The sequence below is a fragment of the Staurois parvus genome, unplaced genomic scaffold, assembly GCF_062004578.1.
Source record: "Staurois parvus isolate SC_StPar_1 unplaced genomic scaffold, SC_StPar_1.0 ptg000696l, whole genome shotgun sequence".
In the NCBI taxonomy this organism is placed as follows: domain Eukaryota; kingdom Metazoa; phylum Chordata; class Amphibia; order Anura; family Ranidae; genus Staurois; species Staurois parvus.
In genome coordinates, this window is record NW_028318492.1 from 468,193 (window position 1) to 540,281 (window position 72,089).

Consider the following 72,089-nt stretch of genomic DNA (forward strand, 5'->3'; position numbering starts at 1 on the left):
ACTTATGCAGATTTCAGTGCATTATCCAGTTTGCAAAAACACACTACAGTCCATTTAACATGGCTTCCTATGGATCTAGTTCACATCTGTGCGTTTTGAGCTGGTGCTTTTTTTCTTAAAGGGTCAGGGACATTTTTTTCCTGCAGTAGATTGCGTTTTGCGTGTAATAGACCTCATTGGGCCCGCACCAAAAACACAAGTGTTGTTTTTTTGTTTTTTTTTTGCTAATAGGAAAGTATGACAGTTCTGTTCATGTAGTGTGACTTTGATGTGACTTTGATGCTACTTGAGTGCCAGAGAGTTTAAAATTGCATCAAAGTCACACCACATGAACAGAACTGTCATACTTTCCTATTGGCCAACAAAAATACCAAACATAAAAAAAAACTCATCAAAAACACGTTTAAAAATGCAAAATGCACTGCAAAATGGGCCAAAAAGACATACCAACTGCAACCTGCATATATGTGAACCTAGCCTTAGAAAGTATAGAAACCATTGGATCAGCATGACAGTCAAATATCATTTACAGAATTCATTCAGCAATGGCAGCCTATGTATTTCTCTCATTACAGGTTTCCTGGCATAAAGACAGAGTCAGCACTTACCTGTAAACTTGTAGAAGGCCTCTATGTCTTGTATAGATGTTTCGGGGAACCCCAACAGAGATTTCAAGAGCGGGTGTTCTCTATTGGTTCCTTCTTTCCATCTCTTCACTGGTCTCCCCTCCTCTGCAGATGATGAAGGATGTTGTGCTTTTCTCTTCATCATCATCCTTCTGTCCTAATCACAATGCACAGGGTTTTAACCGAGGGATGTAGGTGTATGTCCTGTCTAATGGTATGTTACAGTACTGACCCCCCAACCCCAAAATACAACTTTAAATCTTAAAATAACTTTATTTAAAGCTATATTATCACTAAGTAACAGAAATCAAAGAACTGTAAAGGCAAACCCGATACAAACTGTCCCCTGACCCCCCTCACAGCTGTAGCCAACTGCTCCCCCACCCCCAAACTCCCCAAAAACACCTAATCTAAACTTTTAAACAAATATCAATTCTATTAAATAAATACAATCAAAAAGAAATTGAAAATCGATAAAATTAAGCAAGCCTGTTCAGCGATCCGGGTCTCTCCTGTCTTCAGACAACGATGCGAGCACCATCCAGCTCTGAAGGGAGAGTGAAGTGACAGTTGGAGCTGACCTGTGACAGTTGGAGCTGACCTCAAGTCACATGACCTCACCTCAGGTGCAGCCTGTTGCTATGGATCATTCTTCTTAGTGATCAGATGATTGGACTTAATAAATAAAAAAATATATACAGTACATATATTGTATATTTTATATATAGCTATATCTATCTACAGTATAACATTTTTTTTCCTCTTAGCTTTGGCTAGGGGAGTATACTACCTATCAATCTATATACAGTACTATATATATATATACACACTTTTTTTTGTCTATTTTATTTCCCCCTAGGCTAGGGGAATATTTTATATATATATATATATATATATATATATATATATTTATTTATTTACTTATTTTCCCTTAGGTAGGATTGGACCTAATAAATAAAAATACATGTAGAGTACATCTATCTATCTATATACAGTACTATATATATATATATATATATATATATATATATATATATACTGTATATACACACACTGTATTTACTGGCGTATAAGACTACTTTTTATACTTAAAAATATACCCTAAAAATTGGGGGTTGTCTTATACGCGGAGTATAAAATGTGAACCTTGAGTTTGTTTGGGTCAAGCTGGCTGGATGTGTGGTAATACTGTACATACAGTATACTGTGCTGAACCAAGCTGGCTCAAAACAAATGTCCCTAAAACAGATTAATCTGTCAGCCCACTGGATGTGCGGTATATACAGTATACTGCGCTGAGCCAAGCGATTTCAAAACGTACCGGTACGTCCCTACTGTAATCAGCCCGCTGGATGCGTGTATGTACGGTAGCTGCAGCTACATACAGTATACACTGGGCAAATCACAGCGAGTGATGTATTCTACTAATGAATACAAAGCCTGCTCGGATTGGCTGAGTCAGAGAGGTGAGCTGATGATATCACAACCTCAGCCAATCCAAGCAGGCTTTGTATTCATTAGTAGAATACATCGCTTGCCGTGATTGGCCCAGCGTATACTGTATGTAGCCTCAGCTACTGTACATACACACATCCAGTGGTCTGATTACCATCTATATACCACACATCCAGCGGTCTGACAGATTAATCTGTCATAGGGACATTTGTTTTGAGCCAGATTGGCTCAGCGCGGTATACTGTATGTACATTACTGCACATCCAGCGGGCTGTATATCCATATGATGACTGTCTTACAAACGTATCACAAGATGTCATTCATGAACTTATGATGTCAGAGGATGAATATGAGGATTTTGAAGGATTTTAAGTACTGGCAAGTCATAACCATTTCAGTTAAAAAAATCTGATGTTTTTAAATGGTGTTGCCGGAAGGGGGGTAGTCTTATATGGCGAGTATAGCCCAAAACCTATGTTTTAGCTGGAAAATTAGGGGGTCGTCTTATACACCCAGTCGCCTTATACGCCGGAAAATACGGTAACTCAATGGTATGCCACACCAGATGGGCTGAAGAGATGGTTTCCACAAGCCTCAGATTTGTGTTGGAGATGTGGGTCAGCTAAAGGTACCATGCTTCATATTTGTTGGCAATGTCCGCAGATCGAAATCTTCTGGGAAAAGGTTTGCGAGTTAATTTACACTATCACAGATACAGCAATGAAACTGACCCCTGAATGTTGCCTCTTACACATATCTACATGCTCGTTTAGACCATACAATCACTCACTAGTGAGACACCTCCTAAATGCAGCGAAGACCTTAATCCCCAGGTATTGGAAAACTACTTACACCCCTTCAATTCAAGACTGGATATGAGAAGTTGACACTATTCAAGAAATGGAGATGACATTAACTATGTCAGACGACAAGGTTAACAGTTTTCATAAATTGTGGTCAAACTGGTATAGTTTCACCTTCTCATAATACATTGATGAATGTGTAATCCATTTCTTAAAAATACTGTTTATGACATAATGATAAGATGAGAGGTTGCTACATGTAGACTTGGACTTACAATTTGTGTTCTACTTCTGTTCCTTTCTCTTTTCTTTGGGGTTTGTATTATAACTCTGTCTAACCTAGAAACTCATAAGTCTGACTTTCGAGTTTTTCTTTAGCATATTAACGAGTGTGATTGTAAAAATGACATTTGTTGAAACATATAACGTGTACTTGTTAACCTATGCTTTAATATCATCTGTATATTATTTCCAATTTACTTTTTGGTTTGAATATGTAACATTATTCTATAAATAAACTTCAACTGTTTAAAAAAAAATAGATTTCTGGGAAAATCAGTGAGCCACTCACACAAGCAGGAAGTTAAATGTTATTATGTGTTTTGTACCTCAGCTGTGTACAGAACTCCTTCAGGTTGCCATATTGCATTTATTTGTTTTTTTAGAAAGAAAGCAGCACATATTGGAAAGGAAATATAATTTTAATAGCATTAAATTACAATATGGCTTGTGTAGTAATTGTATATGCTGTTATTTTTTTATTTGCTATATTTTGTTCCCACAAAATTAGAGTTACCCTATAAGATCATTTGACTTATGACAAGTCTTCTTTAACGGGAAATTATATTTCTTTTGTGTCAATTGTATTTAAACTTAAATTGGATATTGGAAGTTTAAAAATCATTATGTCTATCTTCTACTACTGTATGTATATATTTTATTTTTGGGTAATTTTTTCTAAATCAAGGACATTTAACTTTAAATTACTGGAAATCTTAGTAGATGTTGGCATTGCTCCAGTTATGTTTTCAATTACCTTTAATCATGTTTTCTCTGGTTCTTTTACTATAATGCAAATATATTTTTAATATAATCACAAATATGATGTGATCATGTTATTGATTCTCTTTTCAGCTTGCATAACTTGATTTTGAAAATAGAGGACTGTAATTTTTCTTCTAACTGTGTTCAATGAAAAAAATCTTTATCTCTTACAGCATAACTAATCAGTTAAGAAAATAAGAATAGTTACAACTAAAAAGTGCATCGCCTGGAACTGAGCGAAGCTAAGGGGAGGGTCAGCATGGCTGGGGCTTGCAGATGAGGTGGAAATTTTAATAGGGGTGGGAGTATATTCATTAGGTATGGGTGGTTGCTCACCTGATTGGAGTATTTGAGTGAAGAGGGTGGTCTTTCCAGGATGAGGAGAGGGGTTGGGACTTGTCGGGTGTCAGTTGGAGCTTGTGCCAGCACAGGTGACGTTTTTTCAGTCACTTGTCCGTTACCTGAAAAAACAAATAGGCCATGGTTGATTTGGATGCGATGGTCTCCCAATTGCGGGTGGCAGCAGAAGCGAATGGCTCTGCGTGGCTGCATGCAAAATTGTCTGACCTGCTGCAAGCACCCAGGCCAGTATCACCAGACCCCTCTCCTCGGCGCCCATGTGCCTCCGGTGAGCTTCAGCCCAGATGAGACAGCGTGGGTTCGGCGCCATTCTGGGAGCCCCTTCAGTCCTGGATTTGTCCTGTTAGGGCCGTTGGGGGGTTTCTCAGGTTGAGACCTGATCTTCCTGGATTTTTCTTTCTGCATGAGAATGGGACAGCACTGTCTCATTTCCAATTTGGGGCGGTGTTTAAACAGTGTTTGCAGTCTGCTGGGTTGAGTACGGAGCACTACTTGTCTCATTCTTTTCGCATTGGGGCAGATAGAGATGCTGCCTGGTGGGGTTTGGGTTGATCGAGTCACTCAACGCATTGGGCGTTGGGATTCGGCTAGGTTCTGCTTATACGTGCATCCTCAGCTATTGTGATGGGTGGGTGATGTGCTTTGTTGGGATGGGTTCTGCCTTGTGGGTACCTGTTACCGTCCATTCCTTGTAATTTTGTTTTCTGTGTTATGTGTTTGGGGGTGAGTGTTGAGGGTGTTATACCTCCCCCCTCCCTCTTTTTGTTTTCCTTGCAGGTTCTGACGTCTGTTTGGTGTGGATCCTGGGCCATTCTTATGTCTTTTGGGGGGGTAGGCGGGTGGAAGTTCAGGAGGAGGGGTGGCAATTGGGTTTTTCTTGGAGTGAGACCAGGTTTTGTTGGCTTGGTGTGCCTGGGATGTTGTGGTCCAGGGTGGTACCTGAGATCAGTCATTATTCCTGGTTAGACAGGCCTCCGGATGTTCTTGTTTTCCATGTGGGCGGCAATGACCTTGCGCTCTATGCGGGAGCTGATCTGGGACATTATAAATTTGATTTTTTGCGCCTTTGGTCAGTCTTCCTGTAGACTGTTATGGTCTGGTCAGACATGGTGGAGCATTCTTCTTGGCGCCCTCTTGCTTGGTTGAAAAACTCAACAGGGCCTGGATAAAAGTAAACAGGGAGGTGGTGCACTTTTTTGTGCGGAATGGAGGCCTACCAGTCCGTCATCGTGATTTGAAGGAGTCTTGGCGGTTTTTGCAGGCGGATGGTATGCACCTCAACACTGTTGGCATTGATTTATGGTCGTTGGTCCTCCAAGATGGTATCCAGCGGGTGTTGCGGGTTTGGAGGGCTATACGAGTGTAAGGGTTCAAACTCGTGTGCTGTGGCAGGGGTCTCTGGGTCTTTGAAGGCAGTGCTGGAATGACAATTTTGTGGATTATGGGTTGGGCCCATCGTAGGTATGGGTATTCCTTCCCAATTATAAGGTTACGTTGGTAAGGTTGTAGTTAATGGGCTGTATCTGGGACTACGTAGCTGTAGTATTATCCCCGAGGCGGTGTAGCAGTGGCTGGGGGCCTTTTTCATTGGGTGTCAGATACAGCCAAGTTATTTGATGTGATTAGCAGTGCCTTTGAAGATATTGGACCCGGTTGGGATTATTACTGTCAGTTAATACACTGATTGTACTGTATGAAGTGTTATGTAATAGTTATGTTAAATTAATGGGCTGCTATGGCCGTTTTTGACACCAAAAAAAGGAGTCGTGAGGTTATTTCAGGTGGAAGAAGGTTGAGGGGGTGGTTGTTTTATTATTTAGGTGGTAAGTATTAGCCTCGATATTCTGCATGTCCCTCTGTCGGGAGTAATACTGTCACTTGCTAACTTTAGCATAATGGTAGAGAGTTAAACCAGTGCAAATCTTGAACTTATAAGAACTAAGAACTCAAATTAGTCGTATCAGTGTCAGATTTCTTTTTTGGAACTGTGGACTTATGCCCATATATAGCAGAGTAGCAGAGGCCACTCTTTCCTGTATAGACAATAGCCACCATTATTTTCATCAACAGAAACATTTATTGCATATCAACTTAAAGTATAAAAAGTGTGTGTATATGAAAAAAAACCCCACAATATATTTTTTGTAAGCGATCACATGACCTCTGTTCTCTGACACATAAGGGGCTTGTGGGGGTGGAGACTGCAGGGCAGAAAAAAATTAGTATACTGATCTTTCCAGTGAATGCCTGTGTAGTGGGAAGTGTTAGCACACATCCAACCATTGGAGGACCGACATGCTGTGCTCCCAGCACAGCCAGAAAACTGACCACTCTGGAATGGATGAGGTTCTATGCCTAGCGTGGTCAGGTTGAAATAGGAAATCAAGGGGACTGGCAGGATCAACTGGTATTTCACACAAAGGAAGTTCAATGATTTCAGTGAGCTGCAAATGAGGTTATTCCCAACAAGAGGTTTAATCTCTCAGAAGCAAAGATATTTAAACCTCAACTCCTGGCTACATTTTTAATCTTTTAAAATGGTCCCCCAGGGGGTGGAGCCAGCTCTCGAGCGTGATGGCAGCTTGAAAGCTGGAAAGCTCTGCACATGCTATGGATACCGGAGCACATAACGACACCTCTGAGCATTGCTGACAGCCCAGCAAGACAGCACTACACCTGTTGCATCACAGCTGACATGTCTCACAAGAGGAAAGAGCACAAAAAGCTAGGAAAGCTCACAGATTTCTTCCCTCCACCGAGCAGACTAGGAAACCAAGATAGTGGCGGCCGTGGCTCTGCGGCTCCCTCACACAGCGCGGCTTCCACAAACGGAGGTGCGCACAGACAGAGCTCCTCTTCTAAATCTGGGAACTCATCCAAATCCTCCTCAGGTCCAGAAAAATCGAAGCAGAGGCTCCAACAACACCAGCAGTCTCCAGTAGCCACTGAGGTAAGTATGAGTATGAGACTTTCTCACTGAGGCTGGGTTCACATATATGCGGTGTGGTATATCACATGTGATTTGCACAGGAACCGCACCGCATTCCTGTGTAAATCACATGCGAATTGTGTGCGGTGCGATTGGAGCAATAGATTTTCTATGGTTCAAATCACACCGCATCCGCACCCGCACCAAAAAGGTGCAGGGCCCTTTTTTTGGTCCGCACTAGAATCGGATCGCATGGGTATTTACACCCATGTGATCCGATTCTGCACATTGCACCGCATTTTGTGGACCGATTTTGGGGTGTTGTTAACATACACACTTGCAGCAGTTCGCATGAACAGGGTGCGATTCTGATGCGGTGTGGAATTCTCACAGAAAACGATGCAAATTACGCACCGCATCAGTGTGAACCCAGGCTAAATGGCACTAGAGAACTACAAGACTCCATATTGGACTTTCCCACTAATAACACTCCTGTGCTTGACTCCACACTGAAAGATATGTTCGTATCCCTGAGAAGCTCTATACACTCTGATATAATGTTTCTAGTACATCAATTCAAGACAGAAATCCATGAAGTAGGTGATAGAGTCACACACATAGAAAATAAGATGGGAGTTCACAGCCACATTTAATGATCTTGTAGATTCTCATAATGACAGAGAAGATAACTTGTCATGGATTAAAGATAAACTAGCTGACCTGGAGGATCATTCCAGACAAAATAATGTTAAATCAGGGGTATTCTGGAATTGATCCGTCCATCTGAACTAAACCAAAGAGGAATAGATTATAGACAGGATTCACAGAATTGCCAAAACAGCCCATGTACCACAGCAAGTCCCAAGAGACACCATTGCGAGCATACATCTATCATGTGAAAGAGTGCTTAATGGCACTGACAAGACACCCAAATAAACTACCCTTTTGCCTACAAGGAATCTCTATCTTTACTGACCTGTCTGCCCATACCCTGCAAAAAAGGAGGAACATGGCTACCATTACCAAACCACTCAGGAATCATAACATTTCATATAGCTGGAGCTACCCAGCCAAACTACCGATCACAAAAGGAGATGAATCTGTCACAATCACTTATATTAAAGAAGGCCTCCAACTATTAAGAGAATGGCATATCCTGGAAGAAGAATGCAATCGAGGAGACAGATCCCCATCTGACACTCAGAAAGAAACTGCCATCTACCGATGAGGAAGGCTGAAAAGCTTTTGCCTTGATTAAACCAACATCCAACAAATAAGCTGTTGTAGTACATGCTGGTGCTAGTTCTATGTTATACCCCCAGTGCATAGTGGTAATACTGCCGCTCAGATTCTGTACAGAATAGTTTTTTTTAATCTACACCAAATTGTAAATAACACTCTAAGCAGTGAGAATCACACTGGGAGTGTTTTGATTACAATTTTTGAATTTCAGTTTCTTTTTTTTTTCCAGCTTGAGGGCCCGATATTAGATTTTTAGGTGGACTGCCTGTAAATTTACAGTGTCACTGTCTGTTTCAGAGTCCCTATTTGAACTGTTTTCTGTTCACTAGGATAGACCTCCAAGCAGATGTACCTGGGATCAGCATGTTGTAATGATCCTTTTACATTAAAAATAATCTTCTGCCAAAAGATTAAGATGCAAGTCACTATTATGTCCTTCAACATTAAGGGTTTGAATAGCCCGACTAAAAGGAGTATGCTGTGGAGACAGGCACACACCCATAAAGTAGACATTTTATGTTTACAAGAGACACATTTTCCACATCAAAATCTCCTAATTTTACAAATAGAAATTTCCCTCACATGTTTCATTCTAAGGCTCAATAAAAAAAAATGGAGTTCTGATAGCTGTAAAAAACACAGTTACCTTCAAACTTCTTCCCAAAGTAAAAGATAATGCAGGTCACTACATTGCCATGGCCTTGAAATAAACAATGCCATATACACCTTAATTAACATGTATCTCCTTAATTCTAGGCCTCTTAATTTTTTGAAACGTGGAAAAAACTCTCCAAGATAACACAAGGTCATGTCATCCTATGTGCTGATTTTAACACTGTTCCCAACAAAGAGATGGACACTTCAGAACTGGCTCATGCTAGACACCAACGTTCCACTGTGGCATCATTCCTACCGAAGTCAAAACTGAGCGGACTGACAACTCATGGGGCCCCTGGGCAATAGGGGATCATGGGGCCCTTGTGTCCTCACCCACATTCAAACCACACCCAAAAAAGCATATGAAAGGTACTAGGGGCATCTCATGGGGCCCCCTACTGACCCTGGGCCCTCGTGCAGTGCCCGATTGGCCAAATGGTCAGTATGCCCCTGGTCACAACTATACAATGTATAGAGGTGGCAACACTCCACGGAAAAGGATTTTACTTTATTCTCACAAGTACATCATACTCATTCACAAACTGATTTCTTCCTAGTTGATAAGTTTGTTCTTCAAAATATTCAGAAATCAAAGATCCACACTATAATGTGGTTGGATCATGCTCTGATCTCCATCAGAGTGGAAGGGAATCGCACCGAGACTAAAGCAAATAGATGGTGCAATGATATTTACTTAATGTCTATACCAGAACATAAAACCAAAATTGCTGCAGTCATCACTGCAGGACTGTGGCAGACATTCTGACACTGGGGGGAACTGACTTGGTGTCACTGACATCCTCAGTGACACCAATACAGTGATCAGTGCTAAAAAAAAAAAGCACTGACACTGTACTAATGGCACTGGGCAGGAAGGGGTTAACATGAGGGGCAATCAAAGAGTTAACCATGTGCAGGGAGTGTTTTACTAGGGGGCAGTGTGTTGCTGCTTCACTGTAAGCACACTGCTCTGGATGGCTGTGCTATGCACAGCCATCCAAAGCAGTATGCCAAAGCCGACAGGGAGGAGGACTGTTAGTAAACAAAACGTCGGAAATCACTGGGCACCAGCGAGTAATTACCGGCTGGGACCCGGTGATTGACAGCCGTGAATGGTGGCACGGGTAGGGTGCGCGCACAGCTCTCGTGCGCCCCCTACCCGGATATGTAAAATCATGTACAGTATATATACATGATTTTGCGCACCTGTGCCGCCCTGTAGCAGTATTTCTGCTATAGAGCGGTCGGGAAGCAGTTAAATGCCACCAAAAGAAAGCTCTATTTGTGTGAAAAAATTATAAAAATGTCATATGAGTACAGTGTTGCATGACTGCACAATTGTCATTCAAAGTGTGACAGCACTGAAAGCTGAAAATAGGCCTGGGCTGGAAGGGAGTAAAAGTGCCCAATAGGCAAGTGGTTAATTCCATACACTACATTTAAATTGTGGGAGCATCATGGTTATCAGACATCACAGAAAACCATAAATTACTTCATTTCGATTCGTTAGCAACAAAATATAACCTACCCAGTGGGGAATATTTAATTTATGCTAAACAAGCCTCCTGCCTTTCACACTCAATAACTCCACCAGTAATCTTAGCTGAAACTGTCAGAGCTCACTGTATTCTCACACAGTTAAAATAGGGGGAATTTCCCTCTTCTACTATCTTTTACATTCCAAAATGGAATTCTCTAAAACATTACAACTATACAAGTAGGAGAAAGAGTTGGCACACAATCTCTGATAAATAATGGAAATCTGCAATAGCAAATAATTCCCAACATTCTTTTTGTACTAATAATTGGGAAATTGCTCAAAAAATACATCTAAGGTGGTACCTTACTCCATACTCCGTCTCCAAAATGTTCGGCTCAAACAACTAACATTTCTTGGAGAGGTTGCGGACAGGTAGGCACACTTCTTCATATGTTATGGTCATGTTCAGACATCCGTTGTTTTGGAACAAAGTGTTTACATATGTATCACATGTGACAGGAATTTTAGTGAAACCCAACGCAGCACAAGCCCTATTAATCATAGGAATTGATAAATTCCCACTAGACCTTAGACCTGTGGCAGGGGTCTCAAAACAAAGGGCCAGTTTACTGACCTTCAGACGTGGGGGGGGGGGCCAGACTGTGGCCATTGGGAGTAGAAAAGGTCCCTGGGAATAAACAATGCCAGATCGTTCATGTCAGGAATAGTGCCCCATCATTGGTGCCACTGGGCCCCATTGTTGGTGTCATTGGGATGAATGTTACCCCATCATTGGTGTCATTGGCCCCCATTGTTGGTGTCATTGGGAACAATTGTGCCCCTTCATTGGTGTCAGTGGTGGTGGTGGGAATATTTCCCATTGTTGGTTTCAGTGGAAGAAAATAGTGCCCCATGGACCAGATAAAAGCATGTAAAGGGTTGCATCTGGCCCCCGGGCTGCAGTTTGGACACCACTGACCTATTGTAATGAATTTGATAAGAGCCATGGCGAGTATTTTGAAGATCTCTTTTGTTTCCACAAGTTTTTGAAAAATGAAGAAAGAAAACGAAAACTTATTTTTATTTTATTTTTTTATTTTTCAGAACCTTGTGAGGAAAAAAAGAGATCTGCAAAATACACACTATACCTTTTATTAAATTCCTTGAGGTGTCTACTTTCCAAAAAGTGGGGGGGGGGGTTGTTGCTATCCTGACATTTCAGGGCCTCCGAAACTGATAGGTAGAGAGGAAGTGAAATGAGGGAGTTACACACCTTCAGGCTTTCAAAGGGGTCATTGGATTTTGGGCTCCTGTATGTGGCTAGGCTCCCAAAAAGTCTCAAACATGTGGAATCCACATACTCAGTAGAAGTAACAGAATGTATCTTGGGGCGTAATTCCACATATACCCATGGCATGCTTGAGCAATGTATAATTTTAAGTGACAACTTTAAGTAAAATAAAATTGTAATTTTCAAAAAGCTTGTGGTAAAAAATAAAGCATTCCATTGACTCAACATGCCTCTCAGCAAATAGTATGGGGTGTCTACTTTCCAAAAAGTGGTCATTTGTGGGGGATTGTACTATCCTGGAATTTCAGAGCCTCCGAAACTGATAGGTAGTGAGGAAGTGAAATGAGGAATTTACGCACTTTCAGGCTTTCAAAGTGGTCACTGGATTTTGGCTCCTGTATGCAGCTCCCAAAAAGTCTCAAATGTGGTATCCCCATATGTAGGAGAAGTGGCAGAATATATTTTGAGGTGTAATTCCAAATATACCCATGGCATGTGTGAGCAATGTACCATTTAAATGATAACTTTGTGTAAAGAAAAAAAAAAAACGTGAAAAAAAATAAATCTTCTATGGACTCAACATGCCTTTCAGCAAATAACTTAGGGAGTCTACTATCCACAAATGGTTCATTTGGGAGTGTTTGTACTGCCCTGGCATTTTATCACCTCAAGAAATGTGATAGGCATAGAAAGTGTAAATTTCAGTATCTATACCATAGTCTATAGATGCTAAAACATTTGCACAAACCAATTAATATACACTTATTGGGATTTTTTACCAAAGACATGTAGCATAATACACTTTGGCTTAAATTTATGAGGAAATTTGAGTTTATTGGATTTTTTTTATAACAGAAATGAGAAAATATTGTTTTTTTTTTCAAAATTTTCAGTCTTTTTTTGTTTATAGCGCAAAAAATTAAAAACATAGAGGTGATCAAATACCACCAAGAGAAAGCTCTATTTATTGGTAAACAAATAACATAAACTTCATTTATGTGCAGCAGTGCATGACCACACAATTGTCAGTGAAACTAGTGCAGCACCGTATAGCAAAAAATGGCGTAAATTCCATTATCTATACCATAGTTTGTAGATGCTATAAGTTCCACATAAACCAGTTAATATACACGTATTGGTTTTTTTTTCCATTACCAGTTGAAATAGCGCAGCGGCGAATAGCAAAACATGGCCTGGTCAGGAAGGGGGGTAAATCTTCCGGAGGGTAAACGGTTAAGTCATTTCATACCATTGCATTGCCGTGATGTGCGCTGGAAAAAGTGCTATGTCCAAGATTACTTAACCTGGTGACATTTGCAAATGTTTGAACATGTTCTAGCTGTGTTTTGCAATGTCTAGTTTTTTTATTTAGCAGAGTATGCACAATAGGGAATATTGGTGTATATTGTTCTTCATCTAATTACTGCTTTTATATGCCCCATTGATTACAGATGGGGTTGTACACCTTTCAGTATTTCCATTATATTTAGTATTTAGTAGAGTATGCTTTTGTTGAGCTGAGATTAAAGTTCCTTTGTGTCTAGATAGTATTTTTTTATGTATAAGGTGACATTGTAGCAAGTTGGTTATAAAATCAAATGCCACAATGCTAATACTAAAATATGACTTTTCAATTAAGATTCAATAGTATTAAAGCCTGATGCTATTCTTACTGTTCAGGAAGTATGATTCATATTTTGTATGCTTTACAACACTATTATTGTTTATGTATCAATATATTACAACATCTCTTTATTGATCTGAGATACTGGGATTTAGAAGGGCAGAAGGAAATTCAATGAAAAGTGATTAGAGATGAGCGAATCGAAGTATCCGAAGTGGAATTCGAGTCGAATTTCGGAAAAATTTCGATTCGTGCCGAATCCGAAAAACAGCCTAATTCGGACGCGCGAATCGAAATTTTTCCGAAAATGGCGGCTGACATGTGCGGCGACGGAGCGGGGATGTCGGGGAAGGCGCGCAGACAAGGCGCGCTGCCCCATAATGCATTCCTCAACGACATGTGATCGCATCAGCCAATCAGCAGCCAGCCAGCCAGCACTGTGTAATGGTCGAGGTATATATAGCGGCCATTTTGGAAATCTTCATTTGCCTGCAGTCATTGAACAGAGGCAGACCGCTCTGTACTAGGGACAGGGACAGAGTTAGGGCCACAGAAACGAGAATTGGGGACAGAGAGAAGTTACTTAGGGACAGAGAACCATTACTCAGGGACACAGACTTGTTAATGAGGGCCACAGAATCGTTATTTAGGGACAAAGAAACGCTAGTTAGGGCCACAGAATTCATACTCAGGGACAGACAGAATTGTTACTCAGTGCCAGAGAATTGTTACTTAGGGCCACAGAAACGTTATTAGGGCCACAGAATTTTTACTCAGGGACAGACAGAATTGTTACTGAGTGCCAGAGAATTGTTACTCAGGGACAGACAGAATTGTTACTGAGTGCCAGAGAATTCTTACTCAGGGCCACAGAATTCATTCTCAGGGACAGACAGAATTGTTACTCAGGGACAGACAGAATTGTTACTGAGTGCCAGAGAATTGTTACTCAGGGACAGACAGAATTGTTACTGAGTGCCAGAGAATTGTTACTCAGGGACAGACAGAATTGTTACTGAGTGCCAGAGAATTGTTACTCAGGGACAGACAGAATTGTTACTGAGTGCCAGAGAATTGTTACTCTCACAGACACAAAATTGTTACTTGCACAGACACAGAATTGTTACTTGCACAGACACACAATTGTTACTCAGGGCCACAGAATTCATACTCAGGGACAGACAGAATTGTTACTGAGTGCCAGAGAATTCTTACTCAGGGCCACAGAATTCATACTCAGGGACAGACAGAATTGTTACTCAGGGACAGACAGAATTGTTACTGAGTGCCAGAGAATTGTTACTCAGGGACAGACAGAATTGTTACTGAGTGCCAGAGAATTGTTACTCAGGGACAGACAGAATTGTTACTGAGTGCCAGAGAATTGTTACTCTCACAGACACAAAATTGTTACTTGCACAGACACAGAATTGTTACTCGCACAGAGACAGAATTGTTACTCAGGGCCACAGAATTCATACTCAGGGACAGACAGAATTGTTACTGAGTGCCAGAGAATTGTTACTCAGGGACAGACAGAATTGTTACTGAGTGCCAGAGAATTGTTACTCTCACAGACACAAAATTGTTACTTGCACAGACACAGAATTGTTACTTGCACAGACACACAATTGTTACTCAGGGCCACAGAATTCATACTCAGGGACAGACAGAATTGTTACTGAGTGCCAGAGAATTCTTACTCAGGGCCACAGAATTCATACTCAGGGACAGACAGAATTGTTACTCAGGGACAGACAGAATTGTTACTGAGTGCCAGAGAATTGTTACTCAGGGACAGACAGAATTGTTACTGAGTGCCAGAGAATTGTTACTCTCACAGACACAAAATTGTTACTTGCACAGACACAGAATTGTTACTTGCACAGACACACAATTGTTACTCAGGGCCACAGAATTCATACTCAGGGACAGACAGAATTGTTACTGAGTGCCAGAGAATTGTTACTCAGGGACAGACAGAATTGTTACTGAGTGCCAGAGAATTGTTACTCTCACAGACACAAAATTGTTACTTGCACAGACACAGAATTGTTACTCGCACAGAGACAGAATTGTTACTCAGGGCCACAGAATTCATACTCAGGGACAGACAGAATTGTTACTGAGTGCCAGAGAATTGTTACTCAGGGAAGACAGAATTGTTACTGAGTGCCATAGAATTGTTACTCAGGGACAGACAGAATTGTTACTGAGTGCCAGAGAATTGTTACTCTCACAGACACAAAATTGTTACTTGCACAGACACAGAATTGTTACTCGCACAGAGACAGAATTGTTACTCAGGGCCACAGAATTCATACTCAGGGACAGACAGAATTGTTACTGAGTGCCAGAGAATTGTTACTCAGGGACAGACAGAATTGTTACTGAGTGCCAGAGAATTGTTACTCTCACAGACACAAAATTGTTACTTGCACAGACACAGAATTGTTACTTGCACAGACACACAATTGTTACTGAGTGCCAGAGAATTGTTACTCAGGGACAGACAGAATTGTTACTGAGTGCCAGAGAATTGTTACTCAGGGACAGACAGAATTGTTACTGAGTGCCAGAGAATTGTTACTCAGGGACAGACAGAATTGTTACTGAGTGCCAGAGAATTGTTACTCTCACAGACACAAAATTGTTACTTGCACAGACACAGAATTGTTACTCGCACAGAGACAGAATTGTTACTCAGGGCCACAGAATTCATACTCAGGGACAGACAGAATTGTTACTGAGTGCCAGAGAATTGTTACTCAGGGACAGACAGAATTGTTACTGAGTGCCAGAGAATTGTTACTCTCACAGACACAAAATTGTTACTTGCACAGACACAGAATTGTTACTTGCACAGACACACAATTGTTACTCAGGGCCACAGAATTCATACTCAGGGACAGACAGAATTGTTACTGAGTGCCAGAGAATTGTTACTCAGGGACAGACAGAATTGTTACTGAGTGCCAGAGAATTGTTACTCTCACAGACACAAAATTGTTACTTGCACAGACACAGAATTGTTACTCGCACAGAGACAGAATTGTTACTCAGGGCCACAGAATTCATACTCAGGGACAGACAGAATTGTTACTGAGTGCCAGAGAATTGTTACTCAGGGAAGACAGAATTGTTACTGAGTGCCATAGAATTGTTACTCAGGGACAGACAGAATTGTTACTGAGTGCCAGAGAATTGTTACTCTCACAGACACAAAATTGTTACTTGCACAGACACAGAATTGTTACTCGCACAGAGACAGAATTGTTACTCAGGGCCACAGAATTCATACTCAGGGACAGACAGAATTGTTACTGAGTGCCAGAGAATTGTTACTCAGGGACAGACAGAATTGTTACTGAGTGCCAGAGAATTGTTACTCTCACAGACACAAAATTGTTACTTGCACAGACACAGAATTGTTACTTGCACAGACACACAATTGTTACTGAGTGCCAGAGAATTGTTACTCAGGGACAGACAGAATTGTTACTGAGTGCCAGAGAATTGTTACTCAGGGACAGACAGAATTGTTACTGAGTGCCAGAGAATTGTTACTCAGGGACAGACAGAATTGTTACTGAGTGCCAGAGAATTGTTACTCGCACAGACACAAAATTGTTACTTGCACAGACACAGAATTGTTACTCGCACAGAGACAGAATTGTTACTCAGGGCCACAGAATTCATACTCAGGGACAGACAGAATTGTTACTGAGTGCCAGAGAATTGTTACTCAGGGACAGACAGAATTGTTACTGAGTGCCAGAGAATTGTTACTCTCACAGACACAAAATTGTTACTTGCACAGACACAGAATTGTTACTTGCACAGACACACAATTGTTACTCAGGGCCACAGAATTCATACTCAGGGACAGACAGAATTGTTACTGAGTGCCAGAGAATTCTTACTCAGGGCCACAGAATTCATACTCAGGGACAGACAGAATTGTTACTCAGGGACAGACAGAATTGTTACTGAGTGCCAGAGAATTGTTACTCAGGGACAGACAGAATTTTTACTGAGTGCCAGAGAATTGTTACTCTCACAGACACAAAATTGTTACTTGCACAGACACAGAATTGTTACTTGCACAGACACACAATTGTTACTCAGGGCCACAGAATTCATACTCAGGGACAGACAGAATTGTTACTGAGTGCCAGAGAATTCTTACTCAGGGCCACAGAATTCATACTCAGGGACAGACAGAATTGTTACTCAGGGACAGACAGAATTGTTACTGAGTGCCAGAGAATTGTTACTCAGGGACAGACAGAATTTTTACTGAGTGCCAGAGAATTGTTACTCTCACAGACACAAAATTGTTACTTGCACAGACACAGAATTGTTACTTGCACAGACACACAATTGTTACTCAGGGCCACAGAATTCATACTCAGGGACAGACAGAATTGTTACTGAGTGCCAGAGAATTGTTACTCAGGGACACCTAATCGTTGAATTAAATAGTATGTCAGACAACATGCAGAGGAGTGGCAGAGGAGGCAATGTTTTAGGAGCGAGCAGACGTGGCAGCAGAGGAAGGGGTCGAGGCAGCAGTATTCGCAGCCAGAGGCCAGTGCTCCCGGTGTCATCCAGCGGTCGTGTCTCCACCGACAACCCTGCCGTCATTGATTGGTTGGCTCGGTCGTCTTCCTCTTCCCAGGTCACCTCTGACACCTACAGCCAACGGTCGGTGGGTACGTCAGACACAACCGTTAGTTGGCATGGCCCGGGACCAAGCCCACTGAAATCACGTGTCCTCTACCTGCCCCTGTCCTTTGCTGTTCCCTCACCAAGCGAAGTATCGCATGCTGTGGGCTCAGCCCCACTGTACAGTGAGGAAGAGCTAACAGAGGGCGGTCAGGAACGGGGGGAGACATCGGCCTTTTCAGCAGCCAAGCGAACAAGTACTGGCGAGGAGAGTGGCTCGGTAGCCGGTCTAGAGACAGGTCTGTCTCCTGTCTCATGTGCCACTTTCAGGTCTCTTCACACTGCTGGTGTGTTTAATTTTTTGACATAGGGTGCAGGCAGATTACGGGCCTCACATAGCTGCTGCCAGGCCCCTAATCTGCCATGGGCCCCTATATACCGCCTCCTCATGCTGCTGCCAAGTCCAGAGTCTGTCATGGTCCCTGTACGGCCTCCCATTGCTGCTGTCTCCATCGCCACACTCTGCTGCCATGTGCCACTTTCAGGTCTCTTCACACTGCTGGTGTGTTAAATTTTTTGACATAGGGTGCTGCAAGATAACGGGCCTCACATAGCTGCTGCCAGTCCCCTAATCAGCCATGGGCCCCTATACCGCCTCCTCCTGCTGCTGCCAGGTCCAGAGTCTCTCATGCCATGTGCCACTTTCAGGTCTCTTCACACTGCTGGTGTGTTAAATTTTTTGACATAGGGTGCTGCAAGATAACGGGCCTCACATAGCTGCTGCCAGGCCCCTAATCTGCCATGGGCCCCTATATACCGCCTCCTCATGCTGCTGCCAAGTCCAGAGTCTGTCATGGTCCCTGTACGGCCTCCCATTGCTGCTGTCTCCATCGCCACACTCTGCTGCCATGTGCCACTTTCAGGTCTCTTCACACTGCTGGTGTGTTAAATTTTTTGACATAGGGTGCAGGCAGATTACGGGCCTCACATAGCTGCTGCCAGGCCCCTAATCTGCCATGGGCCCCTATATACCGCCTCCTCATGCTGCTGCCAAGTCTAGAGTCTGTCATGGGTCCCTGTACGGCCTCCCATTGCTGCTGTCTCCATCGCCACACTCTGCTGCCATGTGCCACTTTCAGGTCTCTTCACACTGCTGGTGTGTTAAATTTTTTGACATAGGGTGCAGGCAGATTACGGGCCTCACATAGCTGCTGCCAGGCCCCTAATCTGCCATGGGCCCCTATATACCGCCTCCTCCTGCTGCTGCCAGGTCCAGAGTCTCTCATGGGTCCCTGTACGGCCTCCCATTGCTGCTGTCTCCATCGCCACACTCTGCTGCCATGTGCCACTTTCAGGTCTCTTCACACTGCTGGTGTGTTAAATTTTTTGACATAGGGTGCAGGCAGATTACGGGCCTCACATAGCTGCTGCCAGGCCCCTAATCTGCCATGGGCCCCTATATACCACCTCCTCCTGCTGCTGCCAGGTCCAGAGTCTCTCATGGGTCCCTGTACGGCCTCCCATTGCTGCTGTCTCCATCGCCACACTCTGCTGCCATGTGCCACTTTCAGGTCTCTTCACACTGCTGGTGTGTTAAATTTTTTGACATAGGGTGCTGCAAGATAACGGGCCTCACATAGCTGCTGCCAGGCCCCTAATCTGCCATGGGCCCCTATATACCGCCTCCTCATGCTGCTGCCAAGTCCAGAGTCTGTCATGGTCCCTGTACGGCCTCCCATTGCTGCTGTCTCCATCGCCACACTCTGCTGCCATGTGCCACTTTCAGGTCTCTTCACACTGCTGGTGTGTTAAATTTTTTGACATAGGGTGCAGGCAGATTACGGGCCTCACATAGCTGCTGCCAGGCCCCTAATCTGCCATGGGCCCCTATATACCGCCTCCTCCTGCTGCTGCCAGGTCCAGAGTCTCTCATGGGTCCCTGTACGGCCTCCCATTGCTGCTGTCTCCATCGCCACACTCTGCTGCCATGTGCCACTTTCAGGTCTCTTCACACTGCTGGTGTGTTAAATTTTTTGACATAGGGTGCTGCAAGATAACGGGCCTCACATAGCTGCTGCCAGGCCCCTAATCTGCCATGGGCCCCTATATACCGCCTCCTCATGCTGCTGCCAAGTCCAGAGTCTGTCATGGTCCCTGTACGGCCTCCCATTGCTGCTGTCTCCATCGCCACACTCTGCTGCCATGTGCCACTTTCAGGTCTCTTCACACTGCTGGTGTGTTAAATTTTTTGACATAGGGTGCTGCAAGATAACGGGCCTCACATAGCTGCTGCCAGTCCCCTAATCAGCCATGGGCCCCTATACCGCCTCCTCCTGCTGCTGCCAGGTCCAGAGTCTCTCATGCCATGTGCCACTTTCAGGTCTCTTCACACTGCTGGTGTGTTAAATTTTTTGACATAGGGTGCTGCAAGATAACGGGCCTCACATAGCTGCTGCCAGGCCCCTAATCTGCCATGGGCCCCTATATACCGCCTCCTCATGCTGCTGCCAAGTCCAGAGTCTGTCATGGTCCCTGTACGGCCTCCCATTGCTGCTGTCTCCATCGCCACACTCTGCTGCCATGTGCCACTTTCAGGTCTCTTCACACTGCTGGTGTGTTAAATTTTTTGACATAGGGTGCTGCAAGATAACGGGCCTCACATAGCTGCTGCCAGGCCCCTAATCTGCCATGGGCCCCTATATACCGCCTCCTCATGCTGCTGCCAAGTCCAGAGTCTGTCATGGTCCCTGTACGGCCTCCCATTGCTGCTGTCTCCATCGCCACACTCTGCTGCCATGTGCCACTTTCAGGTCTCTTCACACTGCTGGTGTGTTAAATTTTTTGACATAGGGTGCAGGCAGATTACGGGCCTCACATAGCTGCTGCCAGGCCCCTAATCTGCCATGGGCCCCTATATACCGCCTCCTCCTGCTGCTGCCAGGTCCAGAGTCTCTCATGGGTCCCTGTACGGCCTCCCATTGCTGCTGTCTCCATCGCCACACTCTGCTGCCATGTGCCACTTTCAGGTCTCTTCACACTGCTGGTGTGTTAAATTTTTTGACATAGGGTGCTGCAAGATAACGGGCCTCACATAGCTGCTGCCAGGCCCCTAATCTGCCATGGGCCCCTATATACCGCCTCCTCATGCTGCTGCCAAGTCCAGAGTCTGTCATGGTCCCTGTACGGCCTCCCATTGCTGCTGTCTCCATCGCCACACTCTGCTGCCATGTGCCACTTTCAGGTCTCTTCACACTGCTGGTGTGTTAAATTTTTTGACATAGGGTGCTGCAAGATAACGGGCCTCACATAGCTGCTGCCAGTCCCCTAATCAGCCATGGGCCCCTATACCGCCTCCTCCTGCTGCTGCCAGGTCCAGAGTCTCTCATGCCATGTGCCACTTTCAGGTCTCTTCACACTGCTGGTGTGTTAAATTTTTTGACATAGGGTGCTGCAAGATAACGGGCCTCACATAGCTGCTGCCAGGCCCCTAATCTGCCATGGGCCCCTATATACCGCCTCCTCATGCTGCTGCCAAGTCCAGAGTCTGTCATGGTCCCTGTACGGCCTCCCATTGCTGCTGTCTCCATCGCCACACTCTGCTGCCATGTGCCACTTTCAGGTCTCTTCACACTGCTGGTGTGTTAAATTTTTTGACATAGGGTGCAGGCAGATTACGGGCCTCACATAGCTGCTGCCAGGCCCCTAATCTGCCATGGGCCCCTATATACCGCCTCCTCCTGCTGCTGCCAGGTCCAGAGTCTCTCATGGGTCCCTGTACGGCCTCCCATTGCTGCTGTCTCCATCGCCACACTCTGCTGCCATGTGCCACTTTCAGGTCTCTTCACACTGCTGGTGTGTTAAATTTTTTGACATAGGGTGCTGCAAGATAACGGGCCTCACATAGCTGCTGCCAGGCCCCTAATCTGCCATGGGCCCCTATATACCGCCTCCTCATGCTGCTGCCAAGTCCAGAGTCTGTCATGGTCCCTGTACGGCCTCCCATTGCTGCTGTCTCCATCGCCACACTCTGCTGCCATGTGCCACTTTCAGGTCTCTTCACACTGCTGGTGTGTTAAATTTTTTGACATAGGGTGCTGCAAGATAACGGGCCTCACATAGCTGCTGCCAGTCCCCTAATCAGCCATGGGCCCCTATACCGCCTCCTCCTGCTGCTGCCAGGTCCAGAGTCTCTCATGCCATGTGCCACTTTCAGGTCTCTTCACACTGCTGGTGTGTTAAATTTTTTGACATAGGGTGCTGCAAGATAACGGGCCTCACATAGCTGCTGCCAGGCCCCTAATCTGCCATGGGCCCCTATATACCGCCTCCTCATGCTGCTGCCAAGTCCAGAGTCTGTCATGGTCCCTGTACGGCCTCCCATTGCTGCTGTCTCCATCGCCACACTCTGCTGCCATGTGCCACTTTCAGGTCTCTTCACACTGCTGGTGTGTTAAATTTTTTGACATAGGGTGCAGGCAGATTACGGGCCTCACATAGCTGCTGCCAGGCCCCTAATCTGCCATGGGCCCCTATATACCGCCTCCTCATGCTGCTGCCAAGTCTAGAGTCTGTCATGGGTCCCTGTACGGCCTCCCATTGCTGCTGTCTCCATCGCCACACTCTGCTGCCATGTGCCACTTTCAGGTCTCTTCACACTGCTGGTGTGTTAAATTTTTTGACATAGGGTGCAGGCAGATTACGGGCCTCACATAGCTGCTGCCAGGCCCCTAATCTGCCATGGGCCCCTATATACCGCCTCCTCCTGCTGCTGCCAGGTCCAGAGTCTCTCATGGGTCCCTGTACGGCCTCCCATTGCTGCTGTCTCCATCGCCACACTCTGCTGCCATGTGCCACTTTCAGGTCTCTTCACACTGCTGGTGTGTTAAATTTTTTGACATAGGGTGCAGGCAGATTACGGGCCTCACATAGCTGCTGCCAGGCCCCTAATCTGCCATGGGCCCCTATATACCACCTCCTCCTGCTGCTGCCAGGTCCAGAGTCTCTCATGGGTCCCTGTACGGCCTCCCATTGCTGCTGTCTCCATCGCCACACTCTGCTGCCATGTGCCACTTTCAGGTCTCTTCACACTGCTGGTGTGTTAAATTTTTTGACATAGGGTGCTGCAAGATAACGGGCCTCACATAGCTGCTGCCAGGCCCCTAATCTGCCATGGGCCCCTATATACCGCCTCCTCATGCTGCTGCCAAGTCCAGAGTCTGTCATGGTCCCTGTACGGCCTCCCATTGCTGCTGTCTCCATCGCCACACTCTGCTGCCATGTGCCACTTTCAGGTCTCTTCACACTGCTGGTGTGTTAAATTTTTTGACATAGGGTGCAGGCAGATTACGGGCCTCACATAGCTGCTGCCAGGCCCCTAATCTGCCATGGGCCCCTATATACCGCCTCCTCCTGCTGCTGCCAGGTCCAGAGTCTCTCATGGGTCCCTGTACGGCCTCCCATTGCTGCTGTCTCCATCGCCACACTCTGCTGCCATGTGCCACTTTCAGGTCTCTTCACACTGCTGGTGTGTTAAATTTTTTGACATAGGGTGCTGCAAGATAACGGGCCTCACATAGCTGCTGCCAGGCCCCTAATCTGCCATGGGCCCCTATATACCGCCTCCTCATGCTGCTGCCAAGTCCAGAGTCTGTCATGGTCCCTGTACGGCCTCCCATTGCTGCTGTCTCCATCGCCACACTCTGCTGCCATGTGCCACTTTCAGGTCTCTTCACACTGCTGGTGTGTTAAATTTTTTGACATAGGGTGCAGGCAGATTACGGGCCTCACATAGCTGCTGCCAGGCCCCTAATCTGCCATGGGCCCCTATATACCGCCTCCTCCTGCTGCTGCCAGGTCCAGAGTCTCTCATGGGTCCCTGTACGGCCTCCCATTGCTGCTGTCTCCATCGCCACACTCTGCTGCCATGTGCCACTTTCAGGTCTCTTCACACTGCTGGTGTGTTAAATTTTTTGACATAGGGTGCTGCAAGATAACGGGCCTCACATAGCTGCTGCCAGGCCCCTAATCTGCCATGGGCCCCTATATACCGCCTCCTCATGCTGCTGCCAAGTCCAGAGTCTGTCATGGTCCCTGTACGGCCTCCCATTGCTGCTGTCTCCATCGCCACACTCTGCTGCCATGTGCCACTTTCAGGTCTCTTCACACTGCTGGTGTGTTAAATTTTTTGACATAGGGTGCTGCAAGATAACGGGCCTCACATAGCTGCTGCCAGTCCCCTAATCAGCCATGGGCCCCTATACCGCCTCCTCCTGCTGCTGCCAGGTCCAGAGTCTCTCATGCCATGTGCCACTTTCAGGTCTCTTCACACTGCTGGTGTGTTAAATTTTTTGACATAGGGTGCTGCAAGATAACGGGCCTCACATAGCTGCTGCCAGGCCCCTAATCTGCCATGGGCCCCTATATACCGCCTCCTCATGCTGCTGCCAAGTCCAGAGTCTGTCATGGTCCCTGTACGGCCTCCCATTGCTGCTGTCTCCATCGCCACACTCTGCTGCCATGTGCCACTTTCAGGTCTCTTCACACTGCTGGTGTGTTAAATTTTTTGACATAGGGTGCAGGCAGATTACGGGCCTCACATAGCTGCTGCCAGGCCCCTAATCTGCCATGGGCCCCTATATACCACCTCCTCCTGCTGCTGCCAGGTCCAGAGTCTCTCATGGGTCCCTGTACGGCCTCCCATTGCTGCTGTCTCCATCGCCACACTCTGCTGCCATGTGCCACTTTCAGGTCTCTTCACACTGCTGGTGTGTTAAATTTTTTGACATAGGGTGCTGCAAGATAACGGGCCTCACATAGCTGCTGCCAGGCCCCTAATCTGCCATGGGCCCCTATATACCGCCTCCTCATGCTGCTGCCAAGTCCAGAGTCTGTCATGGTCCCTGTACGGCCTCCCATTGCTGCTGTCTCCATCGCCACACTCTGCTGCCATGTGCCACTTTCAGGTCTCTTCACACTGCTGGTGTGTTAAATTTTTTGACATAGGGTGCTGCAAGATAACGGGCCTCACATAGCTGCTGCCAGGCCCCTAATCAGCCATGGGCCCCTATACCGCCTCCTCCTGCTGCTGCCAGGTCCAGAGTCTCTCATGCCATGTGCCACTTTCAGGTCTCTTCACACTGCTGGTGTGTTTAATTTTTTGACATAGGGTGCAGGCAGATTACGGGCCTCACATAGCTGCTGCCAGGCCCCTAATCTGCCATGGGCCCCTATATACCGCCTCCTCATGCTGCTGCCAAGTCTAGAGTCTCTCATGGGTCCCTGTACGGCCTCCCATTGCTGCTGTCTCCATCGCCACACTCTGCTGCCATGTGCCACTTTCAGGTCTCTTCACACTGCTGGTGTGTTAAATTTTTTGACATAGGGTGCTGGCAGATTACGGGCCTCCTATAGCTGCTGCCAGGCCCCTAATCTGCCGTAGGCCCCTATATACCGCCTCCTCATGCTGCTGCCAGGTCCAGAGTCTCTCATGGGTCCCTGTACGGCCTCCCATTGCTGCTGTCTCCATCGCCACACTCTGCCATGTGCCACTTTCAGGTCTCCTCACACTGCTGGTGTGTTCCATTTTTTGTCATAGGGTGCTGGCAGATTATGGGCCTCCCATAACTGCTGCCAGGCCCCTAATCTGCCATGGGCCCCTATACCGACTCCTCATGCTGTGACGTTGCAACAAGGTGGAATTCAACCCTACATATGTTAGACCGCCTTTACGAACAGCAAAAGGCCATCACAGATTTCCTGATGTTAAAAGCAGATAAAGGTACTCCCTGTGTAACTTAGATGTCAGCCATTGGCAGCTCATGCGTGACACCTGCGCTTGCTCAGGCCCTTTGAGGAGGCCACGCTATTCGTGAGTCGGCAGGACTATGGGATGAACGACGTCATTCCTCTGTTGCACGTCCTGGAACAAATGCTGTTAACAATGGCTGGTCAGGGTGCGGTAGACGTGGCGCACAGATCTCAACGCCACATGGCCCCTGTGGGGGCAGGACTGGAAGAAGAGGAGGAGGTAGAGGAGGACATTGGTGCTCAGGAATTATTGAGTGAAATGGGTGGTTTTTCCACTCAGCGGACAGGAGTGGAGGAGCAGGAGCATCTGGTAGAGGAGGAGGAAGAGGAGACAGAGGACCTAGACGCACCGTGGCAGTATGCTGTGGAGATGGAGGCAGGGAGTCCCTCGCATTCCTTGGCACAAATGGCCCATAGCATGCTCGGTTGCTTGCGTAGCGACAGCCGAATAATAACCATCAGACAGAGGGATGACTTTTGGCTGTCCACCTTGTTGGACCCTCGCTACCGTTCAAAAATGGTGGCCTTTTTCACACCTGCTGAGAGGGAGGCCAAAATAACGTACTATAAAAAACACCTATGTAGTCAGCTGGTCTCTGCCTGTCTGCGCCAACGTCCATCCTCAGACACTGTGGGCCCTGTGCGCTCGTGTTCCGCTGCCATGGCAGCAGGGGAGGGGTGGGGTGGTAGGAGCAGTGGCAGCTCCACCAGCAGCGGCTGCCTCAGTCTGCAGTCGATGATGAGTAGCTTTCTTCACCAGCGCAGTGAGGAAACTACTAACCAGCCGCAGCAGCAGCAGCAGCATCAGGTGGACCTGGAGCAGGACCTCAAACAACAGGCTTAGGCCTACTTGGACAGCACCCTGCCAACCGAGGTAGACAATCCCCTTGACTACTGGGCAACGAAACTTGACCTTTGGCCCCAACTAGCTGAATTTGCCCTTGAAAGGCTGTCATGCCCGGCCAGTAGCGTGGCATCGGAGCGCGTGTTTAGTGCGGCAGGAGGTATTGCAACTCCGCGGAGGACACGACTGTCCACCCAAAGTGTGGAGAGACTCACGTTTGTGAAAATGAATCAGGCGTGGATTAGTCTGGATTTCAAACCACCAGTTCCTGACACAACTGACTAAATCCGCCATGAATCATGCCCCAAACATGTGCCACTTTCAGGTCTCCTCACACTGCTGGTGTGTTCCATTTTTTGTCATAGGGTGCTGGCAGATTACGGGCCTCCCATAGCTGCTGCCAGGCCCCTAATCTGCCATGGGCCCCTATACCGCCTCCTCATGCTGCTGCCAAGTCCAGAGTCTCTCATGGGTCCCTGTACGGCCTCCCATTGCTGCTGCCTCCATCGCCACACTCTGCCATGTGCCACTTTCAGGTCTCCTCACACTGCTGGTGTGTTCCATTTTTTGTCATAGGGTGCTGGCAGATTACGGGCCTCCCATAGCTGCTGCCAGGCCCCTAATCTGCCATGGGCCCCTATACCGCCTCCTCATGCTGCTGCCAGGTCCAGAGTCTCTCATGGGTCCCTGTACGGCCTCCCATTGCTGCTGTCTCCATCGCCACACTCTGCCATGTGCCACTTTCAGGTCTCCTCACACTGCTGGTGGGTTCCATTTTTTGTCATAGGGTGCTGGCAGATTACGGGCCTCCCATAGCTGCTGCCAGGCCCGTAATCTGCCATGGGCCCCCGTACCGACTCCTCATGCTGCTGCCAGGCCCGTAATCTGTCATGGGCCACTGTTGTCGCTTGTTGGCATATTCCGCTCGTTCAGATGCTCCTTCTCCTGCTACTCCTCTTCACGGATTCCGTCAGCAGTCTTTCTTGGAATCCGTTTCCAAGAGACAACAGTTTGCGAGCACGCACCCGACGGTGCAGAAGCTGAACGTCCTCCTGTCCAAGTTGCTGCTGCCAGGCTCGTAATCTGTCATGCGCCCCTGTACCGCCTCCTCATGCTGCTGCCAGGTCCAGAGTGTGTCATGGGCCCCCGTACCGACTCCTCATGCTGCTGCCAGGCCCGTAATCTGTCATGGGCCCCTGTACCGCCTCCCCATGCTGCTGCCAGGTCCAGAGTGTGTCATGGGTCCCTGTACGGCCTCCCATTGCTGCTGCCAGGCCCGTAATCTGCCATGGGCCCCTGTACCGACTCCTCATGCTGCTGCCAGGCCCGTAATCTGTCATGGGCCCCTGTACCGCCTCCTCATGCTGCTGCCAGGTCCAGAGTGTGTCATGGGTCCCTGTACGGCCTCCCATTGCTGCTGTCTCTATCGCCACACTCTGCCATGTGCCACTTTCAGGTCTCCTCACACTGCTGGTGGTTTCCATTTTTGTCATAGGGTGCTGTATGGCCTCCCATTGCTGCTGCCTCCACCGCCACACTGTGGCTCCACACTCTGGTTTTGGCCCCGTGACTGCCCAAATGAGTGAAGTGTGCGGTGATTCTAAGATCGACGGCACTCATCTGCATGTCATACTGACTGACAGTATTATTTCTCTTCCCCAGCAGACTCCAAGGGCATTTAAATTAAAGGTACAGTGTTCTGCACTAATATTAAGTCTCTCTGAAGCCTAGAAACACCCTTTTTTAAGTTAAATTCACAGCGAATTTATTCGACTCGAATCGAATATTGTCCACGAATTCGCCGAATCAGTCGAATCGAATTTTTCATTTCTTCGCTCATCTCTAAAAGTGATCTACAGCTTTTTCATATGGCATGTGGGCATTTGTAATGTTATTACTATTATAAAAATATTACCTCTGAATCTTTCTTCTTGTCCATATATGTAATATTTATGGGGTTTCATGTAGTTTTAAAGATGTGTACATTGCTAGATGCTTTATGTGGAATACTAATATTGTAAATATTAGAAAAAAGAGTTTGCACTCAAATCCTAATAGTATATGGTACAGGCTCAGAAGAGATGTGATCAAGAACTAGAAGAGTGCTGCAATATATTATTTATTGTTGTAAAGCATATACTGTATATATGAATACATTTGTTGTATACAAACCAGTGTAGTTTTTGGGAAAAGTAGAAAGACTAAGAACTAATTTGCTAGCATGTTCAGTCCTGTTAAATATGACCTAATAGCTTTGCCCAGTTGCATACTTTTCCCATTTTAGGGGAGCGTTGGCCAGTATGGTAATCAGTGCAACCACCATATCAGTTTCATGTGCTGCAATTGTACGTTTTCTGTTTACTGGGACACTGAAAAACATAATAATGTAATGTCAATAGCTAGTGGCATTTTACTTTGAAAAACATACAGTATGTCCCAGAAGTGAGTCCACCCCTCACATTTTTGTCAATATTTGATCTTTTCATGTGACAACACTGAAGAAATGGCACTTTGCTACAATGTAAAGTAGTGAGTGTACAGCTTGTATAACAGTGTAAATTTGCTGTCCCCTCAAAATAACTCAACACACAGCCATTAATGTCTAAACTGCTGGCAACAAAAGTGAGTACACCACTAAGTGAAAATGTCCAGATTGGGCCATTTTCCCTCCCCCATGTCATGTGACTCGTTAGTGTTACAAGGTCTCAGGTGTGAATGAGGAGCAGGTGTGTTAAATTTGGTGTTATCGCTCTCACTCTCTCATACTGGTCACTGGAAGTTCAACATGGTACCTCATGGCAAAGAACTCTCCGAGGATCTGAAAAAAAGAATTGCTGCTGTACATAAAGATGGCCTAGGCTATAAGAAGATTGCCAAGACCCTGAAACTGAGCTGCAGCACGGTGGCCAAGACTATACAGCAGTTTAACAGGACAGGTTCCACTCAGAACAGACCTCGCCATGGTCGACCAAAGAAGTTGAGTGCACGTGCTCAGCGTCATATCCAGAGGTTGTCTTTGGGAAATAGACATATGAGTGCTGCCAGCATTGCTGCAGAGGTTAAAGGGGTGGGGGGTCAGCCTGTCAGTGCTCAGACCATACGCCGCACACTGCATCAAATTGGTCTGCATGGCTGTCGTGCCTGGAGGAAGCCTCTTCTAAAGATGATGCACAAGAAAGCCCGCTGAAGACAAGCAGACTAAGGACATGGATTACTGGAACCATGTCCTGTGGTCTGATGAGACCAAGATAAACTTATTTGGTTCAGATGGTGTCAAGCGTGTGTGGCAGCAACCAGGTGAGGAGTACAAAGACAAGTGTATCTTGCCTACAGTCAAGCATGGTGGTGGGAGTGTCATGGTCTGGGGCTGCATGAGTGCTGCCAGCACTGGGGATCTACAGTTCATTGAGGCAACCATGAATGCCAACATGTACTGTAACATACTGAAGCAGAACATGATCCCCTCTTCGGAGACTGGGCCACAGCATAGTATTCCAACATAACGACCCCAAACACACCTCCAAGATGACCACTGCCTTGCTAAAGAAGCTGAGGGTTAATGTGATGGACTGGCCAAGCATGTCTCCAGACCTAAACCCTTTTGAGCATCTGTGGAGCATCCTCAAATGGAAGGTGGAGGAGCGCAAGGTCTCTAACATCCACCAGCTCCGTGATGTCATCATGGAGGAGTGGAAGAGGACTCCAGTGGTAATCTGTGAAGCTCTGGTGAACTCCATGCCCAAGAGGGTTAAGGCAGTGCTAGAAAATAATGGTGGCCACACAAAATATTGCCACTTTGGGCCTAATTTGGACATTTTTACTTACAGGTGTTCTCACTTTTGTTGCCAGCGGATTAGACATTAATGGATGTGTGTTAATTTATTTTGAGGGGACAGCAAATTTACACTGTTATACAAGCTGTACACTCACTACTTTACATTGTAGCAAAGTGTCATGTCTTCAGTGTTGTCACATGAAAAGATAGAATCAAATATTTACAAAAATGTGAGGGGTGGACTCACTTCTGGGAGATACTGTAATACTATAAATTCAAAAGCTACTGGAATTTTATGAACAATGTATGCAAATATAAAATAACATACCTAGATATCTAGCACTATGACCATCATGTTCTTAGTTTTTTGTAATTTTTTTTTTTTAAAGCTGCTACAGTTTAGTAAAAAATAATCTTCCCCTATATCAGCAGTCACATCACTTTAAGTGTGTCCCACACCATGCAGGCTGCTGCTTTGTATAGAAATTATTTCTGTGGGGTGTCCTGTCTGTAAGCTCATGGGAGTTAGGTGGATGGTACTCTCTCCATGTTCCCCTTCTCGTTAAGTGCTAAGTATGGGTCAAATGAGAGGCCTACCCCTGGATGGGTTCCTCTGGGCACATTTAACAGGGCCACTGCCTTACCCATGGGGTACCTTTACTTGAATGGAAAAATTAACTCTAATAAATTCTCTGGATGTTAATATAGACCACTACTTCATTTGTTGCATATAGGAGGGACACGCTGAGCCTATGCCCACTCCACCAGTTCAGCGTAACTCCATTACCTCCCTACCAGTAGCAGAATGGAACCCCGCCATGCACTCACTTAACTCTTTCTCTACTGTACACAGTGTACAGGCCGGGGACCTATGAGTGCTGATCCCATTACTATGGGAGATGGACCACCAGGAGAGATATGCCAATGACACTCCCTCTCTGCGAGGCTGTCCCACCTGTCACATGTACACGCTTTCCAACAGGCTGATTGTTGGATTTCCATTACCCTTGGTAACAATTTGCTGTCTTCATAGCCCAATGTGCTTTCTGACCCAGGCTTAAAACTACACGATGTCCTGATTACTTACATACACTCCTTTGTTAACTCCAGACCAGGCATGGGCAAAGTTTCAAAAGCTTTACTTATTACCTTGGGCAATCAAAGGCAACAGTCTTTTCCTAACATCCCTAATCCCTATTTTAGGCTTGTGTATTGCCCTGTCATACCTGCATAGGTAGACTCCATTCGTGGCATAGTCCAGGGTTGGCAGAATCCAGCAGCTGGTATCTTCAGTGCAGACTAGCAGTCCTCCTACATAGTGATAGGTCTCGGAAGGTAAATGCCTTCGGACTCCAGTATCGGTGGTGATATTCAGCTCACAGGCCGGGAACTCCAGAATCCAGAACTTTCATAAGGCAGGACTCAGATACCCCAATGAATACCGCTGCTCCTCAGGTCCCCAGGCTCCAGGACAACTCTACCTTTTTATGGGTACAGGATCAGTGAGTTGGACCCATGAAAGTCTGGCAAAGAAAACATGGGAAATAACATTAACCCTAACCCACCCATCCAGGGCAGCACCTATGTAGGCTACCATAAGCAAGCTGCTTACAAGTCCTCTTCTTGGCACCAAATTTATGAAATGGTAGGGGTTCATAGCTTGGGTCTTAGGGCTTAACTGCATTCATGGCAGTCTCACTGTGACCCACCATAAAACAAGATAGAGGGTGCACAGCCTAGTGCATTATCCTTAAAACATGTATTTATTGTCAAAATTATAAGTATTATACTCCCAAAACAGCAGTTTTCACAAACTCATCAATTAAACATAGTTCCATCAAATCCATGGTACATCGTGTGACCCCACAGGGCAGGTAGGACCTCCAATGGGCATTTTGAGGACTAGCATCTTCCTCAGAGCCAACAAGACTGTTGCTTGCACCTTGTTATTCAAGCGTTAGGGTACACTGAGTGAATCCTGCAGCCATGTCTGGCTGGTGTACATATACATCAGCTGTCATTTGGTGCTGTGATAGATGTGGCATGTGGAGTTGGCCTCACCCACTGGGGGAGGTGGCAACACCCTGACATGTGACCAGCAGTTATAGCATTATGCATATAAGACAAGGTGCAAGCAACAGTCTTGTTTGCTCTGAGGAAGAGGCTAGTCCTTGAAACACATTGGCCTATTGGAGGTCCTATCTGCCCTGTGGGGTGACACGATGTATGGAACTATGTTTGGATGGAACTATTTGATGGAACTATGTTTATTTGATGAGCTAGTGAAAACTGCTGTTTTGTGAGTATAATACTTATCATTTTAACAATAAATTCATGTTTTGAGGATAATGCACTAGGCCGGTGCACCCTCTGTCTTGTTTTATGGTTACAGTGGTTTTAGACTTCCTCATTCTTAAGAGGGCAGCAAGGTGTGTGACATTCAAGCCAACAAGGATGAGATTGTAGCCAGTTGTCTCTTCGGGACCCACTCCCAAAAGCAAGAGGATTGATGTTTTGAGTCTATTGTGACCCACCTCCTCCTTCCCTATCATTCATTGAGGGAAGCATGTGCATTGTTTACACTGAATGTAACACAATCTTTGAATGGGAAAGCATATACTGTCATTCATTCAAATCTCCCCTATTCAGAGACTGAGTTACATTCAGGGTAAACAATGCACAGGCGTTTCTTAATGGATGAGAGGGGAGGAGGAAGCAAGTCCCATCAATCTGTTGATTGCCCTTCAGCCTGAAAACCCCAGCTATTAACCCCCACCACAGCTGTTGTTCAGGAAGAGGACCAGACTCTGTGCAGAGAAAATTTCTACATGAAGTAGCAGCTGCATGATTTGCGGCATACTTTGTTACAGGTAAGTGGTTACAGGTAAAGGGGAAAACATAATGCTTGCACAAATTTCAGCTATACATGCATCACGTGTAAAGGGGAAAACCTAATGCTTGCATAAATGTCTGCTATATGTGTATAATTTAAAACACAAATATGGTTTATTTTGTAAGGGAAAAAAATAATAGTTTATTCCTACTAATCTTACTGGTGGAGTTTTTAGTGCAGATCAAAAAAATGAACCCTAATGTTGAACAAATCTTTAGGCATACCCTGATAATAATCCTCCCTCATTCCCAATACAAACGTCAAAATATAACCTAACCCTCAAAATTAAACCTGAATGCATAATCCCACCCTTAGGGCTCATGTAGATTGGCAAATGCAGCATGTTTAAAGGCACTGTATATTCAGCTTCCATTTGAGATGGCACTTTTTTTTTTAAATCTTTTGATTTGCATTTGAGGTGCATCAAACCAAGTCTATCCTCCATCTGAAAGAGAAGTTATGTGGCAAGCAAATGCTTTGTAAGCAAATTCTAAGCCTTATTGTAACCCTAAAACATAATACCTAATGCAATCCCAATCTTAACCATTTACCTCATCCTCGCCTTAAAGTACTTTTTTGTCCATTTTTTTTTTTTTGCATTAATCAGTTATCCCCACCCCTGTGAGTGCTTCCCATTAGGTGGTATACTTAAGTATATCTCACTGCTGAATGTGTATGTTTGAATAAATCTTCTGTTTTCTTCAATGTTCTTGTGTATTCTGATATTTTTTTTTGTATAATTAGATTTATACTTACCTTCAGCTCTAACCCGGCGATCTTTGTGCAGGCCCACTCCAAACTGCATAGCCTTCCAGAAATGGCCACTTTTGTACTGCACATGCATGCCTGACCTCATTTATTCTGATAGGAAAGCTGTATTCTGACTACTTAAGGCTGCCATGAGTATGGCTTTCCTATAGAAATGAATAGGACTCTTGTGCACTTTAACAGTACAAAGCGGACATTTTGAGGGGAAAGAGTTGTGTGGCTCTGAGCATGGCCACATAGTGAAGATTGCTGGATCTGGGCTGAACATAAGTGTACCACCTAGTGGATAGCACTCGGGGGGCAGAGCAACTAATTAAAGAAAAAAAAATGGACAACAAAAGTACAGTTGCTATTTAATTTAGAGAGTTCATAGCTATGGGCTGCTGGTGGGCATATTTTGCACTGCCCAGTGTTCCTAACTACTATGTTAAAAAGCTTGCACTCCACTGTTCAGAGTCACTGAATTGATTCTGCTAGGCCACCCTGCTGGAACTTAGACAAATTCTGCCAAAATAACAGTGCGCTCAGAAAACTGCTACCAAAGTGACAGGGAGCACACAATGCTCTTGTTCATCCAACACTCACTTGTGCTTGCCTTAAAACATAAACAGCAAAGACAAAATCCAGCTTTAGCTGTAAACATAACCCTAAACATCACTAACCTGTGCCAAACATGGTACCCAATACCCAGCGCTGAAACCAATTGTTCCTTTTTGAGTTATCTTGTTAAATATAAGCCATGTAGTATATATGCCAATATCAATATGCTATCAAATGTTTTTGGTATATTTTATTTACCACTGCAATGTCTATTCACATAGAACAAAGCCTGAATCAGATTTCCTATGGTACTCTCAATACATACTAGGTCAGAACCCTTGTAGTCAATCAGCCATCCATCTATTCATATACTAGAAGTAGTATGCATATCTAGCCAATGTGAATTTTCTTTTATCTGAAATTGCAACTGGAATGCCCAGTGTAGAGATCTAAAGTAGAGAAAAATAAAATTGATACAATAGTCACATGTCTGCCATAAAAAATCAATCTCACGGTTGATACAATCCATCCTAAGTCTTGAGTTACTTTTTCTTTTGTCTGAGGAGAATGATGATTGAGGTAGCCTAGAATTACTCCAAATTGCACAAAAGAACTGAGAAAAGCAACACAAAGAGACAGAGACATGGAGGAATAGAAATGACTTGGATTTACTTTATGTTCAATATGCCTATAGCCAGTCTGTCTAGCCTGTGTAATACCATGATGAATACTATAGCCTATTATTTACATACACTATATTGCCAAAAGAATTGGGACACCTCTCAAAATCATTGGATTCAGGTGTTCCAATCACCTGCATGGCCACAGGTGTATAAAATCAAGCACCTAAGCATGCAGACTGCTTCCACAAACATTTGTAAAAGAATGGGTCACTTTCAGAAGCTCATTGAATTCAAGAGTGGTACCGTGATAGGTTGCCACCTGTTCAATAAGTCCATCCGTGAAATTTCCTTGCTACTAAATATTCCATGACCGACTGTTACTGGTATTATAACAAAGTGGAAGCAACTGGGAACAACAGCAACTCAGCCATGAAGTGGTAGGCCACATAAAATGACAGCTTATGCTCAAGCGCACAGTGCGCATAAGTCACCAACTGTCTTCAGAGTCAATAGCCAAAAGACCTCCAAACTTCATGTGGCCTTCAGATTAGCACAACAGTGCATAGAGTGCTTCATGGAATGGGTTTCCATGGCTGAGCAGCTGCATCCAAGCCTTAGATCACCAAGTGCAATGCAAAGCATTGGATGCAGTGGTGTAAAGCATGATGCCACTGGACTCTAGAGCAATGGAGACGTGATCTCTGGAGTGACGAATCATGCTTCTCTGTCTGGCAATCTGATGGACATGTCTGGGTTTGGCGGTTGCCAGGAGAACGATACTTGCCTGATGCATTGTGCCAAGTGTAAAGTTTGGTGGAGGGGGAATTATGGTGTGGTGGTGTTTTTCCAGTGAAGGGAACTCTTAAGGCATCAGTATACCAAGACATTTTGGACAATTTCATGAACCCAACTTTGTGGGAACAGTTTGGGGATGGCCCCTTCCTATTCCAACATGACTGGCCTGCACAGAGTCCTGACCTCAACCCGACAGAACACCTTTGGGATGAATTATAGTGGAGACTGTGAGCCAGGCCTTCTCGTCTGACATCAGTGCCTGACCTCACAAATGCGTTTCTGGAAGAATGGTCAAACATTCCCATAGACACACTCCTAAACCTTGTGGATGCCCTTCCCAGAAGAGCTGAAGCTGTTATAAGGGTGGGCCAACTCAATATTGAATACGGACTAAGACTGGGATGCCATTAAAGTTAATGTGCGTATAAAGGCAGGCATCCCAATACCTTTGGCAATATAGTGTATTTTAGAAGGCAATACCATATGTATCATAAGTTCTTCTAGGTCTCTGAAGTGTTCTAGGTCTCATTTGCAGCAAGGTGATATATTTATTAACATATAAAGCACTTCTACATAAATCAAAATATTGGAGTCTATGATCTTGTTTTTATAATTCCCTAGTGAAAGATAAATATTCTCAATTTTGTACCCAAATGAGTAAACTGGTTTTGGCAGCAGCAAAGTAGAACAGCTTTCTTCTGGTCATCTGCTCATAAACAGCAAAGGTCTCCCCTGCTGTAACCTGTAGATCAGATACCCTGTATGAAGAAAAAAATCAGTTCTGTGGCTGCTGGAGTGCTCAGTGCTTTCCATAATTTTTCAAAATAACATATTTTTAAAAGACCAGCTCAGCATGAGTGTAGAGCAGCCACACTAAGGTAACTCCCTCTATGGTAATACTGCTGTCCAACTGCCAGATCTGTCACTTAGTTCTTCACAAATCCTATGCAAATATCAATATATCCTACATGACTCAGAACTAGGGACTGTGTGCTCACATACTGTAAAAGAGGAATGGAGTGACCATGTGTCCCCACACCCAGTAGTACTAGGATGATGGGGGCCAGAGCAAAAAGGGACAGATAGCATTATTATTGTAGGAGCATACATACACCTCATCGCAAATGTTACACTCTGTAACTGTGAGTTTTTTTCAAATAATGTGTACTGTGATACATGTATTTGAGAAGGTTGAAAAGAATGCATTTCTTCTGCTTTAATTACACATTTTAAAAACAATATTTTCTGAAACATTTGACCAAAATAGGAATAATGTAAATATGTCACAAACCTGGTGGAGTTAAGTTGACATGGGGATGCCAAAACCCACTAGACATGGTAACAGGGACTAGAAGGACAATTAGTGGCATGAGGTTTGGTAAGTGATTGAACAACAGGAGGTCTGAAGATATGCTGGAATCCACTGTTCTCTTTTTGTGTGAAAGAGTGGAACCAAGAAGGAACATCAATTTAGTTAGAGTATAGGCTGTCACCGGAACAGTTAGCAAAATCATAGTCAGGGTAAACTTGGCAATGGGGGGGGGCATCATGGTACCAATTAAACAACAGGAATGTGGTCAGTAGTCAGTCAGGATTTTCTACACTCTGAAGATCTCTTTTTTACAGCTCACTGTTTATTATTGGGTCTATTACAACCTCAGGAAGATTACTATATATTAGACGTTAGTTGGTAATGACAGTTTGCTACAGTAGAAGCTCTGAAATAAATACTTTTTTACAGCAGCTGCTTGCTGCTCAGTGAAAGTGTCCCCCTGTGTGTCTGATGCCAGTTCTTCTAGACTGGAGACTTCAAAGGAGTCAATATCAGTGTCAATTGCAACTTCTGCATCCCTACTTTTTATCATTTGCTGCCCCTAGTACCCTCTGCCATCAACTGCTTGGCAGGTTTTCTAGACCATACAAAGAGCAATGATAATGTTTAAAAGTGCAGCAACCAATGGTACCCATAACAAGAAAGAATAAAAATAATATCTGATTAGATGCTCTTGGTTATGGCAAGTTGCACAATGCTCTGTGGTTTATTGAATAAGACTATAAATATAGTCCCTCAGAAGTCTATAGAAAATGGCTAATATAGAGGCAAAGACGGTGGCCCTCTAGGAACAGATCACAAATTACTAGAAGACAAAATATATACATTACCTTTCCGTGTGCTGAAGCACCTCCCCCTATAGGGAAGCCCTCCAGCAAGCTGTAGTATACAGATATTAATCCTAAAGTCATAAAGTTCCAGTTTTAATAGAAGGACAGTCATCCATGATGAGCCTGTAAAAAAAAGAGAAGAAACACAAAACCCTCACAGTAGCTAAACTATCTACATGATCTTCTAGCAGGGGGTTATGATCCTGCTAACAGACAAAAAACTTTTTACATGTGAAAGTCTCTGAAGGAGGAGCCCCTCCTAATTTCAGTCTCTTTGAACAATGTCCTGGGCTTTAACACCAAGTCTTCCTCATAATATCACACCATAAAACAAAAGGGAATGTGGGTGGCATGATTCAAGACCAAACAAAGACTTCTCTCAAACATTTTAACAGCATAGCTCAGGATTGGGTAATCTGGTGACTTCTCTGTTGGGGCCCCTTCTGGCCACCGAGTAGCTCTTGCTAGGCCAGCTGGCTTTGATAATGACCATTTGGGACTTGTACATGGCCCTCCCTCAGCTCCACTCCAGCTGGATATCTTGGAACCGGGCCAGCACATCAGGATTAGGGGACCCCGTTTGGGACTTGGGAAAATGCAGATAGTCCCAAATGAGTTCCTCTTCCCAATGGGAGCAGGAGGTCTCAATAGTGCCCATAACATTTGCAGGGACATATGGGAAGTCCAATCTCCACTCCAATGCTGTTCTCCTCTGCACATCTCTCTGTAACCTGGGGAGCTGCCTGCATCTGCCATGTAATACACAAGCTTGCGGAGACCGGGTAAACCACAACTTTAGGCCAAGTCCCAGGCTTCTTTCCTGCCGTTGGTGTCCCATGGCCCCTCCTGGGTTTGATGTTAGACATCAACGAAATTACTGCAGGGGTTGATGATGACTCCGATCCAGCCACCAATCCTTCCTGGTCAGGGGTAACAGCCCTATCCCTCCATCCTGCTTCCCCTCCAGATGGTCCCTCATGCAGGTCAGTGATGTCTTGAGCATTCCCCCAGTGCTTTCCTCATCTGAGTTACTCTCCGGGGAATACTCAGTCCCTATCTCCCAGAGCCCAAACTCAGCCTCTAGTCTGGGAGACCCCCAATCAATTACGGCCTGATTGTCACTCCCCATCGCTCACTTGAGGGTATGCAGATACTGAATTTGGCTACTTCTGAGTGGTGGTGATAAGACGAACTTCAGCCACTGGCCCTTCTTGAGAAGTGATTTGCGCTGAACCGACCACACTTGCATCTGGTCACGACTCTTCTTTCTCCAGACTCTGGGCTGCGGCTATCATCCGGCCTCTCTCGCAAGAGTAATGGTGGATACCTGACCAACTGTAGGATCGCACATCACACACCTCTTGCCTTGCCTCCTTCATCTCCACGCACAGTACTGAGCTCAGATCCAGTGAGTAGATGACCAGTGGCAAATCGCTGGGCACCAGTCTCATCAGTGGCTTGCCACAGTGCCCACACCTCAGTTCGGTTCAAACCGCTGCAGTGGGTCTCCAACAATCAGGGCATAGCAGGCATAGCCTCTCTACTCCATCGACTATGCCGATGCCAAATTCTCCCCAGTGTTGCAGATGCACACCAGTATCCACCATTCGATGATCTGGTAGCGATCCCAGTACCGTGGCAAAGTTGACCACTGGGTCACAAAGTTGCAGATAACCCACCATGTTGCTCCTCTCTCTGACCTTCTCACAGCGCTGAGTGTACTGGGCAGACTTTATGGCGTGGCCACAACCCTCACTCAGACTTGTTGGCACCAGCAGCACTATTTCGGAAGACTTTTCCTGTGTTTGTGTTAACACCTGCTCAACTGAGCAGGTGTGTACTGACTGGGCTGCAAGACTTGTTCAACATTGTACTTGGCCCCAGCCATAGTTAGGCAACATTTGTAACCCACAAAGTGATACTGGCCCGCTGTGGTTTCCATGGGCTATGATGAGCACAGTAGTAGTAGTGACATAGACTTCGCTGTATCAAGGAAGCACATAATGAACAGAGTGTTTTGTGATAACCACCTGTAGAGCAGCAGAAAGACTTTTGCAGACTGATGAGCTGCTCCGGTTGTTCCGGACAACAGCGAGCAGGATAGTAGCACACATTTTACTGACATTTGCAGATGAACAATGAACATAGTCTCTTTCACCAGTCACCTGTTAGGCAGCAGAAAGACACTTCTTGTACAGGCCAGACATGGTTGCTATGGGCAACAGCATATCGAACCACATTTGCAAAGCACAGTCCCAGCAATGTAGCACAATTTGACTTCCCCACTCGGTTCCTGTGATTTCTCATCATAACACTTTTCCAGCTTCATGGCTGCTAGGGGCAACGGCCGTGCAGATAGCTATAGAAATATCCTGGATGAGAACCCCAAATGTAGTGCTACAGTTATGAGGGACGCTGTGTTGTAGGTAGCCTCAAGCTTCCCTCTGCACAGCCAGGCAACAGGTATTTTTCACACAGACTTGCATCCAAAGACAGTGAGCAGTCCATGAACTTGGTTTTGTTGTTTTTTTAGGGGAATTCAACTTAGATAGGGAAATAGGGGTTATAGGATGCCCGGTTTGACTTGAAACAATGAAAGGGGGACACTTCTTTCCTTTGTAAAAAAGTAGATCCTGGATTGTTCTTTTCTTGAAAGCCATCAGTCGTTGTGGATCAGTATACAACTGCCCCTTACGGCTGAGGAACTAGCAGCCTCTAAAAAATCATTTTACTTCTCGTAGCTACATGCAGAGACTTCTTTTCTCCCATTTACAGAGCTGCTCCCAACTCCAAAGCCTGCAAGCATTACCAGCCCTCCTGTCTTCTCGGAAAATCTCCCAGGACAAGGATAAAAGGATTTAGCTCAATGCTGTCCTTGTAAAGTTTGTTACACGTGGAAGTCTTTCCCCTTTCAGATGCAGCTGTACTCGCACTGTCCTCTTTGCTCCCTGCTGCTCCAGGCCTGATCCCATCCACGCCTCTCTGCAGAATGTATCCTCCTGAGCTAGCCCAAGCCCAGCCTAGAGACTGCCCCCGCAGACCTAGGGGACCCCTCCTATACTCTGACAGTCTCCTCAGTACTCCATCTTCTACTCGACTCTCCTGTCAGCTTGACTCTCCCATACTTATAGGCCAGTCCACCACTCTACCAGGACCTCCAAACCTGGGATTGGCCAGACCCCCCCCCATGAATATGCAGATTAGGCCTCTACCCCTCCTTCTTACTGACCTCTGGAAGGTTCTATGGTCCTCCTAAGTCAGGAGGAGGCGATAGAGCCACAATCTGTAGAGTCATCCAGCTGGCCTGCAATAACCCAATCATAATCACATAACCCACACAACTACCACGAGTCACACAATGATTTTACCTTTAACCATTAGCCGCCCGGCCAATGGCCGTTTGGCGGCTTCAGATGTGTATCTGCATTCCGGGTGCACGCCATTTGGAGTGCTCCCGCACATGCGCCGTTTGCGCTAGTGCAGAGCGGCGCAGCAGTGCGATCTGTCATCGGCCGTGCACCTCGGACACAGCCGATGACAGATCCGAGTACCAGCTCCCGTTGCTGGTACCATGTGACCTGCTGTGACCAATCACAGCAGGTCACATGACAGTTGTATACAATGGATGGCTTCATTCATGATGCCATCCATTGTATACTAGTGCCTAGCTATGAATGGTCACAGCTAATCACATGCACATGTCATGTGATTAGCTGTGACCAAATCACAGCTAAGCACAAAAAAAAAAAAAAAAGCTGAATGAATCGATTTCATTCAGGTAAATGCTTGCTTATAGCAACGTAATTCTTTGCTATAAGCAAATTGTGTAAAAAAAAAAAAAAAAAAATACTGATCACTTCCCCAAAGTAGTACAATGTTACTATGGTAACATTGTACTATTTTGGTCATAGTAAAATATGAAAAAAAATCTTAAAAAAAATTTTAAAAAATGTAATAAAAAATTAAATATAATAAAAAAAAAAATATATATATATATTTTTTTTTTTCATACTGTCACCAGTCAGTGTCCCTGTTCACCGCCATGCCAGTTATATGATGACGCTGTACTGCACTGGTGACAGTATGTAAAAAAAAAAATTGTGAAAATAATTTTTTTCATTTTCCGAAAAATTATGACAAAAAAATACAACTTCAAAAAACTCGCCATGCCTCTTATGAAGTACGTTGGACTGTCTACTCTGCAAAAAGGGGTCATTTGGGGATATCTGTACTATCCTGACATTCTTGGACCTCAAGAAATTAGATTGGCCGTCAGTACTTCAGGATTGATCAATTTTCAGATCTATACCATAGTTTGTGAACTCTATAACTTTCCTAAAAACTAAAAAATACATCCTAATTTGGGTTATTTTCACCAAAGACATGTAGCAGAATACATCTCGGCCTAAATTTATGAAGAACAATTATTTATTTGTAAACTTTTATAACAGAAACAAAGAAAAATGTTTGTTTTTTTTTCAAAATTGTTGGTCTTTTTTTGTTAATTTAGCAAAAAATAAAAACCCCAGTGGTGATTAAATACCACCAAAAGAAAGCTCTAGTTGTGTGAAGAAAATGATAAAATTTTAGTTTGGGTACAATGTTGTATGACCGCGCAATTGTCATTCAAAGTGTGAGAGCGCTGAAACCTGAAAAATGGCCTGGGCAGGAAGGTGTAAAATTGCACGGTAGTGAAACGGTTAATAATCTAAAATATTCTAGTAGCACACTAGAGGGTGCTACATACACAGAAGCCATACTGTGGTTTATTTACTTATCCTCTCAGCTTGTCCTATTCACACAACACTTTATAATCTGCAAACCATTCACATAATACAATGTGTTCTGTAAATGGACAAGGAGAGGGAAAGGGAAAGCAAATAAATGACTTTATGATTTCTGTGGATAAGAAATATAGTGAACTATACTTCTAGGGCTATAGGAACTATGCTACACGTCATCCAAAACTGCTTTAAAGCAGAAAAAAATAAGCTCCTGTTGCAAAAGTATAAAATGACTTAAAAATAACTGCTATCATGTATAAAGTGCAGAGGACTGCAGCCACAGTCACCCTAACCCCTCACCCAGTTACATCTAGATACCATTCTGCTAGTGTCAAAGCTTATATGCATCTACGCATTTCTTTTGGGTGATCATTATGATGGTCAATAGGAATATGTAGGAGGCAGAAGAGGGCAAGCATGCTTTAACACTAACAGGTGGTTCTGAAGCTTTGATAATTCAGAATGATGCCAGGCACAACCAAGGTATATAACAAACAAGGGTGCACAACCAAGGTATATAACAAAGGTGCTTTTAGGATCTCATTAAGATCATGCGGGAGATAGAGCCTCCTCCATAACACAATATATGAGTGAATGAACTCAACCCAAAAGGGGAAGTTCTACTTTAAGGCCTCCTCCTACGCTCCTCGTTGACATTTGGAATTTTTTTTGGTGGGGGAGATCTGATTTCGACAGGTACCGGCTCCAAGTTTTGCTCAACTCACCTAGAAAATCTGAGCAGAAGTTCTTCTTCCCCCTGCCCTCACCATAGTCCTTTTGGACATGTCACATGTCCCAGAAGACTGTGGGACCATTCACAATCTGCAGCGTGGCTGGTACATGAGCTCCTCGTTGACATTTGGAAATTGTTTTGGGGGGGGAGATCTGGTACCTGATTTTGACAGGTACCGGCTCCCACTTTTGCTCAGCTCACCTAGGAAATCTGAGCAGAAGTTCTTATTCCCCCTGCCCTCCTCATAGTCCTTTTGGACATATCACAGGTCCCAAAAGACTGTGGGACCATTCACAATATGCAGCGTGGCTGGTGAATGATCAGTGGGCACCCGGCTGTGAAGCCACAAGCAGTCACAGCCGGGTGCCCACAGTTAAGATGCCAGTACCGAGAACCAAACGCAGTCCCCAGCGCCCCCTGGGTGAGCACATCACTGGATACTGATACAGGTAAGTGTCTGATTTAAGAGTCAGCAGCTACAGTTTTTGTAGCTGCTGACTTTTAATTTTCAGAAAACTGACTGGAGCTCCTCTTTAAGATTGAGTTAAGCCTTTTTCAGATATCGGGTAGAGCTGAAACACAGGGAAAGGTAACTAGGTTATGGACACACCAAGAGATAGTAAAGCTAAAGTGTAATTAAACCAGATGGTATCTTCCTAAAAGTAAAATATCTGTTGTGAATCTATTGGCTCTCATTTTTTTCAACTGAAATAGGAACAATGCATTTATAAACCAATTATAACCTGATTAATTTTTCTCTCACTAATTTTTATGTGTGTCCCATACATATGTTGCCACAATAAAGCCAGTGGCGGTTTATCAGTTAATTGGCATTTAAATTCAGCACTGCAATTATGCAATAAGCTAAAGGCAATCATGGACAGTTTTCTAAGTAGGATATATCTATTTTTTCGTATCACACTAACATATTGGAAAATATGTTGTTTATGTGAAATATCACCTTTGCATTTAAAGTGTTAATGTGGTTATGAAAACAAAAAAACAGTTAATGAACTTGCTGAAATTCACTGTTAAGATACCTTGAAGAATATGTCATAAAAATTTGTAAAAATTTCACCGTCACTGACACATTATATTACACCATAATCATGTATTATGTGATTGTAGCATAAATGCCTTGGGCAGGATTTACTAAAATATAAAGTATGATTAACTGCAGTGTTTACTCCAAGCATCCACTCATGTGAAGAGAAATTAACAATAAGAAAAAATATCTTCCTTAACATAAAGTCTGATATGCAGATGCTACCTAGATAGAAAGAATGAAGTACCTGACCTGGCCCTCTCCTGTCTAATAAGTCTCACTATTGGACAGTAAGGTTTAGGAGGACATACTATGAGCTTTACCCACCTGACTCAAGAATTTTCTGCATATCAGAGCTCATAGATAATCAACGCACTCTGGGGATTTGCACTGAGGAAGAAAATTATATTCCTCATAATGACGTGCTGAATTAGGTAACACCTACAGGTGCTGGTATACAAATTCATATTTCTTCCTGACCATCTCTGAAGAGCCAAACTTTAGGGCACTTATTTACAAATACTATCCAGAGCTCAGATCATCCCATCTCTCAACTTCATTATTGATAAATAAGGTCATCCATCATATTTAGCTACCAACTATGGAGAGCAGAAAGAGGGTCACAGAGTAACTTTCTAAGCGCTGATCAGTATTTGTACAGTAGAGCCTCCAGGGTCTCACAGTTTCCAGACAGGAGTTTGAAGCTACATGAAAGCACCTGTAGATGCCTGTAGGAGTAGATCAAGTATCAATTTACTAAAGTTCAATTAACTACAGATTTTTGTTTACAGGTTGTACTAGGCTTAAAGTTAAAGCTGCACTCTGGGGCAAGCAAATATTGTCCAAACACATGAGTCATGTGTATTTTTTATTGAATCATGGTTTGTTTTGTGCATTTTTTACAGATCTATGCAGTAATCCAGTGTAAAACTTTGCCTCTGTGCAGGAACGTCCTGTAATAAAGACCACTTCCTACTAGTTTCTCCCCTTGTCCTGGGTGACTGGTCTTATCTCTACCCACTCCTCTGGTTTTCTGCAGGCAGCCTGTAGTGGGTGGGTCCTGCTGGATCCCAGAGAGCGGAGCGCTCTCTGCACAGACACAGCACAATGATGCTGCTGCTGTTACTTTTATAAGGTAGTATCTGGGTTTGTGTTTCATGAACTGAGTGCGAGGTATGACAAAGATGCAGCCTGCAGTTTTTAAAGAGGAGACATAAAACACATGTGCTCACTTGCTCATTCTGAGTTTAATGTGTAAAACAGCAATGGATCACATTATACAGATAAATACTTTCTTTACAGTGGTAGCACAGGCCACATGGAAAAGCACATCAATTTGTATTAGAGAATTACCATTACTAACAAATAGATTACCAAACACAGAAACAGGGGTGGACTGACAACTCACGGGGCCCCTGGGCAATAGGGGATCATGGGGCCCCTGTGTCCTCGTCCACACCCAAAAAAGCCTATGAAAAAGCCAATGAAAGGTACCAGGGGCATCTCATGGGGCCTTTCATTGGCTAGTGCTCTAATGGTCAGTCCGCCCCTGCACAGAAAGTGAGTGTCAGAATAAACACAACACTGAACAAAGATAGCATGAACAAAGTGTGATTAACCTGTATTTAAAGAGGAGGAAGAAACCACTTGTTGCTCACTTGCTCATTCCGAGTTTAATGTGAGCTCCTTGGTTATTATTCTCCTGAAGTCACACTACAAATCATTAGAGCTCCCCTAGCAGCAGCCTAGTAATAGCATTGCTGGGGGGGTTTATTCATTTACTTGCTACATTTGCAATGGCGTTTAATGTACAGAAAGTGGATTTATATCCTTTATGACTATTGAGGAATATATTTAAATAACAAAAATGTGACTGGAGTTCAGCTTTACTTGTGGATACACTAACAGGATTTAAGTATATATGTTTTCTTAACAATCAGTAAATGCACTTTAACATAAGCCATCACTGACCTTTGAAGTTATAGACATTGTGAATACATGCTCAAAGTTCACAATAGAAGCACTGAAGTCATTTAAGTAGTTACAGTGGATATAAAAAGTCTACACGCCCCTGTTAAAATATCAGGTTTCTGTGATGTTAAAAAATGAGACAAAGATAAATCATTTCAGAACTTTTTCCACCTTTAATGTAACCTATAAACTGTACAACTCAGTTGAACAACAAACTGAAATCTTTTAGGTAAAGGGAAGTACAAATAAAAAAGTAAAATAATATGTTTTCATAAGTGTGCACACCCTTAAACTAATGCTTTGTTGAAGCACCTTTTGATTTTATTACAGCACTCTTTAGTCTTTTTCGGTATAATTCTATTAGAATGGCACATCTTGACTTGGCAATATTTGCCTGATCTTCCTTGCAAAAACACTCCAAATCTGTCAGATTGAGAGGGCATCTCCTGTGCACAGTCCTCTTCAGATCACCCCACAGGTTTTTGATCGGATTCAGGTCTAGGTTCTGGCTGGACCATTCCAAAACTTTAATCTTCTTCTGGTGAAGCCATTCCTTTGTGTGGGTTTGGTGTTCCTTTGGTGATATGCAGTGATGTTTTTGCGCCAACCATATCTTTTGGAATTATGGCCAAAAAGTTCAACCTTGGTTTCATCAGACCATAACACATTTCCCACATGCTTTTGGGAGACTTCAGATGGGCTTGGATGATTTTCTTTGTAAGAAAAGGCTTGCGTCTTGCCACTCTACCCCATAGTCCAGACATATGAAGAATACGGGAGATTGCTGTCACGTGTACTACACAGCCAGTACTTGCCAGATATTCTTGCAGCTCCTTTAATGTTGCTGTAGGCCTCTTGGCAGCCTCCCAGACCAGTTTTCTTCTCGTCTTTTCATCAATTTTGGAGGGACGTCCTGTTCTTGGTAATGTCACTGTTGCACCATAGTTTCTCCACTTGATGATGACTATCTTCACTGTGTTCCATGGTATATCTAATGCCTTGGAAATTCTTTTGTACCCTTCTCCTGACTGATATCTTTTAACAATGAGATGCCTCTGATGCTTTCGAAGCTCTCTGCGGACCATGGCTTTTGCTGTAGAATGCAACTAAGAAAATGTCAGGAAAGACCTACTAGAAAAGCTGAACTTTGTTTGGGGTTAATCAGAGGCACTTTAAATGATGATATGTGTGTATTGAGTCCTATTTAAAATTATTTTGAATATGCTTGCTTAATTCTGAACACAGCTACATCCCCAGTTATAAGAGGTGTGTACACTTATGCATCCACATTATTTTAGTTTTTTTATGTTTACTTCCCCCCCTAAAAGATTTCAGTTTGTTTTTCAATTGAGTTGTACAGTTTATAGGTCACATTAAAGGTGTAAAAAAGTTCTGAAATTATTTATCTTTGTCTATTTTGTTAATATCACAGATACCTGACATTTTAACAGGGGTGTGCAGATTTTTTTATATCCAGTGTATCTCAACAGCTTAGCTAACCCTGGATGCTCTATGGCATGCTTTATTCCTTACAGAGATAAAAAAAAATTATAACTGTTTATTAAATCTTTCATTATTTCTCCAGCACCTTTTCCACCAGCAGTCAAAGTTGTCAAGGTGGCCAAAAGGTAGTGTCATCTGTAACAGTTAAGAGAAAGACATCAGAAAAAAACCCTAAATCATCTCTGATTGTCAAATATGTGAAGTTTATGTCTTTTCAGTTACAAGGATGAACTATAATGCCTGTAGTTTATTATGAGACAACCATATTTCTATGTAAAGAATATTTTATTATAAACCACTGGTTTTCAAACTTGGAAAACAGCAAACATTTAATGTCATACAACATACCATGTAATGTCTTCTGTCTGAAGGAGAATGCCTGCTAAAAGATAAAAGAAATCCCAATTCCCAGTGCACAGAATTTCAAAATGTACTGTTAAGTCATTCCTTTTAAAACAGTGCAAGTTAGACTTGAAAGGAAAGCTGTCTGTAAGACCAACATACTTTTTTATTTTGTGTGTATGATGCTTGTACTGTGTCTATCAAAAGCAACAAGTGTAGCATTTCTAACAGATATATTTAGCATATGTGATTATGTTGTTTATTCTGATAATGTCTGCTGCACTAAAAATGGCCCAAGTAATATGCGGTAATTACACCTGTGAAAATGGTGAGTAAAAGATAAATCCTTATATGTACGGATTACACCCAGGGTTATAGTTTTGTTCTGGTCACGCAGGGACGTAGTGTTTTGGGAGTCAATATTGTGCATGTAATGTGCAGAGTAGATGATTTGTGTTAATTGACTCCTGTCTAAATTGGCCCTAGCATATACATGAATGTGAGTTAGGGACCTTAGACTGTAAGCTCCTTGAGGGCAACGACTGATTGAATGGTGCTATATAAATACCTGTAATCAGGGCCGTGGATAAGGGGGTACCACCAGTCCTCCTACAGGGGGGCCCAGACAGCTGGGTTAATTGGATGTGGGCAGGGAGATTGATCGGCAATTACTGGAACCAATCCCCTGTATGGCTCTCTCTGCATCAGCTGAAAGCTGGCTTCTTCTCCTCTCCCTCCCTGGCTTCCAGCTGCTGCAGAGAGAACCATGCAGGGAAACAGTTACAGTAATTGCCCATCACCCACCCTGTATGCTATACATTTCCCCCTGCTGCCCCCACCCCTGTAATGTTGTCAGCTTCCCTCCTCTCCTTCCCACTGGCAGATGCAAGCATACAAAATGATCCTTCAGGATGGAGAGTGGAGGAAGGGTTAGGTAAATATGTCACATTTACCAACCCCTTCCTTTCCTGAATGAACACAATGAGTAATTGGTACCAATCAATCACTAATTTAATTCATAATTGAAACATAGTAAACTGTGTTTTTTTGTGGGAATGGGGGGGGGGTTGTCAGGTTGGCTGTATGGGGCCCCCGTGTTTTGGATGGCTATATGGGGTTTCTAACAGCAGCCTTGCATCTAATAATAATACATTTGTGCGAATATTTAATTACTTGCAAACAGAAAGCCCTTAAACACAGAGCACAAAAAAAAAAAAAGGAAATAAGTGGTCAGGTTTGCCACCAGACAAGGGGAGGTTTGGCTACCCAGTCAATATATAGACATGTACACTGGTACCCCTTTGGAATCTGTGTCTGTGTTCCTGTAGGCATCTTAGTAATGGAGCCACAACTGACATTTACCAATTCCAACATGGAGGATCCAAGATTTATCAACTGGGTGGCCCTGCTGCAGGCTACAAGTGTCCTTAGATCAAGGACACCTTAGGGTGTCAAATGCAATTTCTGGCCACATCGGCATTATGGTTACCCTCAAAGGGCTGATTGTATCTGTAAGAATCGATGTCCAGAGCACCCCACCCCTTACATTAGACATCTAGATCCCCCACCCTCCCTTACTTCACAGTGTACTCCCCTTGCCTTATACTGCTGCTGGTGGTGAAGCAGGGAAGTAGAAAATATAGGGTCTGGAGGAGGACCAGAGGAGAGCTGGAGTCAGCTTCTGAAGTCACAAAGAGAGATAAGGGGGGTGCTGCAGCTGCAAGAGAGTTGCGAGGGCCACAAGAAATGGCCTGGAGGTCCTCATTCAGCCTGTGGGCCTTGTGTTTGACACATGTGCCTTAGACAACATTTTTATGTGAAATATACAGTATGTTATACCTGGGTCAGGCTTTATTTATATACATAGAAATAAAAAAAATAACACTTTTGCTTTGTAAAAAATAATACTGTCAGTAACTCATTGTTACCCTGTACTCAGAATTCTATTCCAGCATTGCACAAAGTGTTAGTGATAGGATGTTCTACTTGCGCATATATAATGTTTCAGCACCCTAGGCCCAGAGGTTGCTTGTAGAGGTTGCATGTTACAGTTCATGAATGTTCTAATATAAATAACAGAGCAATGATGTGTGACAGTTCAATCAATACACCCCTACATTATAAAAGAGATGTGTGCCCCATGCTGTCTACTCACCAAGAATTTCATGCCAGTGAAACAATTCCATATGTATTCCTGGTCTGACCTTAACCTTCACATTTCTTCAATATGTTTCCATTACACTTTGCAAATGTATTCTTCAACAATGCGGCTTCATATAGGCTTGAAACAGGTTTAAGTCAAGGATTAATTAACTAGGATACATTGAGGGCATTAATCAAGTAAACTAGTGACACAATAGGATCAATAAATCAGGCTGCCTCTAATTTAACAAAGTGTTGGAAAGGTGTTGCGGAGATGTCATTTACAAGTTTTGATGCTCTGAACACATTGTTGATCCTTTTTTTGTTGTATTAGTAAGTCCATGAACACACAGAAACGGGAACATAAAAATCACATCATGACCATGAAATTCCTCAAGAGAGCAGATTACATTGTTTGCATGCATCAAACACAATGCTAGAACACTGCCAGCTAGTGGCAGAACTCTGTAAGCACAGTACAAGTTATCAAAATGGTTGTTGCATAAACAGCATGCTAACACCATGGAGAAGATTTACTAAAACTGGAGTATGCAAAATCTGGTGTAGCTGTGCATGGTAGCCAATCAGCTTCTAACTTCAGCTTGTTCAATTAGGCTTTGAAAAAAAAAAGGAAGCTGATTGGTTTCTGTGCAGAGCTGTACCAGATTTTGCACTCTCCAGTTTTAGTAAATCCACCCCCAAGTCTCCGTGACAGTTTTCCTATGTTTTGTGTGTAAGCAGGTTGGCTACAGTAGGTAGCAAGGTCTGGCTGGCCCAGGCAGGGGGAAAGGGTTCAACTTTGTGGTTCTTTTTTGCATGCTTTTTGGACTCTGCCCACCCATTTTGTGAAGCTGGATACTGAGGGCCTCCGTGTGTGTCTGCTTTTATGCATGGTTCTAGACCAGCAATGGGCAAACTACGGCCCGCGGGCCGTATACGGCCCGGCGGACCTTTTAATCCGGCCCGCGGAGCGTGGCAAACATCGGCTGTCAGAATGTGTGTAGGCGGGGCAGCGTGAGGAACATGAGGGGAGCTAGGCTCCTCTCACAGTCCGCCTTGAAGACCGGAACGGCGCGGGAACACGGTGAGAGGAACGCGCGGAGCAAAGGTAAGTGAATTGACACAGGGGGGACTTGGGGACTTAATATGGGGGATGAATTAATATGGGGAATGAATTACTATGGGGGGATGAATTACTATATGGGGGATGAATTACTATGGGGGATGAATTACTATATGGGGGATGAATTACTATATGGGGGATGAATTACTATGGGGGATGAATTACTATGGGGGATGAATTATTATATGGGGGATGAATTACTATGGGGGATGAATTACTATGGGGGATGAATTACTATATGGGGGATGAATTACTATATGGGGGATGAATTACTATGGGGGATGAATTATTATATGGGGGATGAATTACTATGGGGGATGAATTACTATATGGGGGATGAATTACTATATGGGGGATGAATTACTATATGGGGGATGAATTACTATATGGGGGATGAATTACTATGGGGGATTAATTACTATGCTTACTATGGGGGAATATTACTATACTTACTATGGATGACACATACACATCATTCATCTACTCTTGGTCCGGCCCCCGGGTCCAATATATGAACCCATTGCGGCCCTCAAGTCAAAAAGTTTGCCCACCCCTGTTCTAGACCATGGTATGGTCCTGGGCTGGGGATGTCATAACGTCTCTTTGTGGAGGCCATGCAGGCCACTTGAAGATGCTGACCCATTCGGATGACTGCCAAGCATGGACTATTTCCAGAAAAACATTTTCTGCTTTAACAGGTAGACCTGGGCAGCCACCAGACAGATAGTTAGGGTCAGGACGTTTAAGGAACTGTGTTGCACTTATTTCTCTTGCCCTATGGATTTTTCAGTAAAGTTTGTTAACCTTTTCCTGAGCCTGGTGTGAAGCTACTAAAGGGGTGCATGACGATCACATGGCAGATACACAACACTACTTTTGGTCAGTAAAGCACATATGGCAGGGGTGGGCAACTGTGGCCCTCCAGCTGTTGGTGAACTACAAGTCCCATCATGCCTCTGCCTTTGGGAGTCATGCTTGTAACTGTCAGTTTTGCAATGCCTCATGGGACTTGTAGTTCTACAACAGCTGGAGGGCCACAATTGCCCACCCCTGACATATGGGATATGAAGTGAGTCATTCGCAAGATGTTAATTCAGCAAAGTGAAGGAAGATAGTAGTTGCTACGAGTAACAAAAGGACTGGTATATAGTGAATAGCAGCATGTTGACCCACATGGAAGAAAAATATATTTTGAAAATATTTAAAAAATATTCTTCCCAAATATATTGACATATATTTGAAATGCTACAATTTTGGCTATATTCAATATATTTCAAAATATATGTCTATATATATATATATATATATATATATATATATATATATACTGCATGTTGAAATGCGTCTTTATTACAAAATATATGAAAAATATTTTTAAAAGTAAATTTCAAATATACTGTATGTCTTTAAAAATACAAATCTACATTTTTGGAATGCATTTACAAATATATGTAAAAATATATGTTAAAATAACTTTTTTATATGTTAAAAAACATCTGAAGATTATATTTAAAAAATATATATTTTTAAAAATATATATTTTTTAAATATATTCTTCATATTTTGTTTAACATATAAAGTAATTTTAACATGTATTTTTGCATATATTTGTAAATGCATTCTAAAAATGTAGATTTGTATTTTTAAAGACATACAGTATATTTGAAATGTATTTTTAAAGATATTTTTCATATATTTTGTAATAAAAATGCATTTCAACATGCAGAGTATGTATGTATGTATAGTTGTGTTCAAAATAATAGCAGTGTGTTGAAAAAAGTGAATAAAGCTCAAAATCCTTCTAATAGCTTTTATTTCCATACACACAAATGCATTGGGAACACTACACATTCTATTCCAAATCAAAACATGAAGAAAAATATATCAAATTTGTGTTGTTCCTCTAAAAAAATGAAGAAAAGTGAATATTAGACTGTTCAAAAAAATAGCAGTGTTTGTATTCTTCTTTACAAACTCAAACATTCACTATATAAACTGAAAAATGTTTAAAGATTTTGCTTTCCTTTGAATCAATTAATATTTAGTTGTATAAGCACTGTTTCTGAGAACTGCTGTACATCTGTGTTGCAAGGAGTCAACCAACGTCTGGCACCTGTGAACAGGTATTCCAGCCCAGGATGATTGAACGACATTCCACAGTTCTTCTCTATTTCTTGGTTTTGCCTCAAAAACTGCATTTTTGATGTCACCCCACAAGTCTTCTAGTGGATTAAGATCCGGGGATTGGGCTGGCAACTCCATAACGTCCATCTTGTTGGTCTGGAACCAAGATGTTCCACGTTTACTGGTGTATTTGGGGTCGTTGTCTTGTTGGAACACCTATTTCAAGGGCATTTCCTCTTCAGCATAAGGCAGCATGACCTCTTCAAATATTCTGATGTATTCAAACTGATCCATGATCCCTGGTATGCGATAAATAGGCCCAACACCGTAGTATGAGAAACATCCTCATATCATGATGCTTCCGCAACCATGCTTCACTGTCTTCACAGTGTACTGTGGCTTGAATTCAGTGTTTGGGGGTCGTCTGACAAACTGTCTCAGACCACTAGACCCAAAAAGAACAATCTTACTTTTATCAGTCCACAAAATGTTGCACCATTTCTCTTTAGGCCAGTCAATGTGCTCTTTGGCAAATTGTAACCTCTTCAGCACATCTTTTTTTCAACAGTGGGACTTTGCGGGGGCTTCTTGCAGATAGCTTGGCTTCACATAGGCGTCTTCTAATTGTAACAGTACTCACAGGTAACTTTAGACCTTCTTTGATCTTCCTGGAGCTGATTGTTGGCTGAGTCCTTGCCATTTTGGCTATTCTTCTATCCATTCCAATGGTAGTTTTTTGCTTTCTTCCACGTCTTTCAGGTTTTGGTTGCCATTTTAAAGCATTTTGCGATCATTTCAGCTGAGAAGCCTATCATTTTTCTGCACTTCTTTATATGTTTTCCCCTCTCCAATCAACATTTTAATCAAGGTACGCTGTTCTTCTGAACAATGTCTGGAACGACCCATTTTCCTCAGAATTTCAGAGAGAAATGCACTGTAACCAGCATGTACAACATTTGCTGCCTTCCTTCCTTAAATAAGGGCAATAATTGCCACCTGTTTTTCAAAGAATGAATGACCTCACTAATAGAACTCCACACTGCAATTATTTTGAACATGCCCCTTTCAATTAGTGATTCAATTACACAGAATCAGCAGCATGGATGTCATGACAGTTGGGTCTGTTGGATTTCTATTACTCTACTACACCTGCTAGTAAATTATTTGCCATGTAGAAATATCATTTCTACCAAAAACAGTGATTGATCAGGTTAGTGATGTCTGACTGCTATTATTTTGAACACAACTGTGTGTATATATATATATATATATATATATATATATATACACACATTTATTGGAATATATTTTTAAATATATTGAATATGGCCAAAATTGTAGCATTTCAAATATATGTGAATATATTTGGGAAGAATTTTTCTAAATATATTTCAAATATATTTTTCTTCTATATGGGGAGAAGCATGTTACCTGAGTAGGGTGAGGTGTCTTCCAGTAGCAAGGGTGTCAATGTTCTGGCTTCCTCCCCTTTGGTCCTTCTCCCATAGAAACTGGGAGCAGAGCAGCATTATGGAGACCGTCAGCCTCACCACATGGTATGGGACAGAAGAAGAGGTGTTATGTGGGAGCATGCATGAGGTCTGTGCTAGGTGCTTGGCAGGACCCCATTCTGTCACTGGGAGTGAGGTGGCAGAGGTACGCTGGGCAGGTGGAGAGGGCACTGGATCAGCAATGTCCCTCCTAAATGCAACAAGTTACAGTCAAGGTGTGTAGTGATACAGGATAACAAGTTGCACTGAGTCTAATACAGACATTCCCTGCATACAGTAAATACAGGGGCCTGTTGTAGGGTTGATTTTATTTGAACCCGGCCACTGCTTCATCCCGGGCATTGATAAAAGATACCCCATGTGCAGGGTGAGTGACCCTGCCCTCACTGCTGGCATAGCCCAAGAAGCTGTTGGGCTTACGGTCTTGAGCGCCGCAAGGGAGGACCACCTGATGCACCAACCCAAAATGTAACCCCTGAGCCTGTATTCCTGAGCAACCAACTGAGGCAGACTTGAAATGTTCTGAGACACATTTGGCACTGAAAAGCATTTTCTCTCTAAAAAGACAGATAATGAAGATGTGGTCAAGGTTAGATTTCACTCTGAAGGAATGTATTCATAAAGATGTAATCTTGTAGAAAATCTATCACATAATCTGCCTCGCTGCTCTTGTTTAGCACTGATTTGCTGTGCGACAGAATTGACAAATGTCCCCCATTATGTTTGCTCTACATCATGTTTTCATGCATTTATTGACTGAATTTTTTTTTTTTTAAAGCAACACTTTAGTCAGGAGGGCTTGGCTTGTGGAGTAGTGTAAGGCTGACGCCATCTCACACGTTAGGAAAACAGACTGGACTGAGAGAGTGACAATCTTTCTAAGTATATTACACACGACTGGATGGTGATATTTCATGCTGGCACCCCATTCCTGAGCACCGGAGCGACAATATATACAGTATCTTCCTTTTTTGCCTAGAGGTATAAGCGATCACAGGATCACCTCCTGAACACCTGACAGCAGCTTGCTTAGCCGCACTCTGAAAAGTAATCCACTGCAGATCACATTTCAGAGCATTGTCATCCTACGTGTATTCATGTACGTGCCTATAAAGTCTATAATCTATAACCTAAATTCTAGTGTCATCCTAGCCTTACAACAACATTTTTATCATAAACAAGTAACTGTCATGAAACAGACACATGCAAAAAAATAATACTGTGACAAAAGCAAACATTCCTAAACTCAGGTGACACATACTGGTTCCTAGTATACATCAATTGGATAGAGGAAAGGCTGATTCTATCAGTGCCATCATACACAGGTGATTTGTCTCATTACAGATCAGATTTAAAGGGTGACTTTCACAGTATTGAGGATTATGTTTCACTTGTGTTTTATACAAATAGTTCTACTGCCATCTTCTGGTGAAAACAGTATATGCAGTAAATGCATTGCAAGCTGATAGTATAAGAAAGGGTATTATTTACTGATAAAAATGTAAAAAGATTGAAAACTTCATTACAAAAAAAAGAAATGTGTATGTAAAATAAAAGGTGCTCTGTTGACAGCAATGAATGCTGAGATTTTGTCCATTATTCTTATAGAACAATACAGCTACATGTCGTTGATATAAGAAACCTATACATAGAGATATGGAAGCTGCACCTTCGGACTTCTTTCTTAATTTCAGTTAGCACCCTGAAAGCATGCAATTACGGGTGTTAGAGAAAAGTCAGAGCTCCTCATCTGTATACTGGTTCCAAGTCAGTAACTCAAAATGTACTAATGCCTTTAGATCCAAATAAAAGCCAGGCAACTAGCATTTTCAAAGGAATAGTTCAGTAATAGCAGTCTGTATTTTCTCAGTGCATTTTTTTTTTAAGAGAAGTGTGGGTTACCAAAAAAAATACAAACATTCATACTTACCTAGATGGCTGCCACATCATTTTGATGCTGCAGCTGTTCCCCGCTGGCTCTACACCAAGAACTGAGAAATCAAAGTATTCTGATTGCTCAGTTCTCCCCTCTGCTCTGAGCAGAGTGTGGTGCCTCTCAGGCGTTGGCTCTGTGCTCTGCCCCGCCGCTCCAGAATTGTACAGGCAATGGGAGCAGCTTGTGGAGTAGTGTAAGGCTGACGCCATCTCACACATGTTAGGAACACAGACTGGACTGAGAGAGTGACAATCTTTCTAAGTATATTACACTCTACTGGGTGGTGATATTTCATGCTGGCACCCCATTCCTGAGCACCAGAGAGACAATATATACAGTATCTTCCTGGCTCAGTCTCTCAGCGACACACTGAGAGACTGATGCCAACTGCCGATAAGGCATCTAGGTGGATCCTGACAATATTGTCAGGATCCATGCATAGCCTAGACTGGCTCTGTGACATCAGCCAGCAGAGATGTTTAGCCCGTTGTCGGCTGAATCTGGGTCACAGGAGTGCAGAACTAAGTGCACTCATGTGATCCACAGAAGAGGTAGTGGCAAAAGAGCTTTGGCCATACTTCTCCTTTATGCTGGGAACAGCTATGTTGAAGGGGTTCTTGACTTGCAAGAAATGGAAAAGACACAAGAACCATGAAGCATGAGAAGATACATACCAAAGATATGTACTGTGGTGGAATGGGCAATAACCCAACGTTGCTCTGACCCAGAACAAGTATGTAGATCAAAAAGTCTGGACTCTTGATTGACACACTCGTTTTAGGTTTACTGACCCCCAAACGTATAAAAGACATTGAATCAATATGACAGCTACTGTAGGTGACAAGCATTTTCAAAAGTCTGTGTGCCTACACAAGTATATTTTAAAGTGTTATGCCAGCCAAAGCATTTTGTTATTTGTAGAGCAGATATTGCTGCTTTTCACATGGGTTTCTTGCTTTGTAGCTCTTCTCTGAAAAAAAAAATATATCTTTAGTTTAGATTTAACGTATCCTCCAAATTGGTTCTCCATGAATTAAAAGCTTTTTTGATCAGGTAGTCATGGAAGCTTTCAGTGTCTGATTCAAGTAAGGTAGAATAGATTTAAAAGATACGTTCAATTTTTTGACAAAAATAATAAATGCACATTTTTTTGCAGGTAAAAAATGTGCATGTATTATTTTTGTCCAAAGCAGCCTGGAAAGCATTGCACTAGCGATCAGCAGATCACTGTTGTCATGCAGGTCTCCTGCAGACCTGTCAGAATATCTGCTTGCCATACAGGGATGTACGGTCAAGCAGATATACTGACAGGAAGCTTCACTGAGCTACTACTGCGCTCCACAGTGCCATGGTAGTTCATTGAAAACTACAAGCCCACAGCCGCTAAGGCTGCTGGGACTTGTAGGCACTCAATCACAGAACTCTGATGTGGCTGTGTGGGCAAAGCCCCACACAGCCGTACTGTTTTCAAATCTGACAGATAGTACGGGGAGACTTCTCGTTCTATCTGTCAGAGGGAGTAGGGCCTAAAAATGGGTAGAACATGTTACATGTTCCAAAGGTGAAAACCAGTGAGGAGCTTCTAGCGCCGCTCAAGGCTGTTTGTAAATGATAATCATCCTGCCAGCAGAGAAAAGGATAGGGAGCAGTGTTCAAAGTTACTCCAGAAACTTAGTGTAGTATGTAAGGGTGAATGCCACACCCAATGATGTGTTTCGCCCCTCCCATAGGGGGCTTGGTCACAGCATTGTTTTCTGACTCCTTGGGATCAGTTTGAGCGGCGTTCACCCCATACTACACTATGTTCCAAAGGTGAACTTATCCTTTAAAGTTGAACTCTGAAAAACTAAAACTTCCTCCCTTGCACTGGGACTGCACCCACACTCTGAGGGTTAATGCTTATTTATGCCTTCCTCCACTACTGCAGACTCCTCTGCATGGCCAGAACTGTCTGTGCAGCCTCTTCTCCCCTATGCCCCAGCAGTCTAAGGTCCTCTGACATCAGCAAGAGCAACACAGGGACCATAGTCCTGCACTGAATGTGTGGACACCAAGGGACAGTCCACTGCCAGAGCAGAGGGAGCTCTGTTTGCCGGGGGAGCAAAGGATCAGGTAAGTAAAAGTGCTCTTACTGTCCCTAAGACTAAACGTGCAGTTAACCCTTGCAGTGAAGGTACAGCCCCACTGCACAGAGCGTTTTAGTTTTCTGGAGTTCAGTTTTCACTCATTTGTGCAGCAGTAATATGAGTTAAGAGATGGAAACCGCAATGACTGCCAAGGGAAACAGTGACAGTTTCTTATTAATAAAGCTTAATGGAGAACCTGCAGCTTTGTGTAAAATGGAAAATGCACTTGCATGACTGTGCTGTGATCATGCAACTGCAAAAATATTGTAGTAAAAAAATGTACCTGCTGAGATCCACCCAAGTCCTCAGTCTGCCATGATTTGTCCTAGCAAAATCACCAACCAGAATAATTAGGCATATTCCAAGTCTTCTAGGGAAATGAAGGAATACATCTTGGCAAAGCTGGCATTATTCTGTATTTTCTTGTTGGTGCTGTAGGTCATAGACTTGCTATGCACAGCACCATATAGTGGCTGAAGGGGAGGCACAAGTGTACGTAATTAAAGCAGAACTTTACTCCCTCAATCAACTTTAACTATTTTTAATCGTTATGCTAATAACATTAGTAAATGGATAAAAAGGATATTATTTTTAATTAATTTTAAGTTTTAAACCTTTTTTACATTTCTTAAGTTGCTACCTGGTTCCTGACCTGGCCAAAATGATGTTATACATCCCAGCAGGGCATTTTTCCTTCATCTAGAGGCCGTAGGAGGCACTTTCTTAGTTAAAGCGGAGTTCCACTCACCCTGTCAAAAAATAAAAGTCAGCAGCTACAAAAACTGTAGCTGCTGACTTTTAAAAAACAGCCACTTACCTGTCCCTCGGTCCCGTGGTGTGTCCCCTACAGCCTGTTTAATGACCGTCCTTTATTCCAGGAGGCCGGCATCTTCAGCGTGGGCACCCAGCTGTGACAGATTGCGGCTTCACAGCCGGGAGCCCACTGCGCATGAGCGAGTAGCGCTGTGCTTCATGAATGGTCCTGTAGTCTTCTGGGACCGTCACGTGTCCCAAAAGACTACAGAGAGGGAGGGAGGGAGGACACCTTCCACTTGCGATCGCCTAGGCGATCAGACCGGAAGTGGGAGCGGGTACCTGTCAAATTCGGGTACCCGCTCCCCCCCGCCCCCCAAAGGTACCAATCCTTAATGGCGAGCGGGGAAGCAGTCCTTAAAGCGGAACTTCCCCTTTTTGGGTGGAGCATGCGCGAGAAGCGCTGCGATTTGTGAATGGCCCCGTAGTCTTCTGGGACCTGTCATGTGTCCCAGAAGACTACGGAGAGGGAGGACAACTTCCGCTTCCAATCGTCTAGGCGATCACAGCGGAAGTGGGAGCGGGTACCTGTCAAATTTGGGTACCCGCTCCCTAAAGGTGCCAAGCATTAATGGGGAGAGGGGGACAAAGGCTTAAAGCAGAACTTCCCCTTTTGGGTGGAGCGCCACTTTAAAACAGAACTAAACCCACAGATGTATCTGTTTCCACAAAGAAAGCCTAATTAGAAAAGTTCAGTTAATGTTGTTAAATTTGTAAAGTAAAACTAAAAGCAATTTTGTTTTGTTTTTTTGAATAGCGTACGTAAGTATTATATCCCCTGTCATTTTTTTGGGGGGGGTTTGCCATCTGTGTTCCACTGGGGAAATTTCTATTCACTTAATGTCACAAATCCAAAACAGGAAGTGGAAGGGAAATCATCCCAAAGTGAGGGAATGCCTGGTTGTCACCAGCATTACCAGAACTAGTGTCCCTCTATTCCTGTTCTGAAGACATCCCAAATTTTGGGATTTTTCTTTTGCTTACAATGATAATGGTAAACATTAAAAGAAAGTTGGGGCTAAACAGCTACTCACTATAATGGTTGCCGGACCTCCGTATGGCTCCGACGGCGTGGTGTCACGGTGTACGGCTCCTCCTTACGTGACGTCATACCGCCGGAGCCATACGGAGGTCCAGCGGCCATTATAGTGAGTGGCTGTTTAGCCCCAACTTTCTTTTAATGCTGTGATTTGCTGTACTCCACGTGGAAGTATTTTATTTATACTTTTTTACCTAAAAAATTTGGAATTTACTACACTATAAGCACCTTCCTGTTTGGCTTTTTTCTGAGCTAATGATCCCCAGGACCCTAGTTGCAGAGGAGTCTCATACCCAGAGGAGGCTGTCTGGCCTGCTTAAAAGGGGCTTCCTGCTGATTCGTGGTTGAAGTATACCTTTCAACACACTGCGCTTTGATTTTGTGCATCTGGTGAGTGCGCATTTGTATTACCTCCTGCACAGATAGAACTACACGGGACATCGCCTGAAGTATTTTGATGTCACCTGCATAACAGGACCCATTTTCAACATTGCACGGGGACCCTTCTGTGTCACGCTTTCATCATCCTATGAACACTCCTTGTTTAAAGACTTTTAGTTGCACACTTTTCCTTTCACTGCGCCATCCATTGCGCATCACTCATTTATATTGAATATATCATGAGTAATGATTTATTTTAATTCATCTTTATAATTTATGGATAATTTAAGTTTTTGTCACTTTTCAGCCCTGCACTGGTTTTCTGAAGCACAATAGATGATGGCAATTTAGATTTTTAATGAACACGGTTTTTTTTCCTCTCCAACCAAATAACTCTAAAAGGCTAACTGAATCATCCATACATACCTTGAACAGATATATTTATCTTTACATTTGGAAAAAAAAAACATATTTGAACCATGAATCATATGCAGCACAACAACTTATGTATCAATGTTTTTGTGAATCAAGGCTATCAATAATCTCTAGAATGACAAAAGGTCCTGATGGAGGTCATTTAAAAAAAAAGCCATGAAAATAAGATTTGTATACTGTTTTTCATAGTACCTGTCCTTGGTCTATCCATTCTATGATTTAATGTACCTCCTGGTACTAAGACTGATATTATCTTGTAGTGTGCTTGACGATTCAGGAGACAGAATTATCCTTCCCGTCACCTAACAGGCTAACAGCATCCAGATTACTGAGAATGAATTTTATATTCTTGACAAATCCAGTATATCTTATTTTTGGCCTTCTGGACTTTCAGGTAAGATTCTGTCTATCTACACTATATTGTCAAAATTATTGGGACACCCCTTCAGATCATTAGATTCAGATGTTACAATCACCTTCATGGCCACAGGTGTATAATAACAAGTACCTTGGCATGCAGACTGCTTCTACAAACATTTGTGAAAGAATGAGTCACTCTAAGTCCATCCATGAAATTTCCTTGCTACTAAATATTCCATGGTCAACTATTAGTGGTATTATAACAAAGTGGAAGCAACTGGGAACAACAGCAACTCAGCCACAGAGTGGTAGGCCACGTAAAATGACTGAGTGAGGTCAGTGCATGCTGAAGCACACAATGTCCAGAAGTCGCCAACTGCAGAGTCAATAGCTAAAGACCTCCAAACTTCATGTGGCCTTCAGATTAGCACAACAACAGAACGTAAAGAGCTTCATGGAATGGGTTTCCATGTCCAAGTAGCTGCATCCAAGCCTTACATCACCAAGTGCAATGCAAAGCATCGGATGCAGTGGTGTACAGCATAACGCCACTGGACCCTAGAGCAGTGGAGACATGTTCTTTGGAGTGACAAATCACGCTTCTCTGTCTGGCAATCCAATGGATGTGTCTGGGTTTGGCGGTTGTCAAGAGAACGGTACTTGCCTGACTGCACTGTGCCAAGTGTAAAGTTTGGTGGAGGGGGGATTATAGGGTGGGGTTGTTTTTCAGGTGTTGGGCTTGGCCCCTTAGTTCCAGTGAAGGGAACTCTTAAGGCGTCAGCAGTCCAAGACATATTGGACAAAAATAAAGCACCTAGGCACACAGACTGCTTCTACAAACATTTGTGAAAAAATGGGTCACTCTCAGAAGCTCAGTGAATTCAAGCACAGTACCGTGATAACTTGCAACCTGGGCAATAAGTCTATCCAGGGTCAGTGCATGCTGAAGCACACAGTGCATACCAAGACACTTTGGACAATTTCATGTTCCCAACTTTGTGAGAACAGTTTGCGGATGGCCCCTTCCTACTCCAACATGACTGCGCACCAGTGCACAAAGCAAGGTCCATAAAGACATGGATGAGCGAGTTTGGGGTGGAGGACCTTGACTGGCCTGCACAGAGTCCAGATCTCAACCTGCTAGAACACCTTTGGGATGAATGAGAGCAGAGATTGTGAGCCAGGCCTTCTTGTTTGACATCAGTGCCTGACCTCACAAATGCACTTTTGGAAGACTGGTCAAATATTCCCATAGACACACTCCTAAAACTTGTGGACAGCCTTCCCAAAAGAGTTGAAGCTGTTCTAGCTGCAAAGAAGGGGCCAACTCAATACTGAACCCTAGAGACTAAGACTGGGATGCCAATAAAGTTCATGTGCATGTAAAGGCAGGCCTCCCAATACTTTTAGCAATATAGTCTATCTATCTATCTATCTATCTATCTACCATCTACCTTCAAGCCATCCACTGTGGCCCTCTAGTTTTGTGCTTGACACCCTAATTATTAAAACTGATATATTAATTAGAATGTAATTCATAGGATGGTTTATATTAGATCTGCTGGATTAGGGCTTCTTGTTCTATTAGTGATATCTAATTCTTTTCCTATTACTTTATAGTTTAGCAGGTTTTTATTTGTTTTTTGTTTTTCATTTAATCATAAAAGCAACAGGAAAACTGCACACTGAGATGCAAAATAACATTCTTCTCTTATTAACATAGCCAGCAGGAACGAGTTCTATACTGACAAGTTTCACACTAGGTGCATTGCAGAGTTTTTGTACTTGACATTTCTTTTAATGATCAACAATAAAATCAATGACATCCATCAATTATCTATCTCTATCTAGCTCCCCAAACCTACATTTAAACCAAACTAGTACTGTAATTTTACACTGCAATTTGTATCCACAAATAAAGTGTTTTTTTTCTAAACTGTGGTAATCTGTACCAAATCTAAAATGTACCCCCTTTTAGAAAAGTGGAGGTAGCAAATGGGGCCATCTAAGGGTACATTCACAACTGCAAGTGCCCCTGCCTGCGATTAGATGTGAGACCCCAATTGGGGCACGATTAGTTGCAAGTAGCTGTGATTAGATACGAGAACTCCAGTTGGGGATTCCATTAATAACTGCAAGTAGGCAACCCCATTGAAAGCAATAGAAGGCTTTTGGCTCTCAAAGCTAATTGCACCCACTCGCATGCGATCTCTCAAGCAGTGCTTCACATGTAAGTGATGGCCCAAGATGTAGGCAGTTTGCTTCAAGGCCAGTCACTCACATATGATAATTGCATGAGCGATTACATGCAAGTTGGCGCGATTAGTAGGGAGAGTCAGCACTCTCCAATTACTTTCAATGGGGCTGCCTACTGCCAGCTAATCACTGGAACCCCTGCTGAGGTTATCACATCTAATCTCAAGCAGAGCACATTTACAGGTGTGAATGAACACTCAATCTAGTCAAATGATATGGCTAAAAAAATTAACAGAGAATTCCACAAGAGGTCAGACTTAGACTTTTAAAACAATGTGTGTTCAACATGGCTTAAAGACTTGATGTGATTGGTATTTGTTGATTTATGCAGTTTATTTGCATAGAGTGTTTTAGTGCTTCCTTTTAACCCACACAATAACAGCTAAGCTGATCATTAGGCCTCATGCACGCTAGCATCAAGTCTGCAAAGTGAGCATTCTTAAATGGATCTGAATACGGCATATGGTCTTCTACGTGCTGTATATTTGTACACTAAAATAGGGAATGTACTAAGACTGCAGCAGACAATCCGGAGCAGCTATATATTGCAACCAATCAGATACTATATTTAATTTTTAAAGTTAAACTGAAAAGATAGAAGCTGATTGGATATTATGTACATCTGCTCCAGATTCTGTCTGTTCCTGTTTTAGTAAAATCCCCCCCCACCCAGATGTTAAGAAGCATTTCAAAGCTCAACATTTAAAAACCATTTGCCAAATCAAGAAACATTTGCATTCAAGTTCTGTTTAGTGCTGGTTTTGCAGAATGTAGCTGAATGCACGTAAATGCATGTACATGCAACTGAATCATCTAACAGGCTTAAAATTTCAAGTCCTGAGCTACTAGCCAGGCCTTAAGAGTTACTCACCACCAACAAACACACACAGAGACACCTGTACACACACACAGACATGTACATATACACACAGAAACATGTACACACACGCACAGAGACACATGTACACATACAGACACATGTATACACACACAGGCACGTACAGACACGCATACACACAGATACATGTACATACACAGAAATACACACGCACAGACACATGTACATACACACAGACACATGTACGTACATACATACATACACAGACATATGTACACACAGACACATGTACGTACATACACACAAACACACACACACGGACATACACAGACACATGTACACACACACGTACATGTACATACACGCAGACACTTGTACAGATACACACATGTAAATACACACAGACACAAGTACATGCATACACAGACACACACACCACCACCCCCAAAAAAAAGTTGCAGTACTTCGTTGTTCACTCACAGATCCGGGTACTGCACTCTAGGGGGAGGCAGAGAGCACAGCACACACTCCTTGCTTTGCTTTCACTGCGCTCAGCTATTGGGCAGTCTGACGGCTCCCAGGGCCAATGACAGATCAGATCCGGACTGAGCTCTGCGCCTGCTCAGCAAGACGGCCCTGGGGGACACACTCGCCCCCACCATAATTTCCACTAGCCATTGGAGAGCAAACAAGTGGAAATTTCAAGCCCTGATCTGAACTCATCTAATTCTTCTTTAGGGCCAGGTCACACACCGGAACGTGCATGTGCGCAAGTTTTGGCCTGTTCCCACCTGGCACGTTTTTGCAGAAACATTCAAAATGTACAACAGGGGTGATATTTAGAATTGTATCACACTAAACCGCATGGTACCACAATATCATGTGGCCACACTGCATGGCCGTTTTCTAATTAATGGCACCCGTACCTCTAACAAGGGCAGCACATACTTGTGGAATGCAGAAAATGCACAGGGATACGCATGTTTCCCACACAATTGGTTTGAACAAGCCCTTGTTTACACCACAGTCTGTGCATTGACATTTCTGCTTGTGCATTTACAAGTGTTTTCAATGCATTTACATGTGTTTTCATTGCATTTGCAGTGCATTTTTTGGAATCATTTCCTAAATCATTTAATTTGCATTTACGCATGTTCCTTCACATTTGTGCTAAGTTTGCATGTGTTCCTTTACATTTGCATTGCGTTTTTTTAATTGTACATGAAAGCACTGTAATGGTGCAAACTAAGATCATTGAAATGCATTCATTTTTTCTTGTATGTGTTCATACTATGTTTATTGTGTGTTTAACCATATGCCCTCCAGAGGATTTACCCCCATTCCTGACCAGGCCATTTTTTGCGATACAGCTCTGTGTTACTCTAACTGACAATTATGCGGTCATGCAACACTGTATATAAATGAAATGTATGTCCTTTTTTTTCTCACAAATAGAGCTTTCTTTCTGTGGTATTTGATTACCTGTGTGTTTTGTATTTTTTGCACTATAAACAAAAAAATGCCGACAATTTTGAAAAAAATAACAATATTTTTGACTTTTTGCTATAAAACATATCCAGTAAAAAAAATTAAAAATCAAATTTCATCATAAATTTAGGCCAAAATGTATTCTGCTACATGTCTTTGCTTTGGGACTGCGGCGGGCATTCTGACACTGGGGAACTGACTAACTGCCACTGACATTCCAATGACACTAATACAGTGATCAGCGCTAATAAAAAGTACTGACACTGTACTAATGACACTGGGCAGGAAGGGGTTAACATCTAGGGTGATCAAAGGGTTAACTGTGTGCTGTTTTACTGTGTGTTCTGTGTGTTTTACTAGGGAAACATACTGCTGTGTATTTCTCTTCTGTGCATAGAAATACACAGCAGCATGTTACAACTGGCAGGAGAGAGACCGGTGTTGTTTACATAGAGGTCTCTCCCCTGTCAGTGATACTCTGCAACTGCCAGATGCTGACGGGGAATCTCCTGCCAGGACCCAGAGATCATCTGTAGCCGCCAATGGCAGGGCGGGTAGGGCAGCGCGTGCACGTGCACCTGCTGCCCGGGGGGATGCAAAATCACGTATATATACGTGATATTGCGCAGCCCTGACGCCCTGTAGCAGTAGTTCTGCTATAGGGCGGTTGGGAACATCTCAGCATAGGAAAAAAGCTGACTTGGAAGCATAAAAGTTGTACATACTTCCCAGATAACTTAATGCAATAGTACCAGTGTGCATGGGACCTTTCTTGGTTTGCCACCATAATCGAGCTCGTCTGAGCAGTTTCCAATTATTGAATAATAATATTTAGATTGGATGTTTTTAGCCTACACAATTACAGAACATAGTAATGTCACTCTTCCCTTACAACAATAGGAGCTCAAATTATGTGATGTTTTATTTTTGCTTTTTTTAAACTCATGTTAACATACATATTTTCTGTTTATAATGGATAGTGCTAATAATTCTGCTTTCTGCGCGCTTCTGGCAGAAATCTGCACATGAATACATGAAAGTGATGTCAATTTTAATTTAATCCAAACATATTTATGTTGCTGTGAATTAAAGATTTATAGCCAAAACTCTTTTGGTCCTACTTCTTCTATGGGTCACAGGAGAGCACTTCATTCTGCACTCCTGTGACCTGTATTCAGTCAACTGTAAACTAAAGTCCGCTGTCAGCTGATGTCACTCAGTTGGTTTAGACTCTGAAGGGATCCTTGAAGGATCCCAATCCTTAACGTCTCTCAGCCTCTCAGCGCACCACAGATATCCTGAGCCAGCTCCCTACCCAGCTTGGCACTCTAGCTCAGAGCAGATCCCAGAATGGAGTGATCAGTGGTGTTTGATCGCTCAGTTCTTGGTCTTAGAGGTGGTGTTGGACCAATGCTGAGTGAGAATGTGTGTTTATTATTTTGAAATCTCACACTTCTTTTTGAAGATTAGACTTTTTAAAATTGTTTTGAAAGCTTTAGTAATTTGGTCCCTTACCTACTTAGTTGTTTTCCAGTTACAGTATCTGAGATATCTGCTTTTTACAAAATATAGAATGCTTTTTGTTTCTGTACCATTTGTGCCAAATCTGAATTCTGAGGAGAAGATCACTGACCAAGAATTAAAGCATCTCAAGCACACATGTGTGAGTTACTTAGACCAAGGCAAAGAACGCTGAAACCATCAAGGTCAGAGCCCAGAGGCCTGAAAACAGATCCAGGTGCTGCCCAAGTCTGCAACTGATCCACATACAGTATTGACCAAATACTTATTTTTCATCATAATTTGCAAATAAATTCTTTCCAAATCAGCCAATGTGATTGTCTGGATTTTTTTTTCTCATTTTGTCTCTCATAGTTGATGTCTACCTATGATGCCAATTACAGGCCTCTCTCATCTTTTTAAGTGGGAGAACTTGCACAATTGGTGGCTGACTAAATACTTTTTTGCCCCACTGTACTTTACAAATTTGATAATACTTGTTCTTGAATTTGTGCCACTGACCTACTTGGCGGATCTCTATTTATTCAAAGTGTATCTAAACCTTAAAACAATAATTAAAAGAGAAGTATGGGATAAGTGAAAAAAAAATCTGCATACTTACCTCAATGCTGTAGCATCTGTCTCAAGATGCAGCTGTCCCACATTGATTCTAAAATTTCTGCACATTTTTAACGGCACCCCAAAAGTGGCTAGCAAATGCATATTTTCAAACTATGCAAGATGCGGTAAAACATAAATGGGTTGCCCTATGCATATGTAGCACTACCCACATAAGAGTTTGGGTGCCCCTATAGTCCTGAACAGCCAGTTAATGCATTTTACTGAGACTTGCATTCCAGAGACAGTAAACAGTCCTTGAATGGTTTTTTGTTTTTTTTAGGGGTAATTAACTTGGATGTGGTTGAGGGATACATGGGATGCCCAAGCAACTGTTAACTGAGGACAACTTCCTGGAAACTATGTACAAGTCCACAGAAGGGTTTTTTTCTCTTCTTTGAGAGCTCTCCAGCCTCTCCTGGTGTACCACCCCAACCCCTAGATAGTCCATTTCTACCTAGCAATTAGAGAGCCTTCCCTGGACAAAGGGATCCAGGATCTGCGGCCTTAAAAGCATAGTCCAGCTGGGGGCTAGTCAGGTTTCCCACCAAAATGCCCTCTCCCTTCTCTCCAGTTCAGGGTGTGTAGAAGTACTCACTGTTCCTCTCCTGCAAGATGTAGGTCGGTAGCTGCCTTAAGGTCTGGGCTGGCTCCTTCCCTATCTTCACAGATGGTCCTCTCTCAGGGGGCCAGTGAGCTTCCAGATCCCACCTGAAGGCATGCCCCTTCCCACTGGAACCCCTCCCAAGCTCCACACTCACCTCCTGCTATCACATCTTCCGCCTGAACTCTCCTGCTGCTGAGCAGGCTTAGTCATACTTAAGGGCTGTCCTGATCCCATGCCAAGCCTCCTGCCTAGGGATTTGTCACGATCCCCTAAGTATGCATATCAGCCCCTCTTCACCCCCGCTCAAAATTCTAGAGCAGGGGGAGGCATCAGGTTAGCAGTTGGACAGTTGAGTGGATCCTGACAGGATCCTTCCAGAGCCTGGCTCAGCTCTGCCCCATCATCTGGTAGTAGGCAATAGCCCATTCTCAGCTAACTCTATGTAACAGGAGAAAAAAAAGAAAATGTACTCTATTTTACCAGTCTTTAGATGTGGTGGCTGCATTCATTTACTTTTTTCTTTTTCATTTTTTTTCTTTATTTTTACCTGGCAGTCCTGTAAACTAGCATGTTGCTGCATTGGGGAACTGCATGCAGCCAACATGACAGCATCCTGTATTAACTCATGTTTGGCCAGAGGTCAAACTACTTACCTAGGTTCCACACACAGAAGGATATCCTCCTATACACCGCCAATAACTCCTATCCCAGCACTGACTACAGAGGCATTTTTAGGGAAATAGCAATACTCCACCAGTTCTTCACAACCAGTGCAGAATTTAGACTGGGGCACTTCAAGTTTGGGGGCCCCTCAGCATAGAAATTAAATTATATGACAAATAAAAAGGCAAACTAAATTGAATTATAAACCACATTTGTTCTTAAACAAATATAAGTTGGGTTTCTGAAGAAGACCCTTGTCTGATTTTCTTTTTCTCAATTTTATCAACTGTAAGAATACACATTACGTAGGTAAATGGAACTGACATGTCATTCATCACAGTTATGCATCACACTACATTATTTACAAAAATAGTTTTTCCTCTACTTAGCATTTGCAAACTCTTTAGCTAACTTATCAAACAATATCATCTTGAGGACACTGCTCTCAATAGCCAGTAGGCACAGAGCACTTAGTCTTTCATGGGTCAACGTGGTTCTCAGAAAATTCTTTATCAGTGTCCATTTGCTGAATGAACTTTCTCTGAAGCAACTAGTGACCGTCATGCTCAAATATATTCTAAGAGCTATTTTAACACCCTGAAAGGTATCAGCAAACCCTTCATGTAATAAAACAGCCTGTTGAGACATGACCAGAACCTGGCAAACTGGGCTGCAAACTGGACAATTTCCTCAGAACACACTAATGAACTCTGGAGGAAAAACACTGTGATGAACACGGTGCACGACCCCTGCCCTTCTCACCAACTCATGGACCAGCCAATCTCACACCGCGCTGTCACTTGCGCAGCAATGCCACTCTCACCTGCACACTGCACAAAGATTTTCCAGCTGGCAGGACCACAATCTAGGTTCTTGCAGTCTGGGAGTGATTGTCACTGTGTTAGGTTAATTAGCAATTAACCCTTCAAACTCCAAACTGCCACCAGATAGCTTTGGGCCAATCAACCCTTCACAATGTTAGCAAGAACAAATGTGAATAATAAACGTCTATAACACACACTGTCACTACAGACAGGTATATTCAGAGGAATATTATATACAGTAGCAATATTCAAGAGACAGGGATTTTTTAGTTTGCATTAAAAGCCTTAGAGATAGTTTTAACACTTTTTAAGGGTTTATTAATGAAAAGGTCAAATGGTGCAATTAAAATATTTACAGAAAAGGATATTACAAAGACATAAAGAGGACAATAATGCAACAGAGAAATATAAGGAGGAGAAAATGGAAAATTCTTGCAAAGTCCTGGTTTTAGCAGAGTCCAATTGTCAAAGCAGAAACATTGCCGTAGCTCTCTTGGGTGTTCCTTGGTTCAAGTAGGTTCAAAACGCTACCCAATAACTG